This window comes from Pseudorasbora parva, chromosome 14 (assembly GCF_024679245.1).
Source record: "Pseudorasbora parva isolate DD20220531a chromosome 14, ASM2467924v1, whole genome shotgun sequence".
Taxonomy (NCBI): domain Eukaryota; kingdom Metazoa; phylum Chordata; class Actinopteri; order Cypriniformes; family Gobionidae; genus Pseudorasbora; species Pseudorasbora parva.
This window is the reverse complement of record NC_090185.1, coordinates 41,723,320-41,795,408: the sequence shown is the minus strand read 5'-3', so window position 1 is coordinate 41,795,408 and position 72,089 is coordinate 41,723,320. Positions and strand designations below refer to the sequence as shown.

Below are 72,089 nucleotides of genomic sequence, written 5' to 3'. Positions count from 1 at the left end.
GTTGGCAAGAATGTTATTCATCTGACGGTATTAAAATTCAGTCTTTTAACATTATCTAGTCACCCGAAATGAGTTTGTAGTGATGTCACGAGAGCAAAATGTTATTTTATATTTCTGTTATTTTATATTAGGTTGATTAACTTAGTAAAATGCATTTAATAGACTGAAAACATGTATTGATGTGACTATTGGATATAAAATAAACAATATTAATGCCACGATTTATGGGAGCTGGTGGCTGGCTGCTTACACGTTAACAGATACGTCGATAATTTACATTTTAGTGCTGTCAATACGTCAATATTGTACATTTTAGTGCTGTTAATAAGTCAGTATTGTACGTTTTATTGTGTGTGAAAACGTTAGTAAATGTACGTGTAGTAGAATCACACTTTACGTAAAAATACTCACGTATTCTCATGAGATCACGTTGCAACTGGACATTTCGTTACCTTTGTTTCCTTGTGCAGTCACCTAGAATTTATAGTTTACCCACCTCTTTTTTTACCACTACACCTCTGGATGTAATATATGTATTATTTTAAATCATCAGAAGATATGGGCAATAAACTGGTATGCCTATCCATTCTGACCAACCCAATATGTCCAGGATCCATAGAAAAATGTATAGGCCTACTAGCTAAAAAAAAAAAAAAACCTGGGACCTCATTTTAAACATTTGATATGCCATCTATGTTGTATTCTAAATAAAATATTTAAATTTTGAAACTTCCACACCATTGCTATCTGTTTTTATTCAAAACATTTTTTACAGTGTCCCAACTTTTTTGGATTCGGTTTGTATCAATTGCACATCTTTGTGTTTACAATTGAGACCAAAAGGTACTTAACATTTATTATTTATACACCCAATCATCACGATGAGCTGAGGGTTAGCAAATGATGACAGAATATTCACTTTTGGATGAACTATTCATTTAACTTCACATACTGTATGATTCATGTATTTTCATTAGTAGGTAAACAATAAGCATTACATGACTTTGTTACTAAAAAAAAAAAAAAAAAAAAAAGATTTGATGTAAGTACAGGTGTGCTATTTTTAAAGAAAATGTAATTTCTTCTTACACTGCATTAGGAGACAGTAGATAAAGAGCTGGAATTGCTGAAGACCGGCTGGGAAATGTGCAGCCTGTTATGATGATATATTTAACAAGTTATTTGTTCAATTAGTAAGTTCTTTTTTCCACATCTAATAAAAACAAAAAAAGGCAATATGTGATAGTTTTTTAACCTGAAATGTCACTGTAAATGTGCCATTATAATGTTACAATAATTAGATTTTTTTTCATACCAAAATTTCAAACATTTGTGGAAATTTGATGTAATTTGAACTCAATGAGTAGCATTTTACACTATAGTGCACATATTGCAAATACTGTGTGTAACATATTGGTAAATTATAACAAACACCCAACTGTGTAAACTTCTGAAAAAAATACATATTAAACACATATTAAATTCATATTAAAGAAGATGAACCACAGTATATCATTAATTACTACTGTATTAATGTCTTATCTTATATACCTGCTATTTAACCAGTTTACATGCAGAATACATCTAAAAATGCCCTTGCTCTTATATTGTAACACTGATAAACATGCAGAAAAATATCTGTCTTACCCATGAAGTTGAAACCAAAGCTTCAGCCATCACCTTCTCAAGAATGTGAAAACAGTTGGCAATGAATATCCTATAAAATAAAATGTATTATTAAACGTACAGTTTCGTGTCTGTGAGTCTGTGATTTAAATAGACTGTCAAACTATATACCAACACTAATTTGCTTAGATTTTTTTTTTTTTTTTTGTAGCCCATGAGAAGCCAAGAATATGCAAAACATGTGGTGTAATCCCACATTACAAATATGATGGTTTCTGTGGTGCTTCCAGATGAAGGGCAAACTGAATAACTGATATGTAGGATTAAGAATTTATTTACAATTTTGTATTTATTATAAAGGTTATAAATCAGTAATAGGTAATTCATAAAACTGTATCAGTTTTGAACACTGAGATGATTTTACAGTACTACCAATGAGACCTTTGTAGATGGTCATACACAAGCAATTAGGGAACTGGAAAACATTTTAATGGCAAAAAAACTGTAAAAATGGAACAGGAAAAAACATGGCAATTGGTTAACCACTTGTACCATTATTATACATGGTAAAAAAAATTGAATATATCTCACGGGACATTAGTGTAATTTTAAAATAAATTACTGTTTAACTTGGAAGTACACTGTAAAAAAACCTACTGTAGCATTTACTGTACCTTACTGTAAAAAACACGGTAGTAATATTTTAGATTTTAAAGCACTGAGCTAAAATTTATGGTAAAAAAAACTGGAAGCTCTGTTTGCAAGTGCCTTACCGTATTAAATATGCTATCATAAACCAATTTGTCACATGTACAAAAGTTGTTATTGAGAATTAAGAGGTTTAGATGTTTTACTGAATATAATATATATATATATATATATATATATATATATATATATATATATATATATATATATATATATATATATATATATATATATATATATATATATTAGGGCCGGGACTTTAACGCGTTAATTAAGATTAATTAATTACGTGACTTTAACGCGTTAATTAATTACGCAAAAAAATTAATAAAATTTAACCGCACTTATTTTTGCACCGCGGAACGTTTTTCAATGAATAAGTTTCGACGGACCGATTATACTGAAACACCAACTAGTGCTCACGAGTCACGACAACAACAAACCATGTGAACATGAACGAAGAAGCTGATGAGACTGCTTTGCTTGGCCCCGTGGATGGGAAATTTTGTTTTAAAAAACGAAAGAATGGAAGCGTCGACAAGAGCACGGTTGTGTGCAAGCTATACAACAAGGAGTTAGCGTATCACCGCAGCACATCGAGCCTCAAATATCACAAATATGGTTTTGCTACACTTAATGGCAAACATTGCGCTGGTCTGCTGGACTGAAATAAATAAACAATATTTTGTTGATTAAGCTTATGTATTCAGTCATTATTCAATGGTTTACTAAAAATACATGTGAAAAATTACTTCTCATTGTTCTCAGGTCAAATATTTATATGCAATTAAAATGTGATTAATTTTGATTTATTAATTACAAAGCCTCTAATTAATTAGATTAATTTTTTTAATCGAGTCCCGGCCCTAATATATATATATATATATATATATAGTTTTTTGTTTTTGTTTTTGTTTTTAAGAGAATAGTTTTTTTTACTGATCACCATAAGGATGATCAGTGTTTGCTAAAGTTTGGACTCTTTACCCTTGACTTTCTAACATGAAATGTATCTGGATAATTCAACTGTGTTTTTATAAAGCACATTCTTATGGCTAGAATATCAGAGAGAAAATGTGATCAGGTGATGTTGACTATGTATTGCCGATGGCATCATGTAGTTGTCAGGATATTCAGATGATGAAAGGAGCAAGCACTCAGTTGCAGGAGGAAAGGGTTATTTATTCAATAAAAACAAAAATAAAAGAAACAGAAACAACCCCAAGGGGGAAAACAAGACTTGACTTGACTTGACTGAAGGAGCAGGAAAATATGAAGCACAAAGGACGGGTAACAAATGACGATGATCCAGCACAGGACTGCAAAAAAAAGGAGAATAAACAGTGCAAACAAAAGAGGTGACAGGGAAAAGACGAGGATGAGTGTTTATATTAAGAAAAGTTGGTGTAATACAGCAATAGTACGATATAAGGTTTCCAATTTGGACATTGAACTTATTGCTGTTTCTGTACGTCCTTTTTTACCTCCCTCGTGAGTGAGTCCCCTCAACTTTTTTTTATTGTAATATATACATCCTCGTGCCAGCTTTGATGTGGCTTTTGAGACCATTTAAAACAACCTGGATAGATAAACTGGATTTTTTTTTTTTTTAGGTGATTTTAACCAGTGTATTATGGACAAACTTCTAAAAGGCTATCATCAGTAGGTTACATGCGCTACATGCACTGATAAAGTCTTGGACAGATGTTATGGCCCGATTCCGGGAGCTTACAGATCTCAGATCTCTCCATTGTAAAGCAGGCAAAGAGAGAAGTACGATAATTGTTAAAGAATGGAAACCTTCTAATATTGAAATTTTGAAGGTTTGCTTTGAGTGCACCGATTGGAATTTGTTTTTTAACACATTCTGATCTGAACGAACAGGTACTTACCATTTCTATATATATATATATATATATATATATATATATATATATTACTTTTTGTGTTGATTCTATTATACCTACAAAACAGATCACATTGTATCCCAATAACAAACCATGGGTCACAAATGAGTTAAAGGGTCATGAAACCCCAAAACACTTTTTTTGAGATGTAAACAGATATGTATAGGCTGCACATCATTGAAAACACTAAGGGTACTCATTAATGGTATTCATATGTGAAAATAGTTATTTTTGCATTTTTCAGAGCGATTTCTGTCTTCCGGTTTGAAAAGCTTAGTCGGAGCAACGTCACAAATGCTGACGTCGGCACGGCCTTTTCGGCCCAAGTATGGGCTGCTGGGCACATGCTGACGTCGACCGCTCTGAGCAATTCTCGATATATATTCATGACATAAAGCTCATTCAGTCCAATCCCTGCGCTGTAGTATGCATACAAGATAATTCAGTTAATATGCATGAGACAGTCACTTCTGTCAGGCTCGTCTTACATCATTATTGTAGAGATATGGTGGGGAAGTTTTGGAAGCAGCGTGCGGAAAAGTCACGGAGGAAAGCTAGGCGTTGTGCTGATACGAAGTAACGTAAAGGGCGCCGAGCGAGCTGTAACCGGCGCCGTCTGTGGAAGCCTTTGCTACAAAGACTCGGTAAAGTAAGATTCACCTGAGGAATCGCACGCCGAACCTGCAAGCGTTGACTATCTATGTCAGGAGTGCAAAATAATCAATCTGTAATCTGTAGGCTAATGAACAAAAGCCACGTCCTCTCCGTTTTATTTGTGGTCACAGCCATGCACTAAACCGCATGTGTTCGGGCTCTTAGTGAAACAGTGTGCTGCATATTTGGACAAATATAGATTTAGCTGCCGAGTGATAGACAGCGCGGATCGTCACGGCAACCCAGCGCGCGTCGCTGTGTTTCAAATGCGCGGTCGAGACTAGCCTCAAACCTCTTCGCTTTTACCCCGATCTAGAATTACACATCTCTGTCACGTCGCATGTTGGGTGGTTCACGTTCTCTTATCACGTCGGCGCGTTGTTCATCTTGCCAAACAGCGTGCATATTTGGACAAATATAGTTTTATCACGTTTGCAAAATATTTCGTCATGCAGAATAACATTTATTTTCATTTCTCACTGAATTATGCTGGTTTGAAGAGCTGAATGATTTGCGATCTCTGCTGCACGCCACTCATAGCTCTCTCATTCGCTGTACTTATCCCTCATTTAATCTCACTGTGGTAAACTATGCCAACGTGAACCAAGAACATGTCTCAGAACCGCTGTAACTGCTGCTGTTGGTATCGCTAATCTTAATGCACCTACTGACACTCCCCTATTTATGCAAACATTCCCTCTTTCCACACAATGCCATCCCACCTTTTCACAGTCGACCACTCCCCTTTTAACAAGCCTTTTCAAATCGAAGGTGTGAAAAAACACCGCTGCAGCAGGGAGGTTTCATGACCCTTTAAAGAGCATATTAAATATGAAGAAGAGGGTATTTCTTGTAGGGACCAATGAGGAAAAAAACAATAGGGGAAAATAGGGAAGTAAAAAGGGCAATAAAAATAGCTAAAGATAATTATAAAAATAAGATTGAGGGTGTGTGTATGAAATGTAATCATAAAGATACTTGGAAGGGAATTACGAATATGGCTGCAGTGAGTACACTTGCATCAAATCAGCATGCACCAATGAAAAAAACAACAACTATAACTCTAATTTAATTTTAACTAAAGAGTTTAATGAATTTTTGCTAAATCATTTATAGTTGATGAGATAACAGTTTTTAAAGGCACTTTGAGCTCTTTTAATAATTTAAAATTTAATCCAGTTAATATATTAAGACAGTTGAAGTCCACGCCGCTCAATAAGGCCCCAGGTCCAGACGGTATCTGTGGCAGAACACTGACTACGTTTACATGGACGTCAATACTCCGATATTAATCTGATTAAGACAATACTCTGATTAAGAGGCTACCATGTAGACAGCGATTTCTAATAACCTTAATCCGATTAAAGTCATAATCAAACTAAACGCAAATCGGATTAAGACATGGAGTATGCCTATTTTAGTCGCATTATCAGAGAGCATTACAGACATGTACACACCTTAATCTAACTATTAATGTTGTGTCGGAGATTTCACCGCATTTTGTGACAGGACACATAACGTTACGCACAAAAGTGCAGAGGGAGGGGAGGGTTTTGGGGGTTCGAGCCTCTGCCCTTTTAGAAAAGTAACCAAAAGTGCCCCTCTCAACAATCATCAATAATATTGTGCCCAATAAAACAGAATGCATGGCATGGGGACGTAATGAAACCGATCTGTTCTATAACATGTAAAACGGGAACATGAACGGAGTACTCTAAAAGCCACTCATGTAAACACCTTAATCAGAATATTGTCTTATTTAGAATAAGGTCAATAATTAGATTACTGCTGTCCATGTAAATGTAACCAGGTCTTAAAACGAAGTCTTGGCATAATAATCCCTTTCTTAAAGTTAATCGAGTCTTGAGATAAATGTTTTAAACTAATTAATCAAAGTACATCTTCTATGTATTAGAGGAAGAAAAGAAAAACTTTATCTATAGGGGTGCAATGATTCATCTACTCCATCGATGTATCGATTTATATTCCTATGATCCAACTACATCGATCAGTGCTCAGCAAGTTGGCCTTCCGGACGAGATATATCCATCTAATATCGTTTTAAAAGGTAATCGATCGATTGTATCGATAATAGGAAATAACGCATTTGATTTAAGCACGTCAGACTTTATATGGATATTTTTTCTTAGCACTTTTAATGATAAAGGCGTTAAACATTACTCAGTCAGCCTATATGTGACATCAGCTGCACGCGGCAGCAGCAGCGAGCGCAAAGAAAACAAAACACAGCGTGGACAGGATTTGTCATGACAGCTGAAAACCAGAACCCAAAGAGCGAGAAACTATCAGGCCACCATTGCGGTCCAGTTTGTGGAAACTTATTTTTTTTACGGTCTATGGTGGAAACACTTTGGCTTTAGTAAAGACAGAGATGTCTCTCGCTGTTTATAGTAGTAGCAGGTTCAGCCACTGCTCATTCAACCTGAAGAGATGTTGGTTGCACTTTATTTTTGATATTAATATTATATTTGTATAAATTTTATGTTGAAAAACAACAGCAAAAGTAGCAGGTAAACCTACTGTTAATTAAACCTGAAGAGATGTTAGTTGCACTTTATTTTTGATATTAATATTGTAATATTTTTATTTTGAAAAACAAGCAGAAGTAGCAGTAGTAGTATGTTGGTTGGTTGCACTTACTGTACTTTTATTGAAAATGAGAGCAGAAAAGGTTAACTTCCTGTTAATTCAACCTAAACTGTTGGTTGCACTTTATTCAAATACAATGTGAACACAATTGCCATTAATTCTTTACTTTTTAGTTTATAATCATAATTCATTGATATCTGATTCCCTTAAAAGAAACAACAGGAATCTAGGAAACTTCATCTGCACGTATTTATTTCAGTCATACTGATTTAAATTTTTGGCTAAAAGATTACTGAATCGATTTCAAATCACTGAATCGTTTCGGATCGTATCGTTCTAAATTAACCAATATCGTCCTTGAATCGTATCGACAACCTCAAATCGTGATATGAATCGAATCGTTGTTAAAACGAATCGTTACACCCCTAGTTATCTACAATAAGTGATCAAATGCATAAGAAAATAGAAAAAGAGCGATTTTCCCCCTGGAAAAACTGTTTGCACTACAATTCCCATGCTCCTTTTGGTGAGGAGCTGACCAATCACTGAACTCCAAAACTTCAGGCGATCGAGCTCCGCCTTGACTTCCTGTTAGGTACTTCCTGACTGAAAGACTGCATGGCTGTTTCGTTGCCTAGCTGAATTCTAAATAAATTGCCATCCATAGGGTAAGAAACATAAATATCCCCTCCGACGGGATTTCATTAATTAAATGAGGATGTTAAACATATGACGAAGGCTATGTTGTCATGTTTACTAGTGATGGCCAAATGAAGCGTTTCGAAGCATTCTTGCTTTCTGATACAATTGTGTCGAAAATGGTTTATTACTCGAAGCTTCATTCAGATAGAAATTGCAGCACCATCTCCTGGTGAAGTAAATGTAATGCAACAAAGCTGACAACCATAAAATGCAAGTAGGCTTATGTTCACCGTTTATTACGGGTTTACCGAGGCGATCAAAGCTGAAACAGTGTTAGTGCTGTGAGACGCATTTATGTAGGAGCATTTTAAAGATACTGATGAATTTCATGTGTTCACCTTGATAATAAAACATTATCATGATGTGTGTGTGTAATTATTTCTTTAGACAAGGACAGAAGATCAGACCAGCTTTAAAACGTTTTTTTTTTTTTTCGTGTGTGGGACATATTCCATTAGGATGTGATAGAACCCACCAATAGAACCCAACACCTATCAGAAGAGAGCCACAGAGACCACTATAATTCCCATTATAACCAATAACATTCCCATGAAAACCATTAAATGCAATAGAATTTCAGTAATTGTTTCTATAGTTTTATTTATTTATTTATTGTTTTATTTGTTTTTTAGCATGGCAGTATCATGTGTGAAAGCACATAAGAAATACAACCGGCAGGTTTCAAACCTGTCAACACTGATTGGGCTGTCAAAGCAGTCAGGTGGTTCACTACAGGAGTGAAGCAGTGTGTTTGCTTCAGAAGGCATTTTCACGTGACTAGTGACGTAATGATACAAGCTCCGAAGCAGTGGTTCACTGCAAGGACCGTTCGAGTTTGAAGCAAGCTTCGGAGCATCGGTGTCAGACGTAACATCACTAATGTTTACACTTTATAGAGAGCGCGATCGGCTGACGGCTGCTGCCGATCAGAGAGACCCACTCATTGACTCAACGGTGAGTGAAAAAACCCCTCTGAGACCTGTTAGGTTACCTGTAAAGGAACTCATTATGCTTGAAATTGTAACAGTTGATAAGCTGCCGTTTAGAAAGGCTGTTAACGGCTGTAATAGCTACTCAAAGATGTTTTCTATATCAATATGTTTACTATGTGTGTAAAAGAAAAAAAGTGTTAAAGTATATGTATGTGAATTTCTCGTCAGTGATTTAAGAGGTTAAATTTTTAGTGCATTCCCTTAATGTTACTGGTGCAGGAAGGGATGATAAAGCACGCTTAGCCTTACCAGTACCTCCTAGATCTCTATGAATGTTCTTGCATTATTTGTTTTGCACAAACTGTAGCTCTTATTTGTATTGTATTTGTATTGTGAGATGCTACTTACTCGAATAGCAATAACCATTAATACTTGAAATTGGGTTTGTTTAAAATGAATGGATGTAAAAGCACTTTAGCATATATTTATAGTTCACTACTATAAACATTTAGATTTGATACATGATATTGTCGTGCGACTGAACCTTCTTGAGAACATGATTTGAACCAGTTGATTTAAAGTGGAATGTTATTGATTGGTGATAATTCATGAGACAGAATATGAATGTAATGAGCTTTTGGATTTCCTCTGGCCAACCCATAGGTTCGTTTTTTTTTTTTTTTTGACAGATTCATTCCAGTGACGCACATGGATCGGAAGTCATTCGAGGCCTGGAGTTGAAGCCTCCCGGTTGAATTGAGATTGGATGTTCGTACCCTGAAACCCCGAAAGATTTCCAGCGTACGTTGGGTGGCGAGCCACGGATCCACGAGCATAAGTCTATGCGCAGTCTCACTTTCCCTCCTTCACGGATTGTGTGGTAGAATCCACAAGCACTGGCATACTGATACTGTCACGACACTGATTCAACCAAAGAGAAAAAGGGACCCAACGAGCAATGAGACTATTTTTGGAACTGGGTTTTATTTATTTTGTTTTAAAGGAAACTTATCCCGGCTTTATTATTTTTCTTATTTCTTTATGTACATTCTCTGAACTAAATTGTTACACTGTTTGTTATTGTTCCTTTTGTTAAACAAAGAGTGATCACAATAATAACGCAAATTACTGTTTTTTGTCTTTATTGGTGTCAAACCACTGGCTCTTAAAGATTTAGCATCTTCTGTTACTGGTCTAAATACTATTAAAGATAACTAATTACCTGTTACTCTGTTACTATATCGTAAAAAGGGTTACAGAATTGGCGAGCCAGCCAGGAGCCAGTTGGTTTGAATATCAATATTGAACACGTGTCCAATATGGACTTTGTACAGAGGTGTGGTGGTAAAATCCCAAACGCAGTTATTGTTAGTGGGCTAGCGCAAGCAGGAGACCAAACTGAATGGGTTATTGACTTCCTTAAAGAATATGGGTCTATCAAAATAACCATTTTAGTTGATGAGGATGAATCTGAATTTTACCAAAACCAGATCGTTGAGTATTTGCATGCCACAGCTCTAGGAACACTAAGTGGAATGTTGCCATACAAATATGCCTTGCAAGATAACCCCTCTGTTGTTTTCAACATCAGAGCTTTGAGCAGTGCGTACCAAGCTGAAGTCAGTGGTAATATTACCAAAACTTACCTTTCAGAACTTAAGGCCTTAGCCAAACTTAGCGGTGCTGAGTACGGATGTGTGTTTAAAGGAGTGATGTCCCAGATTTGTAAAGATATTGAAGCAATATGCTCTGTTTCAGAGGAAGTTCCTCTTACCCACGCTGAAACCCCCACTGAGACCCAGCTGACCATTACCTCCACTGAACAGCACCCCCCTGTCTCATCCTCAGACACCGCTCACAGAAATGACGGCCTTCTTCCCCCTGGCACCATCCCAACCAAAAGTGTGGGTACAGCCCCTTCACTTTCAGCAAATGAAATGAATCCACCAGAGGTTCAAAAGGTTGTGGTTGAACACATTTTAAGGAGCGAAGCAATTAGCCCTTGCTTTCAGCCCAAATTAAAGCTCCTTCTCTGTAAAGACTCCCAGGCCCAATAACGAGAACGATTATGATACTTGGCGCTCCCATATTGAACTGCTGCTAAATGATCCTAACATACTTCCCCTTCAGATCACCAGGAAGATTGTAGAGAGCTTGCTTCCACCTGCAGCTGATGTAGTCAAAGGATTACGGCCCAATTCACCCCCTGTAGCTTTCCTGCAGCTACTTGATTCGGCTTTTGTCGTGGTTGGGGATGGGGAAGAACTTTTTGCACGTTTCTTAAACACATTCCAGAATCCAGGGGAGAGGGCTTCCGCTTACCTTCATCGGCTGCAGGTAGCATTAAACCTTGTAGTAAAAAGGGATGCGGTCGCACCAGGAGAAGTTGACAGACACCTTCTAAAGCAGTTCTGTAGAGGGTGTTGGGACAGTGTTCTGCTCTCTACTCTGCAGCTTGAACAGGCGAGAAGTCACCCGCCTTCATTTGCAGAGCTCCTTCTGATGTTGCGCACAGAGGAAGACAGGCAGCAAGCTAAAGCCAGCCGCATGAAGAAACATATAGGTGCCACAAAACGAGTCCAAGTTCAGTCTCAGAGTGCATGTGCATGCGCAGACCCAAAGGAAAAACCACAGGTTTGTCCCAGTGCCATTAAAGACCTTGTGAAGCAGGTTGCCACCCTGCAGAGCCAGCTGACCTCTTTCATGGCTGAGAAAAAGAAAGATAGAAAAGGAACCGCACAGAAACCCCAGAGCCGAACACCAGACAAAACAAATGCAAATATGCAAACCCAAATAAGAGCAAAGCAGATGAACAAACCCCGGCCCTGGTACTGCTTTAAGTGCGGAGAGGATGGGCATATCTCCTCCACATGTACAGAAGCTCCCAATCCTGCTTTGGTGGCTGAAAAACGAAAACAGTTGGAGAAGAGATTAAGTGAGTGGGAAATGCAAGCTAACCCCAGCTTGCAGTTAAACAACTAACGGCTCCTGTGGTGGGACAGACAGGGGCTGAGACAAATCAATGTCCCTCAGCTTTAAACCTCATAGTCAGCTCGCAAGCATGCACCAGCATTGAACAATCAGACAGTAGCCCCCCATTCAAGTTTCCTAAAGGACTCATCGGTACGAAAAGTACAGCTTTTGTAAATATAAAAGATCAAGATGTTACCTGCTTGCTTGACACAGGTTCACAAGTAACAACTATTCCACAGGCATTTTATGAACGACATCTCTTAGGACAGGAGATTAAACCACTCCATGACCTCTTAGAGGTAGAAGGGGCAGCAGGACAGTCTGTCCCCTACTTGGGGTACATTGAGCTAGCTGTAAGTTTCCTGAAAGAGTTTGTTGGAGCACCAATTGAAGTAAACACACTTGCATTAGTGGTCCCAAATCTTAACACCATTACGGAACCCCTTGTGCTTATAGGCACCAACACCCTTGATGACATTTACAACATCTGTTCCGAATCTGGGGTTAAACATCAGCCTATCCCACATGGCTATCGAGCAGTCCTTAAAGTACTTGAGGTTAGACACAACCAAACAACCCATCCTGAGCCCTGAGGCATTGTGAAATTACTGGGGAAGAGTGCTCAAATTGTTCCAGCTGGCCAAACTGTCGTACTTGAGGGAGTTTCCCCTGTTAGTGGATTCCAGAATGAGAAATCTGTTCTAGATTAGATTTAGATTTATTGTCACATATACTTTGCAATACAGTGAAATGCTTTTGCCACAAGTTGCAAGGGGTAAAAAAAAGGGAAATCTAAAAACACAGATGGTCTAAACACATAATAGTAGGCAATAAAATAAATAAATAATATAAGAGGTGGTGAGAACCATACAAAGAACATGACCTATGTCATGACAACCAATCACATACAATACACAATCAAACACATACAATACTGACCAACAGAGAGCGTCCATGCAAACATATAAGCCGCAGACGTAAGAAATATGTACATACATACATACATAAAAGCTACACACACAAAAGACAACATTTATACATGCAAGACCTAATACAAGCACAAACAAGAAATAGAATGAGTCACTTTAAAATATAAATCTAAAAATCTGTTTCACATAGAAGTACCATAATGATGGCACTAGCAATTATATTAAAATGTTCATGAGTTCAAGTCACTGACCATTTAACAGTCTAATAGCCTGGGGAAAAAAACTGTCCTTAAGACGTGTTGTGCGAGAAGTGATGCTCCGGCAACGTTTACCAGAGGGAAGTAATGAAAAGAGATGATGGGCTGGATAATTTACGTCCTTAATGATAGACTCTGCTCTGCTCCTGCAGCGGACAGGGTAAATGTTTTGTAGTAGAGGAAGGTCAGCCCCAATAATTTTGGAAGCTGACGGGACTATCCTTGTTAAGGGTTTGAGCTCTTGGGCAGACAGATTGCCTAACCATACTATGATACAGCCAGTCAGGATGCTTTCAATGGTGCATCTATAAAAGTTAATAAGAGATGTTGTACTCACTCCAAAGCTCAAAAAGAATAGTCTCTGCTGAGCTTTCTTGAGGGTGCAGGTTGTGTTGAAAGACCATGATAGAGTGGAAGTAATCTGTATGCCCAGAAACCGGAAATTGTCGACTATCTCCACAGGTGAATCAACCAAGCAGAGTGGTTTATGAATGCACAAGTTCTTGATGATGTCAATGATGATCTCCTTAGTTTTGTTGACATTCAGGACAAGGTTGTTATTGTGACACCATGCAGTCAGTTCTCTCACCTCCTGCCTATAGGAGTCCTTGTTGTTGTTACTAATGAGGCCTATCACGGTTGTATCATCTGCATACTTGATGCTGTTGTTCTCATATCTTGCAGTGCAGTCATGTGTAAAAAAGCTGTATAACAGGGGACTGACACAGCAGCCCTGGGGGACTCCTGTACTAAGTACCAGAGTAGAGGACCTCAGATCACCTATTTTCACTGACCGTGGTCTATTAGTTAGGAAATCCAACACCCAGCTACAGATTGAACTGCTCAGTCCCAGATATCTAAGTTTTAGCACCAGTCTCGATGGTACCACTGTGTTAAACGAAGAGCTAAAGTCTATGAACAGCATCCTAACATAGGTGTTTTTCTTTTCCAGATGGACTAAAGCAGTATGCACAGCAATTGAGATGGCATCATCCACTGATCTATTGTGTTTGTATGCAAATTTTAAGGGGTCCAAGGAAGGAGGGAGACAAGAAATAATGTAGGCTACAACCAGTTTCTCAAAACACTTCATTACTGCTGACGTCAGTGCAGTGTTCTGATCGAACACCCAAACTTACCCTCCTTGCCGGGTGGCTTGCTTGTAAAGGCCAGCCTGGTTGATCTTCCCCTCCGGCGACCCTATAAGTTACCAGTCATAATTTGTAATGAGTCTGATCATGATGTTGTCATTCCCCCAAAGAGCACAGTAGCCCAAATGCACACCTACCAGACCATCTTGTAAAAGCAGCACAATGTAGAGTCAGCGTGAACCACCCAAAAAGACAGCGGAAGCAGAGCCCTCCCAAAAGTCCACTCTGAGCTTAAACTTCAGTTAGTCTCCTATCCCGCCTGTGTGGAAAGAACGCATCACAGAGAAACTAAATAACATGCATGACGTGCTTACAAAACATGATGCAGATTTTGGCCGAACAGACAAAGTGACACATCATATAAAACTCTCAGACGACGCTCCTTTCAAACAGCGCGCACGACCAATCCACCCTCAGGATATTGAGGCCGTTCGAAACCACATGCAGGAGCTCCTTGATGCGGGAGCCATCAGAGACTCTGAGTCTCCATTTTCATCACCAATCGTGGTTGTGAAAAAGAAAAATGGCCAAGTCCGATCAGTCCGATACCTTGGTCATGTAGTGTCTAGAAATGGAGTACAAACTGACCCAGAAAAAATTGCTGCCCTCAAGACTTGGCCCGTCCCTGAGAGCTTGCGAGAAATAAGATCTTTCCTCGGGTTCGCTGGGTACTATAGGAGGTTTGTTAAAGGTTACTTCAATATTGTGAAGCCCCTCCACGAGCTAACCTCTGGCTACCCACCTTCCCAAAAGAGAGCTAAAGTGACAAAAAGGTCAGAATACAGACACCCAAAAGAGCCCTTTGGGGAGCGATGGACCCCTGCTTGCCAACAAGCATTTGAGAATGTAATCGAAAAACTCCCCACCGCCCCTGTGCTAGGTTTTGCAGATCCTCAGAAACCTTACGTACTGCACACTGACGCTAGCACCACTGGACTTGGTGAAGTTTTGTACCAGGAGCAGGAGGGCCAGTTGAGAGCGATTGGATATGCAAGCCGAGGGTTATCACGGAGTAAATTGGAATTACCCGGCACATAAATTGGAATTCTTAGTGTTGAAGTGGTCAGTCACCAAAAAGTTTGCAGATTATCTATATGGTAATCAGTTCACTGTTGCAACTGACAGTAATCCGCTAACTTACATATTGACCTCGGCTAAACTGGATGCAACGAGCTACAGATGGCTGGCAGCACTGTCCACATTCTCGTTCAAGCTTCTCTACCGACCTGGGAAACAGAACGGTGATGCTGATGGTCTGTCACGGAGGCCACACAGAGCTTTGAAGGATGACCCAAAGTCACAGAAAGAGAGGGAACGCATTTTCCAGTTCACCAAAGACCATCTCTCTGACCCAGATAATGCCAATGTTGTCAATGAGGAAGTTATACAAGCAATCTGTGAAAGACAACTTATTTACAGCACCCAGGTTGATGACAGTAACACTAGAAACATTGTTTTAGTCAAATGCCTTGCCGTCTCTGCAGATGCGGTCCCCCAATGCTATCAACAAGCAGACCAGTCTGGTGAACTTCCTGCCATCCCTCACCTGTCTGAAGCAGAACTGGTGGATAGAAAAATGGCTGACCAGTTGACACACGGCCCCCTACCTTGCGAAATGAACTTTCTGAACTTCCTTTCTCTTTAAGAGAATTAAGCCACCTTGAACTTGTGAATAATGTCTTATACAGACGACGCCAAGAAGGTCCCGAAACAACGTACCAGCTTGTCCTCCTAGTTGAGCTTTGTGGCGCAGTTTTGACTAGCCTCCATGACCATATGGGTCATATGGGAGTAGACCGCACATTGGACCTTATTCGGACCAGGTTCTATTGGCCAAGGATGGCTGTGGATGTGGAGGGAAAGGTGAGGACTTGTGGCAGGTGTGTGCGGAGGAAAGCACTTCCAGAGATAGCTGCACCCCTAATAAATATCAAGACCACAAGACCCCTTGAACGTCTATGAATGGATTTCCTTTCCCTTGAACCTGACCGTAATGGAACTAAAGACATCCTTGTGATCACGGATCACTTTACGAAATTTGCTGTGGCCATTCCCACTTCCAACCAAAAGGCCCGTACAGTGGCAAAGTGTTTGTGGGAGAACTTTATGGTGCACTATAGAATGCCAGAAAAATTACACAGTGACCAGGGACCAGATTTTGAATCCCGCATGATAAAGGAACTCTGTCAAGTGGCCGGCATTCAAAAGGTGAGGACAACACCCTACCATCCCAGGGGCAACCCTGTAGAGAGATTTAATCGCACCTTACTCAATATGCTTGGCACCCTTCAGAACCAAGAAAAGTCCCATTGGCGTGATTTTGTCAGACCCCTTGTCCACGCCTGCAACTGTACTAAAAACGATGTGACGGGGTTCAAGCCTTATGAGCTGATGTTTGGGCGCCAGCCCCGCCTGCCAGTTGATCTAGCATTTGGACTACCGCTGCATGGCAAGCAACACATGTTGCACTCCGAATATGTGCAGAACCTTAAATCGAGGCTTGAGGAGAGCTACAAGATAGCCATGAGTAATGCTGCTAAGACTGCACACAAGAACAAAGCACGGTTCGACAGACGAGTGATCGCCTCAGACTTGGAGCCTGGAGACAGAGTGCTAGTCCGGAACGTCCGCATCCGGGGGAAGCATAAGATCTCAGACAACTGGGAGTCTACCGTCCACGTAGTAGTAACCAGGGCAGGTACCCTACCTGTCTATACTGTCACGCCCGAAGTCAGTGATGGTCCATTAAGAACTCTGCACAGGGACTTACTCCTCCCATGTGGATTCCTACCTATGGAGGGAAGCAGCAAGTCTACCAAACAACCTGCAAAGCGCAGAATAGCAACTCGTGCAAATCCTGTTCTGGATGCTGATCCTTCAGAGGAGGAAGAGGATGAATCCATCCCAGTCCATTGGTTCAGTGAGGTCTCAAATGTGTTCATCCCCCCAGTCCAATAAGGTTTAGTAGAGCCCAGAGAATCCTCGTCTAATGAACGACATAGACAGTATACCATATCTCCAGGTCCCTGTTCTATCGAGAGCCCAGTAAATGCCCAGACCGTAGATTGCTCCCCTGAACTGTCTAGTCCATCGGATATGTCTACCAATGCCCCAGTCAGTCCCCTGAGGTCCAGTAGACCTACCAACCATTGCAGTAATACAGAACACTTACTTACTGAAAGCATCACCCCAATCGACCAAGTACCTGAAACAGACCCCATTAAAAGTAACCTGCCTGATACCCACTTACCTGAAGTGCATCCTGTGGAGAAAGAGACCATACTTGATGCTGTCAATGACATCTGTAATAAGAGAAGAGAGAAACCGGAAATGGATGGAACTGAATCCAGAGAGGAAGCAGAGAGAATGACAGTCACAGATGCTCCTGTCAGGAAATCTGGAAGGGAACGTCAACCGTCAAGGCGACTGGATTATCCTGAACTCGGAAACCCATTGGTCACAGTTGTTATTTCTATCATTTCTCCATGGGTTGACCACTGTGTTATCTGATGTTTTGAATGAAGATCAAGTAATCTCTGCACCTTTCCTCCCCCTCAGATAAAGCACATCTGAGCTCTTCCATGTGCAGGGACGTACATGAGTTCAGGAGGCGAGAGTGTAACCAGGTCTTAAAACGAAGTCTTGGCATAATAATCCCTTTCTTAAAGTTAATCGAGTCTTGAGATAAATGTTTTAAACTAATTAATCAAAGTACATCTTCTATGTATTAGAGGAAGAAAAGAAAAACATTATCTACAATAAGTGATCAAATGCATAAGAAGATAGAAAAAGAGCAATTTTCCCCCTGGAAAAACTTCGCACTACAATTCCCATGCTCCTTTTGGTGAGGAGCTGACCAATCACTGAACTACAAAACTTCAGGCGATCAAGCTCCACCTTGACTTCCTGTTAGCTACTTCCTGACTGAAAGACTGCATGGCTGTTTAGCACTGCATGCGTTGTCTAGCTGAATTCTAAATAAATTGCCATCCATAGGGTAAGAAACATAAATATCCCCTCCGACGGGATTTCATTAATTAAATGAGGATGTTAAACATATGATGAAGGCTATGTTGTCATGTTTACACTTTATAGAGAGCGCGATCGGCAGATGGCTGCCGCTGATCAGACAGCTAATTTAGAGAGACCCACTCATTGACTCAACGGTGAGTGAAAAAAAATCTCTGAGACCTGTTAGGTTACCTGTAAAGGAACGCATTATGCTGGAAATTGTAACAGTTGATAAGCTGCCGTTTAGAAAGGCTGTTAACGGCTGTAATAGCTACTCAATGCTGTTTTCTATATCAATATGTTTACTATGTGTGTAAAAGAAAAAAAAAGTGTTAAAGTATATGTATGTGAATTTCTCGTCAGTGATTTATGAGGTCAAATTTTTAGTGCATTCCCTTAATGTTACCGGTTGCAGGAAGGGATGATAAAGCACGCTTAGCCTTACCAGTACCTCCTAGATCTCTATGAATGTTCTTGCATTATTTGTTTTGCACAAATTGTAGCTCTTATTTCTATTGTATTTGTATTGTGAGATGCTACTAACTCGAATAGCAATAACCATTAATACTTGAAATTGGGTTTGTTTAAAATGAATGAGTATGGATGTAAAAGCACTTTAGCATATATTTATAGTTCACTACTATAAACATTTAGATTTGATACATGATATTGTCATAAATGATACATGATACATGATATTGCAACGTTTTCATCTAGCCTAGTTTATCATGTTTTTTTTTTTTTTTTTTTTTTTGCAAAGCAGTCTATTTTTATGTGCAAAGTTTTTGATAAAAACGAAATTATATTTGAATGTATTGTGTTTTGTCTTTTTTTTTTGTCTTTTTTTTTTTTTTTACATGCAGGCCAGGGAAACGAAACAAACAACCCCATGAATCTCTTTAATAATATCAATATTATTCAATATTAGTCAGAAATTCGGCGGGCGGGAGCGGGATAAAGAAAACAGTCCCGCCCAGGGCTCTACTCTGTTACTATATCGTAAAAAGGGTTACATAAACGTAGTCATTGAGTCACTGTGCTGGTCTTCCTTAGATCTAGGGCTAGTACCTGATTTGTGGAAAAGTTCAGTTATTGTACCAATACCTAAAAAAGCTAGGCCGAAATCTCTGAACGATTACCATCCTATTGCCTTGACCTCTTTGGTCTTGAAGGCATTTTTAAAAGATATTAAGAAGTTTTTACTGATGATTTCTGGACCAGTCCTAGATCCGTTGCAATTTGCATATCGCATTGGAAGAGGTCGTCACTTGAAAAAAAGTGGGGCCTTTGTGCTGCTTTTTTTTTGTAGACTTCTCGTCTGCATTTAATTTTCTGCAGCCAGTTATTTTAGGACAAAAACGTATTAGTCAGTTTAATTTTTATCATGGTATAGTCTTATGGATCATGATTTTTTTTTTTTTTTTACTGATAGGCAACAGAGGCTTAGGGTTAATGGGGTTCTTATCAAATATAGTAAATACCTCTGTTGCCACACCACAGGGTTGTGTAATCTCTCCTATAGAAATGATTGTCAGAGTTCACAAGATAATAGTTATCAATACATTACTGCATTCATCCTTGCCTCAATCCTGACTAGTCTCCCAGTTCCTGCTGCTGAAAAACATCCCCACATCACGATGCTGCAACCACCATGCTTAACTGTAGAGATGGTATTGGCATTGGTGGTATTTTAGAGATTGGTGCCTGGTTCTTCCAGACATGATGCTTGCCATTCAGGCCAAAGAGTTCAATCTTTGTTTCATCAGACCAGAGAAGTTTATTTCTTGTAGTCCGAGAGTCCTTCAGGTGCCTTTTGCCAAACACAGGTTCCAGGCGGTCTGTCATGTGTCGTCTGGCCAATCTACAATACAGGCCTGGTTGGTAGAGAGGTGCAGATATGGTTGTTCTTCTGGAAGGTTCTCCTCTCCACAGAGAAACGCTGGAGCTCTGTCAGATTGACCAGCAGGTTTTTGGTCACTTACCTGATGCCCTTCTCCCCTGATCAATCAGTTTTGTCGGGCGGCCAGCTCTAAGAAGAACTTCTTCCATTTATGGGACTCATTGGGGCCTTCAATGCTGCATACATTTTTGTGTACACTTCCCCAGATCTGTGCCTCAGTAGAATCCTGTCTTGGAGGTCTACAGACAATTCCTTGGACTTCATGACTGGGTTTGTGCTCTGACATGCACTGATAACTATAAAGAAAAGTGTGTACCTTTCCAGATCATGTCCAATCAACTGAATTTACCACAGGTAGATTCCAATCAAGTTGTAAAAACACATCAAAGATGATCAGTGGAAACAAGATGCACCTGTGCTCAATTTTAAGTGTCATGACAAAGGGCGTAAATACTTATGCATGTACATGATTTTGGATTTTTTTTTATTTTTAATACATTTGCAAAGATTTCAAACAAACTTTTTTCACATTGTCATTATGAGGTATTGTATCCATTCTGAGTCTCGTGGAGTGACTTATAAAGTCTATTTTTAACTTGCAAGTCATAAGAAACAAAACTGAAACTTGCAGGTACATACAGTATATGGACATTTCCTTCCAAAGGTCATAACTGATTACAGCAGAATAAAAACTTATAAATTGTGATACATTTTGCATTATGGATATGTTATTTGTATATGTAAGCAGTTATGATATGATGTATGAGCTTGCTAATGTCTTTTAGGTTCTCTGTTTGTGACAGCACAAATCACAGAAATGCAACTGAAAGTTATTTTTGACCCCATCCAACTGCACAACATTACAGAAGTACAGATAATGACATTAAAACTGATCATATATTTACAATTGTATTTATTGTTCCTAATCTTATTGTGCATGATTGTAAGTATAATTTATTATATAATTAATTGTAACATAAACTAGAAATGTGTCTAAATATTTAGTTCCTCCTCTGAAGCAAGTTGTCTTTCCTATTTCCTATTCCTATTTATGTATATAACAGCCACTTTTCAACATTGAGTCAATTCATTATAGATAACATCAAAAAATAAATGAATATATATATATATATATATATATATATATATATATATATATATATATATATATATATATATATATTGTTGGCTGAAATAAAAATCACTTTCTTTTCAAGAGAGGAAAAAGAAAATGGACAAACCATTTTAGAAGAAAGTACATGGTAACATCCTTACCATATGTAGGCTAGTGGTTAGATAGCGACAGTGAAATCAAACAATATTTTAATTTAATTCTGTTTAACTCATTATATATCAGTAACTTAAAATATAATTTAACATTAGAATTAATGTTAAATAATCAGAATTACATTTGTGGCATACATTAATTATGTGGATGAACCCATAGGCCTGACAGCACTACAAAATTATGATAATTTGTGTTGTAAAAGGCAAAACATCAAAAGTAGAAACAAAAACAAAGATAAAGTACTTTTGCAGAAAATATTTACTATTAGCTATAAAGCAGTGTTACACTCCATTAGATTGAATAAATGAAAGTATGTTACAGGTTCAGTAATCATGTACAATATAGTATAGTACAGTATATATCAGTAGGTTTATTTATATAACAATGATGCATTTTTGTAATACCAGTACTGCCAAACAATTAAAATAGTGACGAAACTCACTGAGAGAAAGATAATATACAGCCCAAAAAGCAAGCGGTCAATGACTTGACCCAAATGTACCCACTCATCTGTGCTCTCATCAGTTTTCAGATGTTTCTCGAACTGCTGACGGATGGATAGTAACTCATGGCTTATCTTCCTCAGTTCCTGAAGAGAAGGAGATGTCATATGGACCGCTTTGCTCTGAGGGGTGTCAACTCCAGGATCACAGCATTTGGTCTCAGTTCTCTGCTCTAGAGGTACAAGAGAATAATAATGTAGCTGTGCTCTCAAAACAGTGCAACAGTGAAAAAGGACCCCACTCAAACTGTTTCGCACTGTGTCATGCTCCGAATGTTAAACGATATTTACCAGTATTGCGGTATTAAAATTTATATCATAATAAAAATAAATACTTGTATTTGGTATGAACCGGTATTCCGCCTAGCATTACTTTACACTTGGCACAATGCAGTCAGGCAAGTCCCGTTCTCCTGACAACCGCCAAACCCAGACTCATCCATCAGATTACCAGACAGAAAAGTGTGGTTGGTCACTCCAGAGAACACGTCTCCAGGCTGTACAGCACTGCATCACACGCTTTGCATTGCACTTGGTGATTTAAGGCTTGGATGAGCTGCTCGACCATGGAAACCCTTTTTATGAAGCTCTCTACATGCTGTTCTTGAGCTAATCTGAAGGCCACACAAAAATTTTCTGTAGCTATTGACGCTGCATAAAGTTGGCGACTTCTGCACGCTGTGACCCTTCTCTGTGTTTTTACGTCGCGTTCCACTATGTGGTTGAGTTGCTGTTGTTCCCAATTGCTTCCACTTTGTTATAATCCCACTAAAATTTACCCTGGAATATTTAGTATTGAGGAAATTTCACAGATTGACCGGTGGCAACTTATCACGGTACCATGTTTGAATTTACTGAGCTCCTGAGAGCGACACATCCTTTCATAAATGTGTGTAGAACCATCTGCATGCCTCATGCTTGATTTTATACACCTGTGGCCATGGAAGTGATTTGAACACCTCAATTAATTGATTTGGAGGGGCGTTCCAATACTTTTGGCAATATGGTTAGTTTATTGTATAAATGTATATAATTGTATAATTGTTATTGTATTATAGTACATTATACAGGGAGTGCAGAATTATTAGGCAAATGAGTATTTTGACCACATCATCCTCGTTATGCATGTTGTCTTACTCCAAGCTGTATAGGCTGGAAAGCCTACTACCAATTAAGCATATTAGGTGATGTGCATCTCTGTAATGAGAAGGGGTGTGGTCTAATAACATCAACACCCTATATCAGGTGTGCATAATTATTAGGCAACTTCCTTTCCTTTGGCAAAATGGGTCAAAAGAAGGACTTGACAGGCTCAGAAAAGTCAAAAATAGTGAGATATATTGCAGAGGGATGCAGCAGTCTGAAAATAGCCAAGCTTCTGAAGCGTGATCATTGAACAATCAAGCGTTTCATTCAAAATAGTCAACAGGGTCGCAAGAAGCGTGTGGAAAAACCAAGGCGCAAAATAACTGCCCGTGAACTGAGAAAAGTCAAGCGTGCAGCTGCCAAGATGCCACTTGCAACCAGTTTGGCCATATTTCAGAGCTGCAACATCACTGGAGTGCCCAAAAGCACAAGGTGTGCAATACTCAGAGACATGGCCAAGGTAAGAAAGGCAGAAAGTCGACCACCACTGAACAAGACACACAAGCTGAAACGTCAAGACTGGGCCAAGAAATATCTCAAGACTGATTTTTCTAAGGTTTTATGGACTGATGAAATGAGAGTGAGTCTTGATGGGCCAGATGGGTGGACCCGTGGCTGGATTGGTAAAGGGCAGAGAGCTCCAGTCCGACTCAGACGCCAGCAAGGTGGAGATGGAGTACTGGTTTGGGCTGGTATCATCAAAGATGAGCTTGTGGGGCCTTTTCGGGTTGATGATGGAGTCAAGCTCAACTCCCAGTCCTACTGCCAGTTTCTGGAAGACACCTTCTTCAAGCAGTGGTACAGGAAGAAGTCTGCATCCTTCAAGAAAAACATGATTTTCATGCAGGACAATGCTCCATCACACACGTCCAAGTACTCCACAGCGTGGCTGGCAAGAAAGGGTATAAAAGAAGAAAATCTAATGATATGGCCTCCTTGTTCACCTGATCTGAACCCCATTGAGAACCTGTGGTCCATCATCAAATGTGCGATTTACAAGGAGGGAAAACAGTACACCTCTCTGAACAGTGTCTGGGAGGCTGTGGTTGCTGCTGCACGCAATGTTGATGGTGAACAGATCAAAACACTGACAGAATCCATGGATGGCAGGCTTTTGAGTGTCCTTGCAAAGAAAGGTGGCTATATTGGTCACTGATTTGTTTTTGTTTGGTTTTTGAATGTCAGAAATGTATATTTGTGAATGTTGAGATGTTATATTGGTTTCACTGGTAAAAATAAATAATTGAAATGGGTATAAATTTGTTTTTTGTTAAGTTGCCTAATAATTATGTACAGTAATAGTCACCTGCACACACAGATATCCCCCTAAAATAGCTAAAACTAAAAACTAAAACTTCCAAAAATATTCAGCTTTGATATTAATGAGTTTTTGTGTTCATTGAGAACATGGTTGTTGTTCAATAATAAAATTAATCCTCAAAAATACAACTTGCCTAATAATTCTGCACTCCCTGTAAAACAGTGTGCAATCATAACAACATATTCAGTGTACATGCTTATTTATTTATCCTTTATTATTACCAGAAGAATCCCATTGAGGTATTGCTATCTCTTATTCCAGAGATACCTGATAAATTATACTTGTTAAAACTCTAAAAGGATGCTTTCTTATTGAGACATTACTTGTCCTTGCCCCTAAAAGCCCTCCTGTACACCTACCCCTAAACCCTTGTCTTAAATGGTTATTCAGGCTATGTGATGCATTGGTGTGTCGCCAATGCGTGTACATAACCACCCTATAATGGTGAAAAGTCCACCCAGTACTCATTTCATATTAATCATAAACAGTGTCTAAAAAGTTGTTATTTGTGTTTTCTACCCAATGGGATTCCACTCATGACTGGTGATATTATCTGCCCTATTAGCTTAGCTCATCCCCTGAGCAAGCTGTACACATGTTGCCATGTTTTTTCCTCCTCGCCATATCAGCTAGTGGTAACACACGTTTCAGCTATGTGAAAAAAAACATTTAAATGTTCTGTTGATGGCTATTTCAATAAACACTGAACATGTTTGGCCATTCTGCGGTGCTTCTTTTCTATTGCTTTTCTATGTAAATGTGAAAGATAATTTAACCACTGTCTTCGCGTCTTGCATCTTTTACAGCATATTGCACAGGAAACGGTGCCCGTATCAAAATACAGCACTCAAGTTAAAAGTTTAAATTTAAAAAACAAACCTAGACACCTTGTGTTTTCCACTGCCTTGCATTTTTAAGCGAAAAGGTGTGTCGTATATATGGCCCCCGGATGGGAGAAAAAAAATGCAGTGAGTTCTTGAATCGAAAATAATGGAATTACAGCGCAGATGGCTATGATTTTCCTAGGCCGATGAGAGTGTTGGGTTCAGTGGAACCCTTCACTATGCCCCAAACACACGAGGCTGGATGATTGGTTTCTCGGGGGGCTTGTCCTGGCTCTCAGGAGGTAGTGAACACCGAGCTAACAGTTTATCCCGGAATATTTAGTATTGAGGAAATTTCACAGATTGACTTATTGAACCGGTGGCAACTTATCACGGTACCATGTTTGAATTTACTGAGCTCCTGAGAGTGACACATCCTTTCATAAATGTGTGTAGAAGCATCTGCATGCCTCATGCTTGATTTTATACACCTGTGGCCATGGAAAAATGCACTCAGGAGTAGACGGTCGTTCGGAGCGGTCAAAAACGCCAGATAAAGCATCGGGTTTGATGTTTTTAGAACCCGGGCGGTACGATTGAGAAAATTCAAAACGTCCGGAAAAAAAGAGCCCACCGAGCCTGCCTAGAGTTGAATCTTTTGGCAGATCTGATATATTTCAGATTCTTATGGTCGGTCCAAACGATAAAAGGAACCCCCGCTCCCTCTAACCAATGACTCCATTCCCCCAATGCCAGCTTAACTGCCAACAGTTCCCTGTTACCAATGTCGTAATTACATTCGGCTGGCGATAAACGATGACACAAAAACGCGCAAGGATGCATCTTGTCATCTTGTTTCTCTCGTACCATTCATAGCGAAAACACTTGAAAGAGCTGTTTTCAATCAGGTCTCATCTTTCCTCTCACAGTCTAATCAACTGGACATTAACCAGTCAGGTTTCAAAAAGGGCCACTCAACTGAGACAGCATTATTGTCAGTTACTGAAGCCCTGCGGCTGGCTAAAGCTTTGACACTGTGAATCATCAGATTCTTCTGTCCACCCTCTCATCACTGGGCATCACAGGGACTCCACTCCACTGGTTTGAGTTCTATCTCACAGGTAGGCCCTCTAAGGTTGCCTGGAGAGGAGAGGTATCCAAAACACATCAACTGACCACGGGGGTTCCTCAGGGCTCAATGCTTGGACCTCTCCTCTTCTCCATTTACACTACATCATTGGGACCCATCATTCAGGCACATGGCCTCTCATATGACTCACAGCTCTCCTCTCATTTCAACCAGATAATCCGACAGTAGCTGCATGAATCTCAAGCTGTCTGGCGGACATCTCGGCATGGATGAAAAAACATCACCTCCAGCTCAATTCAGCAAAGACTGAGCTGCTTGTTTTCCATGCTAATCCGACCATACAACACGATTTTACCATCCAGCTAGGTTTATCTTTGATTACCCCTTCAGGGTCGGTCAGAAATCTTGGAGTAATCTTTGATGACCAGCTGTCCTTCAAAGACCACATCTCAAAGACAGCTCAGGCATGCAAGTTTGCATTGCACAACATCAGGAAAATCAGACCGTTCCTTACAGAGCATGCAATACAGCTTCTTGTCCAAGCTATGGTAATTTCTAGACTTGACTATTGCAATGCACTTCTGGCGGGACTTCCATCTTGTGCAATCAAACCGCTGCAAATGATCCAGAACGCTGCGGCACGTCTTGTATTCAATGAGCCCAAAATGACTCATGTCACACCTCTATTCATCTCTCTGCATTGGCTACCACTCGCTGCCCGGATCAAATTCAAAGCTCTGACTCTTGCTTATGGATCTTCCACAAGCTCAGCATCCGCATACTCACTCCTAAGAGTCTACACCCCCACCAGAAGCCTTCGCTCCGCAAATGAGCGAAGGCTTGTGGTACCATCACAGAGAGGCTTGAAATCCCTCTCCAGGACTTTTTCTTTCATTGTTCCTGGTTGGTGGAATGATCTTCCGTCCTCTATGCGCATGACAGAATCACTTGCTTCATTCAAAAGACAGGTAAAAACTCATCTCTTCCATGAGCACTTAATCTTATCATAAAAAAATAAAAAATAACCTCTTCCCCTTCTTCCCTTTTCTGGTTTTTGCTACTCTGAGTAGTATACAAATCTTGGTATTTAGGGCCCTTTTTGCGTTTTCTTTGCCTCTTCTTGACGGATCGCTTCCTGTACGCGAGTTGTAAGTCGCTTTGGATAAAAGCGTCTGCTAAATGCATAAATGTAAACGTAAAATTTAAATGTTTTGACCGTTGTGGACCCGTTCTCGAAAATGGTTCATTTTATTACCTTGCCTAAATTACCTTCCACCAAGGAGACAGCGGTGGCTGTCGTATACCACGTCTTTCGTTTACATGGCCTTCCGACGGACATGGTTTCCGACAGGGGGCCCCAATTTGTATCCAAATTTTGGCTTGAATTTTGAAAAATTACTGGGGGCGACAGTTAGTCTGTCTTCTGGTTTCCATCCCCAGAGCAATGGTCAAACTGAGCGAGCCAATCAGGATCTTGAGAGAGTGTTACAATGTATTGCTGCCAAGAACACTTCCTCTTGGAGCAAACTGATTTCTTGGGTTGAGTACGCTCACAACTCGTTACCAGTGTCAGCCACGGGCCTCTCGCCGTTCAAGTGTAGTTTAGGGTACCAGCCACCTATCTTTCCCAGTCTGGAATCCGAAGTCGCGGTCCCCTCCACCCACGCCTTCGTCCACAGGTGTCGTCACACATGGAATAGAACCCGTGAGACTCTGCTCCATGTAGGTAGACGCACCAAGGTCTAAGCCTCCCATTTATGTCGTGGGTCAAAAAGTGTGCCTTTCTACTAAGAACATTCCTTTGCGTTCCGTAAGCAACAAACTTACTCCTAAATTCATAGGCCCGTTTCCTGTCACTAAAATCATTTGCCCGGTGACAGTCCGCCTCAAACTACCTCCAGTGTACGGGATGATTCATCCCTCCTTTCATGTCTCCAAATTAAAACCTGTTTTTCAGTCCTGCATAAATCCGCCAGTCCCGGTCCCAATTGGGTTCCTGCCTCCCTTATCGATGATTTCAAACGACAGGTAGGTCCTCCAGGAGGTGCTCTTAGGGGGATGGGTACTGTCACAGTTCATGAATTCATCATCTCATTCTGTCTGTGTTGTGTGGTGTTGTTGTAGGTGTGGTCACTGATAACTTATCACCGATCACTCTCACCTGCTGCACCTCATTACTGGGCCCATATATTCCTGTGTCTCACTCAGTCTTGTGTCAGATTGTTTCAGTGTATCCTGGTGTTCCTGTGTTGTCGTGTTCTTAGTGGGGATTGCTTCGCTCCGGTTCCGGTTCCTGCCAACCGCGTCTGCCCGATTGCCTCCCTGCTTCACGGACGCTTAGTGCCCAGCTACCACCTTATGACTTTGCTTTTATCAGCCTCTGTAACATTCTGATCATTCAACCTGGTGTTTATGAATGGGGAAAAGTACCATGGCAATATGGAAAATTAACACCCGCCTTTTAAATAATAGAGCCAATCACTGATTTACATTTGTGCCAGCTGCAGCAGCCGTTAGAAGCTCCGGTTGCTTTAGAAACAATAAGCATTCTGAAACGTTCTTATGGCAATAAGAAATTACATTTATGGCAGTTCATGTAAGAGTATATTGCTGATTTGAAATATGCTATTTAAACGTGAGTTTGGCAAGCAGTTTTTGAACTTTCAGGATTTTCCCATTCAAGTAGATAGGACTGGGTCTTGGATGCCCGGAATATGTTGCACATATGGCTGCTGAGTGAATAGACTTTCTATGAAAGGGACATTGTCCATACACATTAGGCACTTATTTTAACTTTTCAAATATTTTATTTATTTTTGTTTAAAATAGACCCCTCTCTTAGTTGGTATGTGATGATAAAAGACAGAAGTTCTGAGTTCTGTAAAAGGCTAAACTCAGTCGACTTATCAGGCAGGGTTCTTTTGTAAAAAGAAAAAGAATCAGGACCCCAAGTAGGAGTGAAAATATTGCATATTGTTTCAAATGATAAGACTCACCTTCAGGATCACAGTTTTGGTCGTCACTGGGTTTCTTGCTTAAAAAAACAAGTCTAGCAAGGTAGTTGATGAAAAGCATCTTGACCCATCGAGGTAATGGTCCGTAGTGACTGGATCCACACTGAATATTTATGATAAGAATTGTCTCCAGAAGACTGGCCACCATCAGTGCCAAGCAGAGAGAGAAAAATGCATCTGGAAAGAGACTGAATATAAAAGAGAGAAAATGCATTTTCCTAAAAAACAGCTAAAATTTGACAATATTAATGCAAGTTGGCAAGAGAGGAAAAAGGTGCTAAAGGAAAACCTGTCATAACCAGCAGAGACTGAAGAGAGATACAGTCTTGTTTTCTCAGCTTTCAAATGCATGTTCAACAAGTGTTGGCTTCATCCTTAAATAGGGGCCACCTGATTCACACCTGTTTCTTCACAAAATTGATGACCTCAGTGATTGAATGCCACACTGCTATTTTTTTTAACACACCCCTTTCAACTAATTGCCCAATTGCACAGCCTTAAGAGCGTGCATATCATGAATGCTGGGTCTCATTTGTTTTCTGAGAATCTACTGAACCTACTGGTAACTTGTTTGCCACGTAGCAATAAAAAATATACTAAAAACCTTGATTATTCTGGTTAGTCACATTGTACTGCTATTATTTTGAACAAGACTGTATATAATTTTGCCACTTCACTGGACCATTTAGTTTTCAGTGAAGACAGAATAAGTACCTGACTCTGGAATCTTATCACATGCTTGGTTATGAAAAAGTGTAAAGCTAAAATAAAAGGCTCATATACAAACTTATGAGAGGTAAGGTGTTTCCAGTGACGGGCAGCAGGTCATTCATTAGCAGCAGGAACACAGTGTAACCCAAGATGAGGGTCATTTTGAAGGCGGAACGATCCACATTCTGAGGTGGTAGAAGAAAGCTGAATAGATCTACAGTAATGAGGAAACAGCTGGGAATCAGGAGGTTCACCACGTACATGGTGGGTCGACGGCTGAGGACAATCTAATGAAGTACAAAAGAAATTTTACCAATTTCAGTTAGATTGCTAATTCAGTTCATTAAAATACTAACAACGGCTAATTTGACAGCTTGAGCAAACATACTGATATCCTATTTAAGCTCATTCTTCTTCTTCTGCAACTTCAGAGAGCAATTACCATGACAGTGTGTAGGTCTTGGTATACTTTATTTTCTTGTTTAGAGCTAAGCTTTTTATTTTATTTTAATTGTGTTAAAATTGTAATACATAGTAAATAACTGTGTCCCGTGAGTTATTCATTTCCTGGGTAGGTCTAGTAGGCTTTTGAGCAAGCATTTCAACCAGCTCCCACTCTCCTTTAGTTGTCATCACTTCAAGAGAATATTTGAATGATATCTCCACTGGTTCAGCAATGGACAACTGGACATCCATCACTGCAGAGAAGACCAAACAGATGAGAATTAATGGGGTCACACAAAGGTAGTAGTAACCAGGGACGTGCACAGGATTTTTGAGGGGCAGTTGCTCTGACCTAAAAAAGGGAACCACCCCCACCCCCACCCCCCACGATCGGTTCAATTACATATTATTGTTATTGCCATTATCATTATTATTTCAATGCCCCCTAGTGGTATTTATGTTCTGCTCAGGAAAAATATTATATGTGGGGCTATTTTTTTGCAGGGGGGTCTGGGGGTTTCTCCCCCAAGAATTTTTTTTATTTCGTAGATGTGATTTCCTGCATTTTGGTGCGTTTGAGGCCATTTCCCTTGCCTATATCAATAAAGAACTCAAACCAGTCAATATCAATAGTCTAATAAAAAAAGACAATATTAATTTAACTGCCATCAACAGTTTATGATCGTCCATTTGTTATACCTTTCCGACAACTAAAGTCTCACCCGACAACGGCGACAATCTCCTTCTAGTGCCGCTCATGCAGGCTCAGCCAGGGCGGTTAGAAGGATTTTGGGGGCCCCAAGCAAAATGGACATGGCTAACTTTCTACAGATAAACGGGTAATGATTAAAAAATGTTTGTAAAACTTTAAGAAACCATTTTTAAAACATCTATAAACATTACACAGATAGACAGACCAAATATTCCTAACACTTTGTTAAGGGTTACTAATTGGTTTGTAAACTGTCTATAAACATTATCTGGATGGTTATTATGAAGTTGCAACAGATGACTATAATACCTGTTAAATAGTTAATAAACTGTAACAGTAAAACATGTGGGTTGTCCTGATACTGTACTTCAAAATGCAACAGTGTAAAAATTGCCACACCGAATAAAGTAACTGTTCAAGATCCATTGGTAACTTATAAAAATAATATCATATTTGCATAAACTGTTACTACCATATATCTCGACACTAGCACATTAAGATCATGTTCCTCTGCCTCTTTCTGGTTAAATAATGTTTATAATAATAGTTACTGCTATATTAACTATTCCAGGTTATTTATGCATAGCATAAAAATAGTTAGTATAGCATGCTATGCCACTTTCATCAAAACCTATTACAAAGCTATAGCAATTTTATGTCATTAAATACGATAACGTTAAACAGTTATTCTGGAACAGATCTGCGTCTTCCTTATCCCGTTAAAAAAACATATTACAGTAAGTAACCATATTCCATCCGTTCGAAAACAAAGTTGCACTAACTGTTCGTTACAAGCAGCATTTGCCAGGCAGGTAACGTTAGCTAACATAAACATATTTTTGCTAGCCTACCTGCTGCAAAATTACACCATTTTTGTACAAATAAAGCTATTTTATATAGTGTAATTTATCACTTACCACTATCTTGTTTTTTCTCTTTTCTGGCTTCCTAAAGCATAATTCCGCTTAATGATCGCCGATGAGGTTTTGTATTTTGCCGGCAGCAGAGATTGCGTGGTTGGGTGGCTGTTGTCAGCGACGACTGAGAGGGCCCCCTTGAGGGGGATTCCGATAACAGTGTCATTGCACTTTACTGCATTGACTATCAAAGGGGCGCTCAAGCAGTTTGTCGTTGCATTTTATTCTTAACCTGTCGCTGTCTTGAGGCCCCAGGCCAGCTCGGTGCCCCAAGCAATTGCTTGACTTTCACTTTCGGACGGGTACCCGAATATGGAAGTGAACGAGGCTTTGCGATTTTTTTTTTTTTTGTATCTTGGCCTACGTGAAATTCTGCATCCATTGTACGATATTTTTTATTTATTTTTTTCCACCTCGGAAGGGCAACGTGAGTCGAGAAGGGCATATGGGCAGTTGCCCGGGCAACCTGAGCAACCCCCCTGTGCACGTCCCTGGTAGTAACTTAAAAGTGATAATTTACTCTTCAGTCAAGCCAACTTACTGGTGTGCTGGTATGAATTAAAGGTGAATGAGCAGTTCTGAATATCGAATGGAAAGGTGTAGATATCTAGGTTACAGGAACTGATGACATGATATGGAAGATCGTCTGTTACCTTGCCAGTATAATCGACGTAGACGTAAAGTGTGTCTGGCACATTATTTTCATCAATGCTTAAAAGTAAAAAGAAGCATATGCTATGGTTATTTTCATTATTCATGCACCGCTTTCAATTAAATTAAATTTTTTTAAAAAAAAATCAAAATCAGTCTTAAGGCATAATGTGTGATAATCATTTTAGCATTATATGCAGTGTTTAAATTAAAAGTGGATACTGGAGAAACTAAGAAATACAGATATTTTTGAACTCACAATTCCTGAATGACAATATCAGGCCTCCACAGCTGTTTTCTTGGAAGTGATATTCTTTCTGTCCCACATTCAACTGGATCCCAACTCAAACCTTCAATATTCCATTGCTTTTAAACACAAAATATCAGTATTATGCAGTTTGGATTATTTTTATTTTATATATCTGTCAAATTACAGTATTAATACAAATTAATTCATTAATTAAGGTTACACTTTATTTTGACGGTCCCCTTTAGACATTCTGTTCACTATAGTATGTAAAGTTACACCTACTTGTCAACTAACTCTTATAGTATTAGTTGAGACATGGGCAACCAGCCAGGGATGCCAGTTTCCCAAAAGCATCATTAACAATCTATGGTTGCAAGTTCCGTTGAACTCCTTTGGTAACGACGGAACTTATGACCATAGTTGCTTTTGTGAAACTTCTTGCCGGTGGCAGCAGGGTGCATGCGCAAAATAAAAATGAATGTGTGATCAGGTTTTTACTGCTCATCTGCATTTCACAACAGTCATATAATGTCACTGTGTGGGCCAAAATCATCGTTAGCCAACTATACTTTACCTTTCAGTTAATATACATAAAGTTATATATTTAGTCCTTTCAAATAGTAGTGTTTCCAAATATTGTTGTACACAGAAATATGTGATAGGTAACCAATTACCAGTTCTTCATTTCAGTGGAGAGACTGTAGTGTTTTGTTTTGTCCCGAGATGGAACGACTTCCCCTGGCGAATTAGCAAACATACAATCAAACATAATACAGTGAAAGATAATCTTTAAAAGTCTATTTGGGGCACGGTGATCAGGCATAATAGCCTAATCTTAATCACAAAGAAAATAATATTAAGATTTATATAAACTAACAAAACAATAAACGAATAAATAAAACATTAACAAACGAGAAAACAAATCTCAGAGAGGCACGCATAAACTCAATTAGTTTCTAACATTTTTGGAAAAAAAATGAATGGTCAATATTTCTCATGAAAAAGTGGATAAGTGTTCATACAGAGCGCAGATCAAATTGAGCGAACGTGTTTTTTAAATAAAGTTTGAGGAACCTTGATGATGACGTAGATCCGCGACTGTGTGCTGTAGTCCGTTTATAGCCTACCGTTAGCATTTTATATCTGACGGCTTTATTTAGGCTTCAAACGGTATACATTTTGGATTCAATTGCAAAGATTATCTTGATAGACAAAACGTGTAAGGGTCATAACTCTTTGTTGAACAGAGATCTTATTTTTTGCGATTGTCCAAAAGTCTATTAGGGAAATATCTATTTTGATCTTTGCCGCTAACTTCCGGGTTGGCCTACAATGTGACGTCATGACTTCGGCACTCTATACAAATGGAAAATAAAACTTTGAAAGGTCTGGTAATTCTGCTTCGCAGCCCCATTGTGGGTACATCTGTCGTTCGCATGACCCCACTGGTTCAGTTTTTGGGATCCTGGCTAGAGCTTCCAAATCTGTCCCACAGGCTCGCTCACTTGCACAATCAGACTCGGCTATGCGATTCAGTTAACAAGGTCTCCTCCCTGGTTTTAGGGAGTCCGCTATACAATGGTGGGTGGCAACACCCATCATGCCTGCAGAGGTCGACACCCTACTGGTGAAAGGTGCGATCGAGACCAGCTCTCCAGCCGAGATAAAGTCCGGCTTCTACAGCCCCTGCTTCATGGTACCCAAGAAGAGCAGTGGGTTAGGACCAATCCTGGACCTGCACATTTTGAACCTAACCCTTCACAATTTTAATGTAAAAGGTACAATTTTAACGGAAAAATAAGTTGATTTTAAATTTCACAGCATCAACACAACACAAAAGGCCATATTTACCACTGTGTGGCATTCCATCTTTTTATAACAGTTTGCAAATGTCTGGGGTCTGAGGAGAAAAGCTGCTCAAGTTTATGAATAGGAATGTTGTCCCATTCTTGTCTAATACAAGCCTCTAGTTGCTCAACTGTCTTAAGTCTTCTTTGTCGCATCTACCTCTTTATGATGCACCAAATGTTTTCTATGTGTGAAAGAACTGGACTGTAGACTGGCCAGTACCCAGATCCTTCTTCTATGCAGCCTTGATGTAGTGATTGATGCAGCAGAGTCCTGCATGGGACACGCCCCCCGCAAGGTTTAGCACCAGATCCGACCCGTGGCCCATGAAAATATCAAAATTAAATCCCAACCCGCCCAGACCAGTTAATATTTGGCCCATGCCCGCGATAAATCACACACGCTAAAATCATTCCAATTAAAATGCTTTATTTATTTTTTTCTTTTGCACCTCTCTCAACATCACAACAGCATCATGAATGGGCTAATTAAACAGGCTAAAGTACCTTTAAAGACTCGTTGTCAACAATTTCATATACCCCACTCACCAACTTTACTTTTACTTCATCCATTGCTACTCCTGCAACGCTCACTCACACAAGTTGCACCATCAATGGTGGTGACGTGATGGGTCAAATGGCATATTGTTGTTGCGTGTATGTGTAATGGTAATTTGGACATAGAAATTATAATACAGAATATTCGGGGTGGAAGGAGGCAGGAACAGGCGAACATTTAAAAGACTTTAACCAAACTAAACGAAAGTAACGTGGGCAGCCTCTCACGGACTGCCACACACACATAATAAAACGTAAACACAACTCAATGTCAAATCCAGGTCTGGTGATCTCTCATCCTTTATTGGTGAAGCTCGTCCATATATGCCTCCGAGCTCCCTCATGAGAGGACTCGCTCTCTCACTCGTCCACCTTGCCACAGAAATATTGCACATATTTTTCATCCGCGCTACTACCCGCCCACACTGAGTTAAACATCCGCCCGCATCCCCGCCCAAGAATTTAATAAATGTCACAATCCACCCATTTTAGCTACTTTTATGGGTACCCAACACGTTGCAGAACTCTATGATGCAGTATGTGGTCTGGCATTGTTTTCCCTTGTTATCTGATTAGTGTTTGATTTCTCCCACCTGTTCCCTCTTGATTTCTACCCTTTATAGGCTCCTTGTGTTTGTCAGTCTTGGTCTGATCGTTGTTATGTCTACGTCTCCCATTTCCCCGTGATTTCCCTGTTGGTATGGTTTTGAGTTATGTTACAGTTCTGATTATGTGTTTTTCCCCCTTTTGTTGTGTGTTTGTTTTATTTTGTAAATAAACCTTCAATTATCTGCACTTGAGTCCTCACTTTAGTTTTCATTAAGTTTTACGTAACAAGCACTTCCCCTTGGGGAAATCCCTGCTGTCATTTTGAAGTGCGTTCCACTTCGTGAAGTGGACAAGGGAAGTTTATATGGACAGACCGTTGCTCCCTCAATTTTGACAGAGGGAGCGAGTCTGCATCATATGTTTTTTTAAATTTATTTAAATTTATCTTTTATTTGATAGGGACAATGCTCATTGATCAACATCAGGTTACTTGCTGTAAACAAGCCAGAGTTAGCTACAAGTGCTAGTTTCCATCTGCTGTCCCTAACCAGATCTTAACAGATCTAAATATGTACACTTCAGGCAGCTCCTATATACCACAATGCAACACAATTGTGACCACCGCATATCAAGTTTAATTTAACCCACCACAAACAACTGTATGATAATTTACTTATTTTTAAAAAAACATTTAAAACAATCCAAACACATCTAGCCTAGAAATCTAGACGCACCCTAGCAGCAGCAAATTAATCTGCCCGCGAGTGTTGTCTAGCAAATCTCAATACCCTTCTGAGCTGTATTTGCCTAACTCTTGCCGGGCCAATCACATTGCGTATAGAGTCGGTGGGCGGGGCCATAATGACGATGGCCGAGTTGCGTTTGCGTGCTTCTAGTAAACACAGAAACTGGCAAACGGCGGTCTTTCGAATCAGAATTTGAATTTGACCGCGACTCTGGAAGACTTGGAGTTAAGCTTTTCTCTGAGAAAAGAACGGCACTGAAGTCATTCTTAAAAAGGGAAGATGTGTTCGGAGTTTTCCCGACCAGATACGGCGAATGTTTAATCTATCAACAAGCTCTGTTTCACCTTCGTTGCTCTGGTTGGTTTGTAGCGCTATCCTATCAAATGCATTGAGACCTGTCAATGGTGAGTTTCCAGACCAAACATCTTGATGTGGGTCTGGCTTGTCAGGCTAAAACACATCTATATACATACAGAATGCACCATTAATAAATGTTGTAAAGGAAAAAATAAATAAAATAATAAATACACTCCAAAGTGGATTCCAAGTGATCAAGGGCTTAGGGCATTCCAGTTCAGCTCATTGTGAAGGTTCCGCCAGTAGAGGACACTCATGCAACGTAAGTAATGATGCGCATCCGAGTGAAAGAGACGGAGGTAAGTTAGCGAGTGAAGGGCATATTAAAAAAACGAACTGAAACGTAGCACAGATCACTTGCCCACTGTGGCAACGCCCCTACCATTGAGTTCATTTACATTTACATTTAATCATTTAGCAGACGCTTTTATCCAAAGCGACTTACAAAAAATGGGAGAGTAATAGTAGCAACGGAACAGACAAGGCCAAAAACCTGTAAGAGCTGTAAGAAATCTCAATTAATTAGCACAATACACAACATTTTTTTTTTTTTTTTTTTTTTTTTAAGACAGACATCTACAACAAAAACTCACGTACGCAAAGTGCCGAACACTGGATTTTGATAGCTATGATAACAACCCATTAGGATTAAGGCTGTTGCCCCAGCTGTTGTCGTTAATGAAGATTCAGTGGCCCAATGGGTTGGTTTTGTATTCTAGCTAAACGCGCAGCAATAGCCATCTACAACAAAAACTCATGTACGCAATATACAGAACACTGGATTCTGATAATTATGATAACTATGTAACATACCCGCCTGAAGGCACAAATCCGGATGAGAGACGTGGATATGATCCAGGAGTGTGCGCTTTTGGTCGTTGCTGTGGTGATCAGTAAGTGCTATTCTGTATTGGTCAAGTGCAAATGGAAAAGATGTGTCTTAAGATGTTTTTTAAGAATGGCTACAGACTCGGCAGCACGAATTGAGATCGGCAGGTCATTCCACCAGGTGGGAACGGTCCAGGAAAATGTCCGTGAGAGCGATTTCATGCCTCTTTGGGATGGAACCACGAGGCGCCGCTCACTCGCAGAACGCAAGCTTCTGGAGGGTGTGTAAGTCTGAACAAGTGAATTTAGGTATATTGGTGCAGAGCCAGTGGTTGTTTTGTAGGCGATAACTAGTGCCTTGAATTTGATGCGAGCAGCCATTGGCAACCAGTACAGTTTGATGAAGAGAGGCGTAACATGCGTTCTCTTCGGCTCATTAAAGACCACTCTCGCCGCTGCATTCTGGATCAGCTGCAAGGGTTTGATAGTGCATGCTGGAAGCCCAGCCAGAAGAGCATTACAATAATCCAGTCTGGAGAGAACAAGAGCTTGAACCAGGAGTTGTGCAGCCTGTTCTGATAGAGAGGGTCTAATCTTTCTAATGTTGTATAAAGCAAATCTGCAGGACCGGGCTGTTGCAGTAATGTGGTCAGTGAAGTTTAACTGGTCATCAATTACAACTCCAAGGTTTCTTGCTGTCCTTGATGGAGTTATGGTCGCTGAACCAAGCTGAATGGAGAAATTTTGATGAAGTGCTGGGTTGGTTGAGAAAACAAGTAATTCTGTCTTTGCAAGATTGAGTTTAAGATGATGCTCTTTCATCCAGTCAGAAATGTCTGTCAGACAGGCAGCGATACGAACACTGACTGTAGGATCATCTGGTTGAAATGAGAAGTAGAGTTGAGTGTCATCAGCATAGCAGTGATAGGAGAAGCCGTGTTTCTGAATGACAGAACCTAATGATGACATGTAGATGGAGAAGAGAAGTGGTCCAAGCACTGAGGCTTGGGGAACCCCAGTAGCTAGATGATGAGACTTAGACACTTCACCTCTCCATGACACCCTGTAGGACCTACCAGAGAGGTAAGACCTGAACCACTGGAGAGCAGATCCTGAGATCCCCGTCCTCTTAAGTGTTGACAGGAGGATCTGGTGGTTAACTGTGTCAAAAGCAGCAGACAGATCCAGCAGAATGAGCACTGAGGATTTGGAAGCTGCTTTTGCCAGTCTCAGTGCCTCAGTAACCGAGAACAAGGCAGTCTCAGTCGAATGGCCGCTTTTGAAGCCGGATTGGTTGTTGTCTAGGAGGTTGTCCCGTTCAAGAAACATAGAGAGTTGATTGAACACAACTCGCTCAAGGGTCTTTGCGATGAAAGGCAGAAGGGATACCGGTCGGTAGTTTTCTAAAAGTGCTGGATTCAGAGAGGGTTTCTTAAGCAGTGGGGTTACCCGAGCCTGCTTAAATGCTGTGGGAAAGGTTCCTGTGTGAAGAGAAGTGTTGACAATGTGAGTGAGTGCAGGAGTGATTGAAGAAGAAATAGCCTGAAGGAGGTGAGTGGGAATAGGATCAAGAGGACAGGGAGTAGGGTGATTGGAAAGGATGAGTTTAGAAATATCTGCCTCGGAGAGTGGAGAGAAGGATGGAAGCGTGTTCATGTTAGTTGTTGAGATGTGCGTGTCAGTTTGTGATGAGGAGAACTGTTTGCTAATGAGAGCTGTTTTGTTGGTGAAAAATGATGCAAAGTCATCAGCTGTAAGAGTTGATGAAGGAGGGGGAGGAGGTGGACAAAGGAGAGAGGAGAATGTTTTAAAGAGTTGGCGAGAGTCAGAGCAATTGTTGATTTTGTTGTGGTAGTATGTTGTTTTAGCAGTGGAGACATTTGTAGAGAAAGAAGAGAGAAGAGACTGATACAAGGTAAAGTCAGTATAGTTTTTAGATTTCCGCCATTTCCTCTCTGCCGCCCTGAGTCCAGAGCGATGTTCACGGAGAACTTCAGACAGCCAGGGGGCAGATGGGGTGGGGCGGGCTGGTCTGGATGAAAGGGGGCAAAAACTGTCTAAGGAGGATGTTAGAGTGGAGCAAAGAGTGTCGGTAGCACTGTTAGTGTCCAGTGCTGAGAACTGAGCAGGTGGAGGGAGTGAAGCATTTTCATAAAATCCTTTGGTTCAGTTAGAGAACAGACACTACAATTAAAAAGTGAATCGTGTGGAATGACACACAACAGAAGTGCTCTCTCATGAATACAGATGTCAAAATGTCCGTTGTGTGAAGTATCTCGCATGAACACAGTCGGTAATGGCTTAAGTCTACGTAAACAAGAAGGTAATAACTGGATATGGGCTACATATTATGTCCATGTATTCAGCAGCCCAATTAAATACCTGTCTGTTATTAAAGGTGTCATAAACTGGATTTTTTTTTTTTTTATACTGTTGACTGACTGTCAACTTTTTTACATTCAAAAACATCATAATGAATAATTAATAAGGCTATAATAAGGAATAAAGTAATAAGGAATAAGGCTATTTTCTACACTGGTTTTGAGGCTCTCTCCAAAACGCTGGCTTTTGATGGGCACGCCGCACTGGAGACTTGGAAGTAAACGCCCACAGCAAGGATTGGCTAATATTTGCATATTTAATGAGCTTCAGCTCCCCTGTCATATCTCATGAGGGAGGATTAGTAATGGCTAGCTGCTTGATTTCTTTAACAATGCTTCACACTATGGTGGTTTAGCAGCGAGTCGTTGTACACCATTGTATGGGTCATGCACCCCTGGTCATATTCCCAAAGAAGAATGAGAAGGAGGGTGGCATTTGGTTAATGTGATCGCAATGCTTTATGTGGGAAGACCTGAGGTGTCGTTAGTAGGGAAAGTGCAAGCTCTAAATTAACACAAATTGAAATGATGGATTAGAAAAAAATATCTGAGACATCCGGAACCCAATTTAAGAAAAAAATGGGAAAGGTCAAAAAGATAAAGATACTATGTCATGGAAGCAAGGATTGCTGGTGGAGGGAAAGGCCAGGAAGGATCTGGAAAAATCATGGGCGGGAACATTGGGAACAAAGGGAAGCAAACCAAAAGTCACAAATAATTACAAGAACATAACTCTATCAGGACAGGGTTAATAGAATTAGCAGACATGTACTTGCAAAGTTACTAATAGTTGTGAAATGTCTGTTGGGGCACCATCAAAATTAATTCAGAAATAATATAGTTTGGACTGAACTAACTAGCCCTAAAAACTTTTCCTGATTGCATTTATAAGTTGTTATGGATAAAGGGATCTGCTAAATTAATTAGTTTTATTTGATTTAAAGTTAATAACAAATCAGATGCCTTGTTGCAATAAAACTTACCAAATTCAACCAGAGGAATGAGTTCAGTTTCTGTCCTTTTTCATCCTGAAATAAAAAGACATTTTTACCATGATTATCAAAAAGCAATTTTTATTCATAAACTAATTAGCAATAAAGTTGCAATTGTCTTTAATTATTTAAAGACCCAGTACTGATGTGACTGGAGTGCAAGATAACCAGTGATATTGAATAAACTTACCACATCTAAAATTCCATACAGAGTGAAGCTCAGACTGATGTTGGTGGGAGTTTTCAGGTCAATAACTGGTCTTATTTCAGTTTTGCCAAAGATGTTCTTCTTCAAGGCTGATAATAAAGCATCTGAGGTAGGTTCGGAGCAGTTAATGGTCTCTACGGATTTTATTAGAGGAGCTGGAAGAATAAAATTGCAAATTAATTTGTGTTCATTTGTGTTCTACTGAAGAAACACACACACACATACATCTTGGATGCACATTTTCATTTTTGTGTGAACTATCCCTTTAAGTAAATTGTGTGCACAATATACAATAATAATTCAGTGTTACCCAAAAGAGTCATAAATGAAATTACATATACTGTATATACACACATAAGATTGTTGCTTTTATATGATTTTAGTCTATGAACTTTATTTGTATTGAAATTCGTTTAGAAAACCAATGTGCTTACACAGCATGATAAGACAGCAGGTAATGAGCTGTAACTGTCGAGGACTGGCTGTAAATCCAGCAGCCTGTAATGATAGTATTAACAGACACTACAATAAACCTGTAAATCACTACAACAATGCTATAAACTTTACCTTATATCTTGCATTATTATTTCATTACTGTCTTACCTGTGATCTTGAAAGCAAATATAAAGCCATCAGCTGAAGAATGAGAAGGCAAATAACAGAAAAAAAATGTTATAAAATATATTTAAGCTTTTACCTCACAGTTCATGATCACTGTGAGGATTGAAATAGACCAGCAGACAATACTCCAAAAATGATTTGTTTAGGTAAACCAAAACCAACAGAGACTTGTTTACCACAATATTTTCGTTTTTTTTTTTTTTTCATAATCCCACAATACAAAAGCAACAACATGCAAAGCACAATATGTGTGATGTTAAACCCACAATAAAAATATGGTGGTTTGGTTTCTGTGGTTGGACACTCTGTACATTCAGTATGTGTAGGGCTGCAATGATTTTGTATAGTCAGTAAATGGTAAAGATTTAGACTTTGTTAAGATTATAAGTCCATCAATAAAAAGCAAAATTCAACAATAATGAATAAATCATCTTAATTTTGCGGCAGTAGCAGGTGTACTTTGTTTAACAAATGGCTCAACGAAATGGAAAACAACATAATCAGCATACCAAACCCATTATAATGTTGAAATAATGGAATATAAATATCTATTTACATTACCCACCCAGGTATTAGGCAATAATAACTCTCATGTAAATACACACTTATATTTATACAGTTGTATATACAGTACTTAAAGGGGGGGTGAAATGCTGTTTCATGCATACTGAGCGTTTTACACTGTTAAAGACTTGGATTCCCATACTAAACATAGACAAAGTTTCAAAAACTAATGTTGGACGTTTGATGGAGTATTTCTGTGTCAAAAATACTCCTTTCGGTTTCTCACAAGTTTCGGCGAGTTTTTTTCGAGTATGGGTCGGCTTGACGTTAATAAGAGCGGAAGGTCCTTGTATGGGCCGTACGGGCTCTTCTCCCGGTAGGGTGCGCGCGCGTGACTAGAGCACGCTGTAAACAGTCTCTCAGCTGCAGATCCAGTCGTCCGTGAACGGCGCCGCGCTCCACTTTATTCCTATGGGTGACGTCGAGCGACTTCAACGCTTCAGCACAGCATTCCGGGAAGGCAGCGCTGCATTTGAACCGATTTGAACGCAGAAATGACGGGAAGCTTCAAGGCATCGCTTCAGTCGCGTCTCAAAATGGATTTACACGCCACTGCTGTCACAGGACTTTACCAAATCATACCAAAGAAGTGTGTTTCTGACGGAGCGGTCCCAGCGATAAAGCTTCGACGGTGAGTTAACTTAAACTGCTTCAAATGTCTCTGCTATTGGCTACCGTCGCGTGAGTAAACATCAGTAAACGACACGATCGCGTGCTTCGTCATTCAAATGCGCTAACGGTTAGTCCATTGTTGTTCTCTGTATAACGTTACAGTATTCTGACGTGCAAAACCGTTTTGCTTGCTACTGCTAAGGTTTAGTCGCATACAATAGTCCATAAACCGAATCATGTCCTCATAAACTGCTTGTAAAGACACAGAAATCTTGACAGGCCACTAAATACAGTCCATACCACAGAGACGGACGTCCTGCTGCTGCTGTTTCTCCTGTTCAATTTATTTCTCCCTCAGATTTGATTCTGGATCATTATCTGTATTAGCTGAGATAGCGATGGGTTTCTCCACGCTTGAGGACGTCACCGCTTTGCGCGCTTGTCATTCTTTAGCTCCGCCCACACGATATGCCTCCAGGCGCTCGGTTTTTTCCGGAAAGACTCGGTACAGCCTATATTTCTTTTATAAATATGATAAAACTAAAGACTTTTCGGAGATATGAAGGATGCAATACTACTCTATAGGTACTCAAGATTGACACGAGATTGACTGAAACTGAGTGTTTCACCCCCCCTTTAATATACAAATCTGTACTTAGACCCTCTGATCTTACCATCAAAAGAATATTATTATTAATATTATTGTTTTATTTCTTTTTACAAATAATTGTAATAATTATTATTATTTTTTAAATACATATGGTGTTATTTTCTCAAGATTTATTTTTGTCCACATTAGGGGTTACTTGTCAAATCTATTACTTGTCAAAACCGAGTCAAGTCACCTTTATTTATTTTTATTTATTATTGTGCTTTTTACAATACAGGTGCTCTTTACAGTGATAACATGAAGAAACCTTGTGAGAAACCAGGCTCAGTCTGGGGGCTAGTTCTCCTCTGGCCAGTGAACGAACAGCGTTACACAACGAGCAGCATTACAGGCCCGAAGAAAGATTAGATCGGACATTTAGAATATTTGTCCAGTGCCATCTGGTTGAAGATCAGAGTCATCACACAGGAGACGGGTTTGTTGAAGATCAGTCCAGAGTTTAGGAGCTAAATAGGAAAAGGATCGACCGCCTGCAGTTGATTTAGATATTCTAGGTATGATCAACTGGCCAGAGTTTTGAGACCGCAATAGATGTGATGGAGTATAATGTGTTAAGACAGGATATTCTCACGAAAATGCGTATAAATAGTACGAGTGTGCAATGTCGTGGAATGTATACGCCAAAACTCATTTTGGCGTGTCTATGCCACGCTGTTTTTCGCGTGCATATGATACGCACTTTATGGCGTATTATACATACTGCCAGTGCAGTGTTGACAGAACTGGACTAATATGATCATACTTCCTGGTTCTAGTAAGAACTCGAGCTGATGCGTTTTGGACCAGCTGGAGTTTGTTTATTAAGCGAGCAGGGCGACCACCCAGTAGAGCATTACAATAATCTATCCTTGAGCTCATGACTAACTGTTCAGCATTTTGCATTGAAAGCATGTGCCGTAGTCTAGATATATTTTTAAGATGGTAGAATGCAGTTTTACAGATGCTGGAAACGTGGCTTTCAAATGAAAGATTGGTTTGGCATTGGCATTGGTTTTTTGTCCAATAATTAGAAGTAATTATTCTTAAGTAGTACGAAATTACTATTCATCCAATTTTTTATATCAGCTATGCATTCCATTAATCTTGTGAATTGGTAAATTTTGTCAGCATAATGATATCTCCCAGTGGTAGCATATACAGGGTGAAGAGCAGCGGTCCTAACACTGAGCCCTACAGTACTCCATACTGAACTTGTGATCGGTGTGACATCTCTTCATTTACTGCTACAAACTGATAACGGTCAGATAAGTATGATTTAAACATGGAAGTCTATTCAAGTACTCATGGTTTATATTACCATTTAAAAAAAAGACAAAAACAATAGTTTGAGTTTAAGTCAACAAGTGTTTATTAACGGACAGCTCAATGTTTGCAACACATACTGTATAAATCTCTTACATGTATTGTCAAAACATTAAAATATCAGGTTTCATTTTGCATTTAAAAAGGACATACAACTATATGACCTTAACATCCGTGTCTTTGACATAGAACATTAAGTGCATACATACTCTATATTAATAAAATGTATTTTATAAGTTAGGGGTATTTTACAACATTTGCCTAAACAATAATGGATCTGTACTCACATCACTTAGATCATCAGTCAATAAACGACAACATGTACACAGAACAACATGTTCCTGGATCATCATCTTTGTTGATCCTGGAACAACATTCCAATCCCCCACTCAGATTTGAGGGACAAGTTTGCAGTTGGGTTATTTGCTTTTACATCAGTGTTATCCACTGTCATTCCACTCTGATTTAGGGGAGAGCTTATGGGTAATGCTAGTTTTAGGGCCTGGGATAGGGTTAGGACCCTACTGCCTGAGTCTACGCAAGCCCTAGTCCACATTGGATACATCATTATGTGTGCAAACAATGTATAATAATAAATAAAAATGAAATGTTTAATAGTTTTGAGCAGATCAATGAAATCAATCTCAGTTGGCCTGACTACAGATGCTAAGCCGACAGGCTTCACAATGAGCGCTCTCATGCGGCCCGTTAACTCTGCCACTGAACACTGAGGGTCTGTTCGTTTCACCCAGGTCTTCTTTGTAGCACCTCATGCGGATCTTTTCAACTAGTCTATTAATCAGCACATCAATGTTTTCCACTGGGAAGTTAGGATCCTCCATCTTAGCTTCATTGCACCTCCTGCACTTCTGTTTGAAGCGTCTCAGTTTAATGGTTCCCTCTTTCCTCGTCGTGTTCAGGTGGAAGTGGAACACCACCTGCACTCTTTTAGACATCCAGGATCTTTTGCAGAGAGAACAGGTGAACCTACGGATTGAAATGGAGAAAATATCAGTTATATATATATATATATATATATATATATATATATATATATATATATATATATATATATATATATATATATATATATATATATATATACACATTTTGGCAAATTCTAAATAATACATAGGCCTACATTAAAAATAACTGTAATAAATGAGAAAAATTGTTGTTCTCTGTTTACAATTCACTGGTCTATTTGATCTTAAATATGGTTTGAATCAGAATCAGAAGATTAAATCAAACTGCACACATGCAATAGGCCTCTTTTCATTATATATATATATATATATATATATATATATATATATATATATATATATATATATATATATAGTCACAACCGGCTCAAAGCCATGGCAAATGAATTGGAGGACACAGTCAGGTTGACAGTTGCAACAATAAATAGAAATAGGTTTATTAACATAAACAGAAAAATATATAAAAGAAGAACTCAAAAACAATCAAACACCAATTCTGTCCAACACCTGATAAATCACGACAGCAGACAGAACCAAGATTAAATTGATAAGAGAATCGAACTAAACAAACCAAGGCCAAAACCAGGAGCAAAGAAAACAAAAGCAAGAAACCGCCCTCGCCAAGTCAACAATGCCTAAGCTTTATAAAGGGAAGAACAGGTGGACATCGTTCACTTGATGAGTCTCCTATCCACACCCACTGGCCGGCTGTAACAGGATATTATATATCATTTATATATAGCACAAAACAACAATTAAACATCTGTAACACTTTACTCAAACCTTAATGTTTAATGCATTATAAAAGTAGTTCAGTCCACTAATTATGACTATTAATGCACCTTATAATGCACTGAATGGTCTCATGAATGATTTTAACCACAGTTATAATACTTAGAAAGTACAATGCATCAAAATACACGACAAACAACCAGTTTCAGGTGTAACAAGGAATCTGCAAATATTATAATGTATTTTAATTGTAGTTACAGTTATTTATGAAAAGATATGATGCATTATAGCATACATTATGAATACCTTTGTAAGGCATTAAATCTGAGTAAAACTCCTTCAACTCACCATTAGCATTCTGTGTGAACCTCTTAATGTGAAAGATCATGATGTGTATTTGTGCAATTGTAATTAGAACGGATAAAATGGGTCTGAGTGTGCATTTTTATACTGCATTAATACAAAATATAAAGACATATCTATCCAGGTTTGATTTTCTCAATATTATGAAGAGTTTTAATAAAATATCTCCATACACCATAAAGCCTAATATAAAACATTTTTTGTAAGGAATGAGAGGTATATTTTCCTGTGGTGAAGTTGTGCTCTTACCGTGCGAAGGAGCCAGAGATGTATTGGTGCCAATCACGAGCCTGATTGTGTGGCTCAATAGAGTCAGTAATTGTAATGTGCCATGAGTCGTCGTGAAGCTCACTCGCCTTCGCCTGTAAAGAACTTTCCCACAGCATTAATGTCATGTCTTTGTCCTTACTGTGCTCTTGTAGAAATGATCTTACCTTATTACCCACTGAATATATACTGTACAAACTCTCAATTCATAAGAAATGAAACTGAAACTATCACATATCTGTTTTCTGCAACACAAAAGTGAACCTTGCTTTAAATTGCTGTAAAATTCAAATACGCTGCTCTACAAGGTGTGTTGAGCTTGCCTTAACGTTACAAACTGTATTATATTGCACTTAACTGGAAATATTGTAACTATAGTAACTAACAACTATAACACAAATAACTTACAGATATCCCACAGGAGTCAAAGCTTTTACCACTTTAATATACTTATTTTCTTATTAAGTTCTCTTTCAAATAGCACAAAAATAGCTGAACAATAATTATCTAAATAATATGAACAGTTAAGACACAGTTTGAAGAAAATTACAGAAAGAAATGGTTGTTATTGTTTTAGCTCCACCTACTGGACAACATGGAAGCCTACACATGTTGTGTGTTTGACCTTCTCTATTGACTTTGCGATTTCTCTTTTAAATGTGTGAAATCTGATATCAAGTATCAGATCATAAGTCTCATATCTCGCAAAATAACAACCAGGGCTAATGGCAGAATGAGTAGCCTATTCATAACATGGCTATCTACTGAATAAATGAACACATATGATCATTTTAAGTCATACGTTTTTGTAGAAATAATATTATTATATCAGAGAGTGGATAGAGGCATTAAACTAGATTGTCTAAGAAGGAATAAGTAAAAACATATACCATTGTACAAAAAAAAAAACATAACTACAATCATAATGCACTCCAATCATGATTACCTATCTGCTATAATATTATAAAAACCTCATTCATTTACATTTCTGCATGTAGGATGCATGTCCTACATTTCTATGCAGTATTTTGGAAGTAAAATATCCAAAAACCACCAAGCCAGTGTTATATATTTTGTTCAGTTGAGTTCTTACCATCGTATTAACATCGTGAAAGACAATAAATTGCGTCTTGAGGTTTATCACATCTTAACAAAGGCTCTAAAAAAGTCCGAAATCAGTCCAGTCAGACCTGAACGTCCATACAACGTTTTAATCACGTCTACATCACAAACAAAAACACATTATCTGTGGACATACGCAAAGAAGAATTTATCACAACATTTTATTTTTTTAAACAGCCACAACTTTTTCTATTTATTTATTCTTCATTAATGTTTTACATCCATTAACCGAACTAAAATACCAATTACAAAAAACTTAATTATTAGCGTATATGAACCCAGCCCCTTATACAGCAGAATGCATGGGCCATAAATTGCATATTGACCAGAACGAAAAACTGGCAATGTTTGGAGCAACACATGCCCGGCAATAGATGGATATAGCAGCAAAATTGTTTCTTTTCTATCTATGCCAATCTTTTAATTTATGAGGATGTTTACAGGTGAGCAAATTTCATGTATTTCTGTTTTCAGTTGTATTTATTTGCTATTATTAATTACTAATTAATTCCTTCCTATTAGTTCCTTCTTAAAGGGTTACTTCAGCGATTAGCATATGGCTTTGTATCAGTAGAAACCCTGGAATATATTCAAATTATTGTGCTTTCCCCCCTCATATCTCCCTGAGACAAGAGATTTATGCATTTTATTTCTGGAAAAATTCCTCCTATGATGCAAACTGACGATTTTTGCATCATAGGAGGAATGTTTGGCCAAAGTAGGGCTGGACGATATGGCCAAAATTCATATCACGATATTTTTCTTAATTTCGGTCGATACGATATAATTCCGATATCGATATGAATTATATAAAAGCTTTAGAAAAAACTACTAAGAACTGCCACAAAGGATGTCTGTACCTACAAACTTCTGAAAAATGTATTTGCCAAGTCTATGAATAGTCCTCCTATAAAACTATATAATTTTTTAGAAATAAAACCAGTACAAATAAATTAATGTTCACCTTTTATTTGTATTTAGCCTTTATATGAAAAAGAAATGTGAAATCAACATCAAATAAACATAAGACTCTCACTTTATTAATATTAATATCTTTAAGTTTAAACTATAACATAGGCTGATTATATTATTATTAATATAAATTAAACAAAAGTGCTTCAGCCAGGATTCAGCCTGACTCAGAATACAGCGGAGGGATCTGCTTCAGATGGTGGATCTGCTTCACAGCGTACAGTGCTCCTATGCCGCAGACGCAGTTTATTGAGCATTTTCTTTCAAGTTTTAAATTTCAGTGAAGAACAATTCATAGCGCTCTATTTTCCATTTATGCAAAACTATAGCATATATTTAATGCTGCAGTTATTTAATTAAAAATGCAGTAAAAAACGTAATACAGTGGAATATTATTCTGATCTACATCATCTGTTCACTACGTGAATATATAGTAGTGTCATTTATTTCTGTGATCAAAGCTGAATTTATCATCATTTCTCCAGTCTTCAGTGTCACTCATCATTCTCATATTAGGATTTGATGCTCAACAAACATTTATGATTATTATCAGTGTTGAAAACAGTTTTGTTGCTCATGATGCTCCTTCATTGCTTTCATATATTGTCGCAATCGTCTGACTGTCGTCGTCACGTTTCATCACTCATAACGATTGTTTTCCTTCAGCTGCAGCTCCAGCGCGACAGTAAGTTTCAACGAATCCGCTTTTGGACTTTCTGTGAGAGCGCCTCCTCATATTTAGATACGAATAAAATGACAGGTCATGCATAGATTATTTTTTGTCTCTGAAATTAAATCTTGATGTATTCACGTTGGTTTCTATGTATACACTTGCCTGTGACCTCAAGAAGCGCGCAATCAACCGAGGTTAGAGAAAGCGGTCTATAGCGTCTCTGTTAACTTGCCCGCCCTCGCTCCAGGTAACGCCGTTTCGAATCCTGCTCTGAGCGGGTCGACTAGGACCGGTGAGACCCAGTAAATGTGCGGGGGATGAAAATACACTTTATTAAAAGTGCGGGGGACACGTCGAACCACTTCCACCCCACTGAATTAACGTTAGTCTTTCTTCTCTTATCAACTATTTATTTCTCCTTACTTGTGGAAGTTCGTTCAGTCACATTTGTGTTGCGGTCAGGGAAACTCTTTGTAGCTAAAACTTGCCGCGTTGGCTCTATCAGCCTACTACTGCTGAGCACTGACTGCGTTTCTGTGGTGTACGTCATCGCGCAAGTAGCCAATCATGTTCTGCTCTTTCTGACGGCTGCGCCCTGAACGTCAGTCATATCGAAATATCGGAAATGTGTTTAAAAATCATATCACCGTTATTGAAAAAAATTATATCGCGATATATATTGATATTGAATTATTGTCCAGCCCTAGGCCAAAGGCTAAAGACTACAGCCAGCAGAGGGAGCCATTCCGCATGTTTTGAACTCACTCATGGGGGATGGAGATCACACTCAGAGCTCAGCTCAGCTGCAGGCACTCATTTAAACGGAGCTATGCTGAGCAATGGAAGTCTTTTAACTTCTCAAATTCATTTCTATGAAAGTTAAGCTTGTAAAGGCATGAACTGAAACGCGCCAGACTGAACTCGCGTTGTGAATGTATGCCGCGAGTGTAGTCGCGATTACCTCAGCTCTCATCACTCCTGCAGTTAGTGCTCAGTGCTGTGAGACTCGCGCGGCGACTCACTCATTATATTGAACACACACATTCAGTTTTTAATTGTAGTGTCTTCTCTAACTCAGTCACAGTAATCAAGTTGGTGGCGTTGGGAATGGCCTCACAGGCCAGCGATGCATTCTGGGAATTGTAGTCTTTCATCCCCATGGGACAAAAATACATTTTCTGTCTTTTCTCAGTCTAGAAGACACCAAATTCAAAAATAATTTCACATTTCTACTGCATTGATGAGCCAGTTTAAATACAGATTCATCTTCCCAGCGCTGAAGTACCCCTTTAAGGATGTAGTAACACTTGAGTCATCACTTGTGGATTGACCTTCAATTTAGAATTAAATTATATATTATGCATTATTCATGTTAATTATATGAACCTGTATAGTAGTTCTCTGGGAGAATTAAAATAAGTTACTGATTAGCTAATAGTGACCTACCACACTAAGCACTACTACTTCATTTGTTAATCAGAGTTTCTTGCTAGTTAGAACTATAACGAATTTTAATAGTGTATTACTCATTTGTTCCGGTGTAGTTATTCATTAATGGAACAGTATTCCAGAGTGTAATTAAATAATGATTTGTAAATGCAGACCTTTGCATACATGACAGTTGAAAGCTGCCTGTAGCTGTTGTGCTTCGGAGTCTGTCATGACCAGTGTGGTTCTCCGGTTACTGGAGGCAATGTCAGAGAGCGATTTCATGACCGAAGCGACTTCTTGTAGGCCTTGAGCAGTCAGCACAACTTCTTCAAATTTTTCAAACACATCCTGCAAGCCATCATCATCTCTCTGACTGAAAATAGAGACAAAAAAACAAGTTTGGTCACAGCCCCCCAAAAACAAATAAATTTTTTTGTTTTTAGATAGAATGTTAGGGATTGACAGACAGGCAGATTTACATTCAATCTAGATGCATTTCTACCTAAAATTAAAGTGAACAGCGACTATCTGTTGCCAACATTTTTTGATTGTCCAAGTTCTCCTTTTGTGTTCCAACATGACAAATATAGTACAACAACTCTTATTTACTAACCCCTAAGTTGTTCCAAACCTGCACAAGTTCCTTATGTTGAAGACAAAATATATTTTGAAAAACGTAGATAACCAGATAGTTTACAATATTATTTTTCTTCTACTATGAAAGTCAATGGGTGCCACTAACTGTCTGGTTATCAGCATTCTTCAAAATATCTTGTGTCCTCAACAGAAGAAACTCGTAAAGGTTCGGAACAACTGTCCTGAGGGAGAGTAAATGACAGAATTTTCATTAATGCGTAAACTATCACTTTAAACCATTTTGGATCATTAGAAAATAAACTATACTTGTGGGCAAAAGGGCTGTACTATACGTAGGCTGCTTGCATTTGCTCCCTTGTTGAAAACGCCAAAATTCTTCCTCCGAAACGGCAAGTATTTTTCGAGCATTCTGCTTCCAGTATTGTGAACCTGTATATAACATTTGAATAAATATTAACTGGTCAAATAAATAAGTGAAACATATAACAGTGTTAATGATCTCAAACCATTCTGCAAAAAGCAATGCAATACATTTAGTTCCTTCAGACTCCACAATTTCATTGCCCTGAGCATCCGTGAGGATGAAGGGCTCTTCACAGTTCAGGGCAGTTTGAACTTTGGCTGTAATGCCAGGGACTGTAGCCTCAAACTCCATAAATCGGACAACTACTGTTCTGCTGGGCTTCAATTTACCATTCATGCACTCAGCAATTAAAACAGACCTTCAATTGAAAAGTTAAGGTTAAAACTTTAAAACTTTACATATACAATTAAGTTAATTTATTACCCTAATTTGGTTAAATTACAAATAGCAAACACCCTAATCAGCTACAATTACAAACACACACTGTTGCCAACAGGTGACATATGATACAAAGCTGGAACAAACTAATTTGTAGAACAATGTACACCCGAGCTTTAATTTTACCTCTGACAGGAGCGGGACATGCTCACTTTTGGAGGTGCAGCACTAGCCTGGACCGGGGATGCTACAGAAGAACCTGCAATATTCGATGCTGTGCATAAAAATGAAAAACACTGATTGCCACTGGAGCTTAGCCTAGAAATCTAGACGCACCCTAGCGGCAGCAAATTTAATTTGCCCGCAAGTGTCGTCTAGGCACTCTCAATACCATTCTGAGCTGTGTTCCTCAAAATCTGGACGGGCCAATCACATCGTGTATAGAATCGGCGGGTGGGGCCATAATGACGACGGCCGAGTTGCGTTTACGTGCTTCTAGTAAACACAGAAACTGACGAACGGCGGCGGTCTTTCGAATCAGCTCTGACCGCGACTCTGGAAGACTTGGAGTTAAGCTTTTCTCTGAGAAAAGAACAAAGAACGGCACTGAAGTCATTCTTAAAAAGGGAAGATGTGTTCAGAGTTTAGCCGACCGGATACGGTGAATGTTTAATCTGTCAGCGAGCTCTGTTTCACCTTCGTTGCTCTGGTTGGTTGTAGCACTATTCTATCGCTTGCAGAGGGAGTTTGAAAGACAACCGTTTATCCCGCCCCTCGGATTGAGATTGTCTATGGTGAGTTTCCAGACCAAACATCTTGATGTGGGTCTGGCTTGTCAGGCTAACTGGAGCTACTACTGGCAGATGAAGATGGCGACAGACTCAATTCACCGTTGCCATGTACTTAATAATGACCCCTTGATGTTAGATTGAGGGTGCTGAAAAGTCCATTCATTCCAGGAAAAATGGCCATGTTCATGTCGTCCGTCAAATACAAATTTTGGTTGGAAACCTGCAAATAAATTATTATTGTTGTTGCTGCTTTTTACAAACTTACCAATTAAACATATACCAGAACTAGCCAGCTAGAACATGTAGTGGACAGCACATTCCAGGGCCTAATTTATGGCCGGGCCCCTCTTTGCCCATAACAGTGGACAAAGGTTTGCTACATTTTGATTGGATCTTGTTGGACTAGCACAAACAAAATGTCCAATGCCATCAGATAAAGATGCTTGGACAACAGCCAGACACCTCTTTGAGGGCAAGAAGAAGACCTGTAGTACCAAGACCAGGAAGGACAGGACTCTGTTTAAATTACAGACAATAACATCCGGATCTTTCAAGAATATCACAAAATGAAAAATAATAAACTAATAAAGTTAAATAAAAAAATAGGCATATTTAAAATATTTCACATTTTGAGCAAAAAACAAAGTTTTAACATAATTGTTTCATAATTGGATTTTTTATTTTCAAAACGGAAAACAAATTAATGCATTGTAATTCGAGTTTCCTTTTTATAATTTAGAATCAAAAATCGAATGAACACGGACACCATTGCCTGCAGTTAATTTGTGTGGCTATAATATGTTTCATGTTTTTAATAAAAATTAAAAGAGGCGAAGTGGTGTTTTATTATATATTTTGTTTTATTGTAGCCTAAAATGTACATATACAGGCCTACACGACACTATCACGAATACTGCTGTTCCATTAGCAGATCAGCCTACTTGACTTGTGTCCTGCCGTCCTCTGGAGTTCGTTCACAGTCGAATTTGGCAAGTCTGAATTACATTGACACAAGTCAGAAGTTCGCATATTTGGTATTGAGAAACGTACAGTATATTCTAGGCTACAATAAAACGAAATATGTCATAAAACTCTCTGCCTCTTTTTTCACAAAAAAAAAAATATATATTTAAACATATTAGCCACCCAAATGTGGTGCATGCATCTTTATAACAAAATTAAATATTAAACACAACCCCACCTCTTTTCTCATGTCTCTTATATCTGATGTTTTTACCACATCAGAGCCAGCAGCAAACGTAAGAAGGACTGGCCGAGGAAAGGCTGCTCTCGGCAGGACTGGATCTCACAACTCTGAAAACGGCAGATCAAATTGCCAAATTAGGCGCTCTCTTGATGCATCAAATCTCTAAGACTCAAAAAGTCTTAAAACTAAATTTTGTGACACATTAACAGTTGTATTTTAAAATTACGCTGGGTTTCTCATCCGCTATTGACGCTTGCTGGTTGGTGCGAGATGCATTCTGGGATACAGTTCAGTCTGAAGTCCACAAGTCTCCCCTCTATACATCCTCGATAAAAGGGGCGGATCAAGGACACATCCAGGGATTATAACTGTAGCCTGATTGGCTAGATGAGAACTTTGAATTGGAACAGTATTTGGGCAGCGACTGATGACGTTTCACAAGTCCACGAGAACACAAGTACAGACAAGTACGCATATTGAGAAACAGCCTCTGTCTTCTAGTCTTGTTTGTTTCTCATTGCTATTATCATATATTATGTTATTATTTGTATACTGTTGTGAGCATTAAAAAAATAAAAACCAACAACATCTGACATCCGCGTGACCAGAGAATCTCGGCGTGGTCACATCACCTCCAAATTACGTCAAGCGTGAACTCAACCCATGCACACGCAGATGACTGCCAGTCGAAAGCTAAAGTCTACAGTAAAATATTGTTCTTTTTTCTTAGAAACACTTATCGTTTCTCTTCAGAATACACTGATTCATTCATTGGGGTCGTATGGATTACTGTAGTTATTGATGAAGCTGTTTGAGCTTTTAGTTTGAGCTTTTAGCTTTTATATTCAGTGTAACAGTTACGGAATACAGCATACTAGCTAGAGACATGGGATTCCTTCTTAAGATTCATCTGTGGCAAGGACGAAAAACAAGAGGAGGATAAAGCCAATCAAGAGAAACGAATAAGTGTTGTCAATCTGTTTTAAAAACTAGTTCCGTTTCAGTCGGTCACGCTCGCGGAATTGACCAGCGAATTGGGATCTGATCTCAGAGACCAATCTACTTCGAGTATGTAAAAATGAGCCAATCGGAGATTGGCATGTGATCTGCACATTCCACGCTCCGCCCCGCAGCGCGGGTAAAAATAGGAAGTGGAATGGCAGATCAATGCTTTCTACTTCGGAGCCGCACAGTGTGTACACTCTTAAAAATGATGTGTTAAAAATGAACACAGAATTTGTGTTAAAGGATTCGTAACACATTTTGTGTTACTACAGACACATGATGTGTAAATATAGTGTTCAACTGTTTACACAATTACTGTGTAAAACCCATTTAGTAGTATGTTTACATTAAAGGCATCTTTTCTGTTGCAAATAGTCAATGGGTGTTGGCAACTTTAACTATTGGATTTATTTATCACGTTGCAAATGTGAATATCGCATTTTAACACTCTGGGGGAAAACAACTAGGACTGCCGAAATGACATTGCTGCGCTGCGTGCGCATGCGCCGTGGCTTCTGTTTCCAACAAAGAATCGAAGCTGGCCAGCCGTCAGTTTGTCAGTCTCCCTCAGGTGAGTGAATTTAATTAAACGCGTAAAATAGTACATATTTCTCCACATAACATGAGAAAGATTTGTGTTAATTGTCTAGGAAATATAATTTGTTTGTTTTAACCATTATTATGCCGTTTCCATGTTCCCACACACCGAATGTTTGTGTGTTAGGCCAGCGGGCTCTCACGTTTTGCAAAGGCGTTTATAGGTATTGTTTTTAAAAAGACTTAAAGGTTAATGCATGGTTCCTTAAGTTTAAACTTGTAATAGTCCCTTTTGGCTTTTACCAAAGACTATGCGTTAGTTTAAACGACGTTGTGGCGACGTGTGTTGTGTAATGTTATATTTTTTAAAGTCTATGGTTGTGTAACGTTAGTTTAAAAAACGCGCCACTTTGTGCCAGCAGCTTGTCACTGACTAAGTTATTTAAAGTTGTATGGATTACGGGATGAAAACATTTAACATTTACGTTTTTTCGTTGGTTTAAATTATGACTCATATGATTACGGCATTATAATATGGTGTTGTTTTTATTATTATATATTTTAACTAGGTAATGGAAGACCAGGATCCAGTCACATCATATTACGTTACACTTGGTAAGTTAATACTTGTTTTACAAAACTGCTGAGCACTTTACACAAAGGTTGTTTTATAATTTGTTAATATTAATATTTCATTGTTTCTGTTTTATTCACTGCATGTGGACATTGAATTTTCCAAGATGACCGGTGGGAAAGAAGACAGACTGGAGAAAGCTGATAATCAGCAGGATGGTAAGGATTTATTTTATTTCTGTGGCATGTGCACACATTTCTAAATGTGGTAATGGGACAATGACATGTACATTGTAACACTCAATTCATAAATTAAAAGTAATCATTTCAAATAGATACTGTTAATCCTCATTCATCATCATCATCATCATCATCCACATACTCTTTTGGAACTGGTGCCAGTATGCATTATGTTAGCTTTTAATAAAGTTTCAATATTGCATGGAACATTTTCTGATGCTTTTCATTGTTTCATTGTTGTAGGCTGGTACCAGTGTGACGTCTCTGCTTACAGAAGGCATAAAAGGATCGCCAATGTCAACTCAGCCGCAGCTGGTTTCCATCGGCTCTACATGACATTAAAGGGTTCGTTCACCCAAAAATGAAAATTGTCATTAATGACTCTAATGTCGTTTCAGACCCGTAAGACCTGCGTTCATCTTCGGAGCACGGTTTAAGATATTTAATATTTAGTCTGAGCGCTTTCTGTATCTCCATTGAACATGTATGTATGGTATACTGTTCCTTTCCAGAAGGACCAGAAAGGTAATAAAAACATCATCAAAGTAGTCCATGTGTGACATCTGTGGGTTCGTTAGAATCTCTTGAAGCAGCCAAAATAAATTTTGGTCCAAAAATAACAAACACTACGAAAACTACTAATCAGCATTGTCTTGTTTTCCGTGTTTGTTTTAAATCAACCGACTATATCCCTTAGCAGTGACGCTGCTGATGTGTTTTTGGGTGCGCACAAGCTTCGTTTATAGTCTGAGGGAGTCTGCGCAGTCGGGAACGGACAAACAAACAAACACGGAAGAGATGACAATGCTGAATAAAGTCGTAGCTTTTGTTATTTTGGGACCAAAATCTATTTTCGATGCTTCAAAAATTCTAACTAACCCACAGATGTCACACATGAACTACTTTGATGATGTTTTTTTTTCCCCTTTCTGGAAAGGAACAGTATACTGTGCATATGTTTTCAATGGAGAGACAGAATCTCTCGGACTAAATATAAAATATCTTAAACTGTGTGTGAAGATGAACGGAGGTCTTACGGGTGTGGAACGACATTAGGGGGAGGAGTTAATGACATCGTTTTCATTTTTGGGTGAACTAACCCTTTAAGACGGTATGTAATTGTGGCAAATAATTATTATTTTGCTCTTCCACTTGATGTAAAAAGCCTCACTTGTGCTCTAGACAAACTTTTCAAATTCTATTGGCTGTATAATCTTCAATATCCATGCCAACTGTCTTCAGTTTATAATGTATGTGACCTGCCTTTGTCCCAGTCCACTTGCAAACGATCAAATGCTATAGAATTAATTGCCAAATTGTAGCATTGTGCCTAATTTAAACAGACAATGTATAACTGTCTAAAGTGCTTGGAAAATATTTTTGTCAATACAAAACTTGATTTGACATTTAAAGGGTTACTTCACTGCTTTTTCATATTAAACTGTTATTTCCTTAACTAAGACGAGTTGATACATACCTCTCTCGTCTCAGTGCGTGCTCTTAATCTCTCTGACGCGCGGTGACGATCTGATAGCATTTAGCTTAGCTCCCTAAGCCCAGTTCATTTACTATAGTACCAAACAGAGATCAAGTTAGAAGCGACCAAGCACCTCCACGTTTCCCCTATTTAAATACAGTTACACCAATAGTTGAACGATCAAGTATGGAGACACAAAATAAAACGTGGGGCTTTTTTAAGCGGATAAAAAAGGAGAACTATAATGTATGGCGGAATAGCACTTCTGAGAGTACTTCAACTCGGCGCAGTAAAAAGTCCCGGCTGAAAAACTCACTCTCTCATTTCTGTCAATAGAGGGAGATGTGAGGGAGGATTTTTCAGCCGGGACTTTTTACTGTTAATAATTCCGATCTTTCATGTATTCATCCTCTTGTGTAATTGACGCCCCATCCTAAATAAATCTCTCTAGGTCTCTCTCTAAGTCTCTTCCGTGATACCCTGAAAATTTTGAATAATCCGATCGAATATGATTTCCGACCTGTAAGGTTGCCAGAATAATAATCTTAAACGGTGTGTTAATAGGCCAGAGGAGAACTGGCACCCCGACTGAGTCTGGTTTCTCCCAAGGTTTATTTTTCTCCATCATGCCCCGATGGAGTTTTGGTTCCTTGCCACTGTCGCCTTTGGCTTGGCTTGCTCAGTTGGGGACACTAAAAATATGATTAAAGTTATTCAACTTATTATACAAATAAAATATATGAATTAGGTCTTATTTAATTCTATAAACTATAATACTGATCTGCCAACATTGTCGCTATATGATAAATTAAAATAAGCTGATAACATCACTGTTTTCTCCAGAACGACTGTAGAGCCAAATCTAATTTTGTCGCAATATTATCCTGTTTGACACTGTGAAGCTGCTTTGACACAATCGTGATTGTAAAAGCGCTATATAAATAAAGTTGATTGATTGATTGATTGATACTGCACAGAGTCGAAGTTCTCTCAGAAGTGCTATTCCACCATACATTATAGTTCTTCTTTTTAATCCGCTTAGAAAAGCGCCACGTTTTATTTTGTGTCACCATACTTGATCGTTCAGCTATTAGTGTAACTGTGTTTAAATAGGGAAAACGTGGACGTGTTTGGTCGCTTCTAACTTGATCTCTGTTTGGTACCATAGTGAATGAACTGGGCCCAGTGGGCTAAGATAAATGCTATCAGATCGTCACGGGTACGGGTGTGATGGCACGTCAGCGAGAGATTGACTATTCACAAAACAGCTTTTGTTGGTTCGCTGGGCGTATTCCCCTTTTGTTGAGTGCTCACACAGGCTTGCACTTCCGGACTGTTTGCAGCCGCGGTCATCTCCCTGAATGCTTCAGCACTATAAAAGAGCAGATTTTCCATTCTAAAAGAGCAACACGGTTTGACCCTGCGTCTTTTTCAAGATGTCTTTCAAATGTGTTTCTGGGTGCGGTCGATTTCTTTCCCCGCTTGACGGTCACGTTCGATGCCTCACGTGTTTGGGTGTCATGTTCCCACTGCGGGAATATGACCATCGCAGTGCTACGGTCCAGACTCCAGTGCCTCAAAGCAGGTGGAGCACCCTTGCGCATCCCCCGATCTAGCGGCCCGAGGGCTGCTACTTTGGCTGATGACCTGGGTGGGGACCTGAGGGTGACGGTTAGGTCCCCAGATGGGTCAGATGGCTCCTCGGACGGTTAGGTCCCCAGACGGGTCAGATGGCTCCTCGGGCCCCTCCACAGTGCCGGTGGAGCTTCCGGAAGGACGTGCTGACCTCCCATGTGGAGCGCCAGTTGTCACTTTTGGGGCTCCAGCGGAAGATATGATGTTGGTTGCAGCATCGGGGGACGAGCTAATGGGCTCTGAGGATAAGGATTCGGCTGCGTTGCCCCCTTCGGGTGTGACAGCATTGCCGAGTCTGACCCAGAGCTTACGGCTATGCTTTCCCGGGCCGCCGCAAATGTCGGGCTCGAGTGCAACCCTCCACCGTGTCCCAAACCTTCGCGGTTGGATGATTGGTTTCTCGGGATGGCCCATGCTGGTTCTCAGAGCCCCGCCCCAGTGCCTTTCTTCCTGAAAGTGCATCAGGAGATCACAAAGTCGTGGGCGAAGCCCTACAGCGCTCTCCTGCGATCGACTGACTCCTCCATCCTCACTACCCTCGATGGTGGTGCGGCGAAGGGTTACGTGGGAATCCCCCCAGTCGAGCGGTCGGTGGCGATGCCCCGCGTCTCCCCTCCCGGGTGTGTAAGTTCTCGTCCGGTGTAACGAGTAAGGCTTACACAGCCTGCGGGGAAGCCGCATCAGCATTGCATGCCATGGCGCTCCTGCAGGTCTACCAGGCCAAAGCGCTCATGGAATTGCACGAGGGTAGTTCCGACCAAGGCGTTATGCAGGAACTGCGTGCAGCGACGGACCTCGCCCTCCGGGCAACGAAAGTCACTGCACACTCCCTGGGTCGAGCGATGGCCACGCTTGTGGTTGAGAAACGCCACCTGTGGCTGAACCTGACAGATATGCGTGATGCGGACAAGGTGCGATTCCTTAACGCCCCTATCTGTCAGGCCGGCCTCTTCGGTGATGCCATCGAGGACTTTGCCCAGCAGTTCTCGGTGGCCCAGAAGCAGACGAAGGCTATCAAGAACATCCTGCCCCGGCGACCCGCTTCTGCCTCCACCCCGTTGCCGGCTGCAGCACCCTCGTCTGCTCGTCACCGAGGGCGTCCCCCTGCGTCCGCCTCCGCCCCTGCCAAGCTCAAGCAGCAGCCTCCACCAGCGAAGCAGGGTACCGGACGTAAGGGTGGCGCCCAACCCGCTCAGCCGGCTGGCAAGCGCAAGGGGAAGCAGCCCTGAGACGGGCAGCCCAGGGAGAACAGGAGCTGCTCTGAGGGAGATGATGTCCGCAGAGCAGGACCGGGGGGCCCCCGACTGGTATTATTACATCTCTGATTTAATAAGAGAGTTCTGATTTTCCGATATCCCTCGGAAAATCAGATTGTGTATTTTTTTTTTAATTTATTGTACTTAGCCTGTAACTACATGAAACAAGAGGGGAACAAGAGCCACTTTAATTTACAGCCTGCATATTTGTATTTAGGCCTACCCTGTAACTACACGGATAATTACCCCTTAATTAAAAAATATATATAAATAATTTATTAATTTTCCTGATAGTTACCCCTTTATTCCTCCAATATTACATATTGTTTCCTTATACCTACACATACTTACTTTATAGTTACACTATAATTACAGGAGGTTATGCTGTAAATTCACTTTACTTACGTAGTACTTTCTGGTCAGTAATCGAAAGTGTAACCAAAATGTATACATTTACCAAAAATATTATGATAGTTAAAGGGTTACTTCAGCGATTAGCATATGGCTTTGTATCAGTAGAAACCCTGGAGTATATTCAATTGATTGGGCTTTCCCCCCTCATATCCCCCTGAGACAAGAAATTTATGCATTTTAATTTTTGGAAAAATTCCTCCTATGATGCAAATTGACGATATTTGCATCATAGGGGGAATGTTTGGCCAAAGGCTAAAGACTACAGCCAGCAGAGGGAGCCATTTCCACATGTTTTGAACCCGCGCATGGGGGCTGGAGATTACACTCACAGCTCAGCTCACAGCTACAGGCACTCATTTAAACGGAGCTATGGTCTTGCTTGACTAGACTTGCTTGACTAGACGCATCCTGGAGTGTCTGCTGAGCCGTGTCAATTGGTGTCTCCTCTGAATTTGCCTCACCGGCACGTCATGCTCAAAAAAACTGTCTCAGGCACAATAATTCCGATCTTTCATGTATTCATTCTCTTGTGTAATCGACGCACCATCCTAAATAAACCTGTCTCTTCCGGGATACCCTGCAATTTTGAATATTCCGATCTAATATGATTTCTGATCTGTAAGGTTGCCAGTATAATAATCCTACACGGTGTGTTAATAGGCCAGAGGAGAACTGGCACCACGACTGAGTCTGGTTTCTCCCAAGGTTTATTTTTCTCCATCATGCCCTGATGGAGTTTTGGTTCCTTGCCACTGTCGCCTTTGGCTTGGCTTGCTCAGTTGGGGACACTAAAATTATGATCAAAGTTATTCAACTAATTATACAAATAAAATGTATGAATTAGGTTTTATTTAATTCTATAAACTATAATACTGATCTGCCAACATTGTCGCTATATGATGAATTAAAATAAGCTGATAACATCACTGTTTTCTCCAGAACGACTGTACAGCCAAATCCAATTTTGTTGCAATATTATCCGGTTTGACACTGTTAAGCTGCTTTGACACAATCGTGATTGTAAAAGCGCGATATAAATAAAGATGATTGATTGATTGATTGATTGATTGATTTATAGACGTGTAAAGGATGTCAGTGGACAACTATTCACAAACTCTTAAGGGGGGGGGGGGGGGGGGTGAAACACTCAGTTTCAGTCAATCTCATGTCAATCTTGAGTACCTATAGGCAAGGCAAGGCAAGTTTATTTATATAGCACATTTCATACACAATGGCAATTCAAAGTGCTTTACATAGAAGTGAATTAAAATAGGGATCAAAATGCATAAGAAAAAGAATACAATGTAAAGAGAATTAAAAATAAACTAAAACAGTTATAAAAAGAATTTAAAACATGATGCATAGATAAGGTGCAATCAGTCCTATAGAGTCCTATAGAGTAGTATTGCATCCTTCATATCTTATCTCCGAAAAGTCTTTAGTTTTATTATATTTATAAAAGAATTATAGGCTGTACCGAGTCTTTCCCGAAAAAACCGAGTGCCTGGAGGCGTATCGTGTGGGTGGAGCTGAAGAATGACGAGAGCGCACAAAGCAGTGACGTCCTCAAGCGTGGAGAAGAAAACGTTATTAATAAACCATGGCTATCAATCAGATTCAACTAATAGATATATGATCCAGAATCAGATCCAGAGGCTGAAATAAATTGAAGCAGTAACAGCAGGACGTCCGTCTCTGTGGTATGGACTGTATTTAGTGGCCTGTCAACATTTGTGTGTGTTTACTCGCAGTTTATGAGGACATGATTCGGTTTATGGACTATTGTATGCGACTAAACCTTAGCAGTAGCAAGCAAAACGGTTTTGCACGTCAGACTAGTGTAACGTTATACATAGAACAACAATGGACTTACGATAGCGCATTTGAATGACGAAGCACGCTTTGTGAGAACCTCAACTAGGTTTATATTTGGGTGGTTTTACAATAAACAAACTGACACCTATATTGGTCAGCTAAACAAATGTATTTAAACACACACCATAGATCACATGCTCCATTTATAAATCAACTAACGTTATACACGATTGTGTTGTTTACTGAAGTTTACTTACGCGACGATAACCATCAACATACGTTAGACATTTGAAGCAGTTTTACTCACCGCCTGCTTCCAAAGCAGGACTGTGAAGCTTTATCGTTGGGACCGCTCCGTCAAAAACACACTTCTTTGGTAACTGTTGATTTTGTGAAGTCCTGACAGCAGTGACCGTAGAGATCCACTTTTGCGACACGATGTTGTGATGTTTCTCGTCATTTTTGCGTTCAAATCGGTTCAAATGCAGCGCTGCTTCCTGGAATGCTGTGCTGAAGCATTGAAGTCGCTTGATGTCATCCATAGGAATAAAGTGGAGCGCGGCGCCTGGATCGACTGGATCTGCACCTGAGAGAGTGTTTATGGACGAGCATTTCCTCTCTCCCTCTAGTCACGTGCGCGCGCACCCTACCGGGAGAAGAGCCCGTACGGCCCATACAAGGACCTTCCGCTCTATCGACGTCAAGCCGACCCATACTCGAAAAAACTCTCCGAAACTTGTGAGAAACCGGAAGGAGTATTTTTAACACAGAAATACTCCATCAAACGTCCAACTTAGTTTTTGAAACTTTGTCTATGTTTAGGATGGGAATCCAAGTCTTTAACAGTGGAAAAAGCTCAGTATGCATGAAACAGCATTTCACCCCCACTTTAACAACTAACTTACTTGGTGTTGGTGCACATAAATTAATCATTGCAGCATTAACCATGCAAGATGTAAGCACAGCTTTTGCATATTTCACAAGGATTTCATAGAGGGTCATAATGGACTATAAATGCATGCGTTAAAGTCCTCTCACAAATTATTCACAACAGGGTGAACTACACATAGCTAAAAGTCAACGTAACAATTATACGTGCAACCCAGGAGAACTGTAGACATGTAAAAACTTACCTGAATGCATTTTTAAGAAATGTTCTGTTACATTTTTTTTTACAGATTTATGCCATCCTACCACAACTATTTTTGGCCAGGGACATGACATTGCCGTTGGACCAATGTTTGCTGGGAAGTGTCACAGCAGCCACTGTGCAAACGAGTAAGTACTTACACAGAGTAACGTCAACATTTTAAACACACTTAAATCTGTCTAATATAATAAATAGAGCTGCATTACTTCATACTCATGACAGAAAAAGCGGAAATGGCACAGATGACTGTGGTATAATAAAAGTGCTCGCAAGGCGTGTGTTCAGCAACAATAGCATTTGTAGCAATTTTTTTTGCAACAGGATGCAAAAATAGCATATAGTGTAAATTATTATTTTGATTTAAATTATTAAATGTATGCCGCCTTAAAGCAACATTAAAAGCCCTCCTTACACCTTTTGCTAACCCTACCCAATAAATGCTTTTATTATTATTAAACATTTGTGACCAGTCACGGAAATCAGGGACACAAGTCGGCAGCAATACTTTCGATCAAAATAAGAAAGAATAATTTTTTATCAAAATAGGTGATTTTCGCTTTTTTTTTTTTCAGAATCTGTTAGTTGAAATCACGAAGAAGCCTCCCAGTGTTTGAGAAAGCAGTATTGGTATATTTAAAAGCAAATATTTTGAGGTTGAAATCGGCTTGTTTTTCGGAGATTCTAGCTTGCAGTAGTGACGTCATTATCTGTGTATATTAGCATATAGGATAAGCCGGCTTGTTATCGCCACGCCCTCCAAGGGAAGCATGGCTACTTACTTATGCGGTATGGCTTATCTAAATTTGATGTAAATGAGCCCTATTGTCACTCCCAGCAGGTGAGAACTGCAAAACTTTAGATACCATTTTCTCCAGTTTTAACTTTATTAAATGCCTACATTCAACTTCTCCAAATATTATCAGATTGCCATGTGTTACACCTCGTTGGGAAGCTTGGAGACTACACTTTCAGAATCTGTGAATAACTCAAAATGCCCCAAAACCGTGTCCTTACTTTAGTGATTGGTCACATTTTGTTTGGAATTTTATTTCCACATTTAGAACATTTTCTTAATTTTTATTTAAAGTAAATGCCTTTCTGGTGGGATTTGTGATGAGAAAAGAGAGAAGAGCGATCTCTGCAAAAGGCGAGTTCGAACCCGGGTTGATCGCGTCAAATCAATGATCCATCAGCCATACACTTTAATGACTGCACCAGGCATTTAGAGCTAGTTCATGGTTAAGGAAAACATTTGCACAGGATGAATGTCAAAAATAAAATTAATGTAGTCCTGCCCTTCAGAAGCAACAGAAGGACACATGTTTCCTGGAAGACAAATCGAGTACAATTTACTTTAATCTTCAAATTCAAAAGGGTTCACCCCCGGCTCTGAATGCGTTTCCTTCTGGAGCATCAGTGAATGTCTGAACCTTTGTTAATAGTTGTGTTTGAGTCCCTCAAACGTCCTCAGATCTCAGAATCCTTCAGTCACTGCTGGAAAGAGCTCAGATATGCAGAAGATGCTGGAAAACTGAAGAATTTGAGGATTTTTCTGAAGAACGTTGGTCAGTTTAACAGCTCAGAACAGACAAGAGACTCAAGAACACCATCACAAAACACACACAGCTGTAGATCATCAGAGAATGACACACACACAGCTGTGGATACTCAGAGACAAACACACACACACACAACACACACACACATTTAAGAGTCAAGGATTTTTTCTTTTGAATTATATGTTAACATATCTTATGTAAAAAAACGTATCTAGGACAACACTAAAAAAAATAAAATAAATAAAATTAATTTTTTTTTATATATATATATATATATATATATTAAAGAAATAATGTATTTTGTATGGTCCCTTTGATTTTGTTAAAATTATTCACATTTTCACATATTCTGCAAGGAATGTGAACACTTATGAGCATGACTGGATGCCACTTCATTTTTTTTTTTTTAAATGTAGTTTTATTGAAAATGTGTTTGTTTGTTTGTTTCTGGTATTGTAAAAAAAATTCTCTGTTGTACATCGGAACAATTCCTAATATTGTCCACAGTGTATTCACAAATGTCACCTCTCATATAAATGCATAGTGTATTACTGCTTCTCTGTTAAACTAATCTTTCTAGAGCGAGAAGACACAATATGACTCTGAATGATAATTACAGGATGTAACAGTTTCAATAAGCACTGTGAATGGAAAATGATATACAGGGGTTACTCCAGAGTAGGCTACGATAAATGCTTCACCAGCACTACTGCGGTTATTTGTTGATTGAAAGGAAAACATTTCACTGTAAACTTCAAGCTTACAGCGGAACTTGTATGCGGTGAAAAAGGCTGGCCCACAGTTTTTTAATAGGCCATATCGTGCCTCTCATTATATATTCAGGACAAGCCTGTGTGGGTGCTGGAAACTGTTCGACATGCAGGTAAGAGTCATACTTCTCAAGGTGTTTGCATATTTTGCGGTTTGAAATGTTCGGTTTTTGCTGTTTGCAGAAATTTCAGAGAAAATTAAGTCTTCATTTTCTCCGGCTCAAAGTTTAAAACACAGTTTATGACTCAATCAACACTCCTACTCACAACTGCCAACACACGCAGCCACATCTGATGTTATCTTTGTGGCCATGCTTATGTGAACCTTCAGACAGAAGTAAACAAACCCAAACGCAGGACTGTGTGTAAGGCACCGCTACTATTTCTTGCTGTTAAATCAGGATACAAAAATGACAGACTGTGTAAATATGTCTATATTTTGAACACCTTTATCATTTTTTTACAAATATTATGAGATTACTTTGTGGATATACATTCATATGTAGTACAGAAATCATGCAAGTACTATATTTACAGTACATACACAGTGCAAAAATCAGCATTTCAAATTTACATAACAATACACACTAAATGCAGTCACTTATATTTTAGTATGAATAGTGTTAGGATACACAGAAGCGCATATGAAAATAATAGCAGGAGTATAACAAAACCGTAACTAATTTTCACATTTTCTGAGGAAAACGTGAGCGATGTTTGTCAATGCAAAACTCTGCGTCACACTCTCAAGTCCCTATGTTCAGGTCTCGATATGACTCGTGTGTATTTTTTGGCCAGTTTTATCAAATCTCTCATAAGCCCCACAGTTATTGATGTATCAATGTGTGTACCACAGATGGTGCAATCATAGTCATCATAGTGGTTGTCACGTCGCCTCCTTGTAAAAACGTGCCTTTTGCCTACATTTTTGCAAAACTATACAGGCAATTCACTGCAGTTTCCAGCTGAAATGAACACTAGTGGCAGTAAAACACCAACAACTTTTATGCCAGTTGACACAAATTATGATTTGAAGAAACCTTTGAAATTTATGAAATGAAAGAAACCTTTCATTTTATAATCTTGCAACCACTATGATAACTTTAATTTGTAATTTGAACATTCTGAAACAATTAGTAACATAAAAAAAAACATTAGGTGAACGTAAATAGCCTTCCATGTTTCTGTGCTAACAATTGGAGAACATTGATAAAGACCAGATGACTTTGAGCAAAGTTTTATTACTGGAAGATCATTTATTCAGACCTTCAAGAGAACCTCACTAGGACATTATCCGATGTTCTGATAATGTTGCCTGTAAGCTGTAAGCCTCTGTTACACTCACCCCCCTAAACCTAACTTCAATCTGGGTCACGGCACCAACATTTCCCCTGGTTTACTCACACAGCTCTAGTCAGCCTCTGTTACACTCACCCCCTAAACCTAACTTCAATCTGGGTCACGGCACCAACATTTCCCCTGGTTTACGCACACAGCTCTAGCCAGCCTCTGTTACACTCACCCCCTAAACCTAACTTCAATCTGGGTCACGGCACCAACATTTCCCCTGGTTTACTCACACAGCTCTAGCCAGCCTCTGTTACACTCACCCCCTAAACCTAACTTCAATCTGGGTCACGACACCAACATATCCACTGGTTTACTCACACAGCTCTAGCCAGCCTCTGTTACACTCACCCCCTAAACCTAACTTCAATCTGGGTCATGGCACCAACATAACCCCTGGTTTACTCACACAGTTCTAGCCGGCCTCTGTTACACTCACCCCCTAAACCTCACTTCAATCTGGGTCACGGCACCAACATAACCCCTGGTTTACTCACACAGTTCTAGCCGGCCTCTGTTACACTCACCCCCCTAAACCTCACTTCAACCTGGGTCACGGCACCAACATAACCCCTGGTTTACTCACACAGTTCTAGTCGGCCTCTGTTACACTCACCCCCCCAAACCTCACTTCAACCTGGGTCACGGCACCAACATAACCCCTGGTTTACTCACACAGTTCTAGTCGGCCTCTGTTACACTCACCCCCTAAACCTCACTTCAATCTGGGTCACGGCACCAACATAACCCCTGGTTTACGTACACAGCTCTAGCCGGCCTCTGTTACACTCACCCCCCCAAACCTCACTTCAATCTGGGTCACGGCACCAACATAACCCCTGGTTTACATACACAGCTCTAGCCGGCCTCTGTTACACTCACCCCCCCCAAACCTCACTTCAATCCAGATCACAGCACTCACACCACTCTGAGAGGGATTGGAATCAGTGTGTCTGGCATTGCAGGCAGGTGCGCCAACAAAGACGCTAAAGACCACAGCCTCTAACATCAGTTGCCAGTGTGCCTCATGAGGACAGGGGAGGGAAGGTTACCCACACATCTCTTACTAGCTGCCTTCTGTTACACAAGCTAAAATTCTGTGGTTGCGTCAGCAAATGCATTTTTATGTATGCTTTTGTCAACAATATCGGTTAGATTTAAGGTATAGGATTTATTTTTAAATGGGATAGAGCATTAACCTTTAGCTCCACTTCCTGGATATGTACAATAGAGTGCGGATCGGGCTGCATTTTTCTGTCCGAGCCCGACCCGCGTCCGACAGAGCAGTAACCGAACCCGACCCGAGCCCGACAGGCATTCAAATATTTATGTCCGAGCCCGACCCGAGCCCGACAGTTAAAATCTATTTTTTCCCCTCATATACTAATGACACGCACGTTTGTTTGTGTGGAAATCCCGCTTTTATTAAGCAACTGTAAGGTAGGCATTCTGAAATGTTTACAGACGAGCGCATCAGCGCGCACACGGGGCATCAAACGTTACACAGAGCCCAATCAAATAGCCAACTGAAATTAAATGAACAAAGGTCTGCTAAAAATGGCCCAAGCTAACAGAACAAAACATTAACGTAACACAATTTAAATGCTTATTGAAATGAAAGTCATCTTACCAATTTTCTCAAACTGTGGTTCCTAAACTGCAACATGGGATCTATTTACATAATCTATCCATCAAAGTTTAGGCTAATCGAGGTTTTATGCAGAAAAAGGATTGCATCAACTGCGGATGGCTTCAAGGCTGTCCTGCTGCCAGCAGCGCTGAAGTTGCGCTCACTGGAATGACAAGGATGCCGCGGGCAATATGCACGCACGTGTTGCGAGTTGTTGTCACGGCGACATAAACAAATTTCCACATGCAGGAAGACAGATGTTAGGGTTATATAATGCATGTATTTTAATCACAAAAACAAACCATTGCATCAAGTTAAACAGGCCCATTGGCTACTTGCATAATAAGCAGTTTTAAATTTAAAAGGTTCAATGCCTTTTCGCGCTGACGTGACCGAGCCCGACCCGAACCCGAACGTCATTTCTAAATATCTGTCCGAACCCGGCCCGACCCGTCGGGTACCGTCGGAACCCGTCGGGCTCGGGTCGGGTATCCATCCTCTAATGTACAACAGCCAACGTAATACAATGTTGCCAGATTCACGTTCTGTTTCAGATCAAAATGAAAGCTTTCAGTGCCGCTCGGTAGACCTCGAAAGTGTGATGCAACGTGCGAGAAGAAACATTATATAATTTTGCAGAAATGTCATCACAGGCACGTTTCTCCAGTGAGCATGTGTTGCAATACAGCACAACGATATTAAAGTACCTCAGGTTTCCTTATAGGGGCTTCTGTGGTTAGCACCTTGCTATGACTCAGTGTTAAACTCTGTGGCACCTTTACAATTTATATCAGTTTGAACTAGTTAACATGAGAGGATGACTTACGTGGCAGTTTCCGATAATATTTATAATTAAAAAATCTTAACAGCCCTAAACTGTTCAGTATTTTCTCCCAAATAATATATATTAGGTTTATATAAGCAAATGTAAAAATATACTAACTTTAGTGGACAATGCATGATCTGACTATCTCTTAATAGCAGGTACTTGCTGTTTATTTCTCATCCGCCCACTCGGTGCCTGTTTTTGCTGAGGGAAAATGATGGCAGCATATTCCACTCCGTCCTGGGCCTTTGATGTCGCCTCGGCAGGTTTTACTCTGTCATCTCTTTCAGGTCTATTTTGAAAGTCTAACTCTCCATACTCCACACAGCTGACAAACACAGCTTCAGATCTCCCACATCGCCCCTGCAAACAGCCCAGGCCATTAAACACAAAAAGAGACAAAAACAAAGCTGACATTGCATTATTGTGAAGAGATTATTGATGAGCTTAGAGAAATAAAGAGGTCATGCACATACTTGTTGTGTTGTTGTGTTGTTCTGAACTGGT

The 72,089-nt window shown here is 39.7% G+C and overlaps 3 protein-coding genes and 1 long non-coding RNA gene across 4 annotated transcripts in view; 1 reads left to right on the top strand and 3 right to left on the bottom strand.

The window, feature by feature from the left end:
• Positions 1–21,972: 21,972 nt before the first annotated feature.
• On the bottom strand, positions 21,973–33,915 carry LOC137039792 (5-hydroxytryptamine receptor 3A-like). The gene is made up of 6 exons (XM_067415066.1): positions 33,905–33,915; positions 32,871–33,040; positions 30,863–30,954; positions 30,333–30,543; positions 29,528–29,722; positions 21,973–22,323 (listed from the first exon to the last, which is right to left on the bottom strand). The coding sequence occupies exons 1-6, from the start codon at positions 33,913–33,915 to the stop codon at positions 22,019–22,021; spliced, it is 984 nt and encodes a 327-aa protein (XP_067271167.1). The 3' UTR covers positions 21,973–22,018.
• Positions 33,916–45,592: 11,677 nt separating this feature from the next.
• LOC137040628 (receptor-transporting protein 2-like) lies at positions 45,593–48,002 on the bottom strand. Its single transcript, XM_067416410.1, has 2 exons — positions 47,796–48,002; positions 45,593–46,452 (listed from the first exon to the last, which is right to left on the bottom strand). Exons 1-2 carry the CDS (start codon positions 47,939–47,941, stop codon positions 46,110–46,112), a joined length of 489 nt encoding a protein of 162 aa, XP_067272511.1. The 5' UTR covers positions 47,942–48,002; the 3' UTR covers positions 45,593–46,109.
• Positions 48,003–56,879: 8,877 nt separating this feature from the next.
• LOC137039672 (uncharacterized) lies at positions 56,880–58,078 on the top strand. Its single transcript, XR_010897759.1, has 4 exons — positions 56,880–56,924; positions 57,460–57,505; positions 57,631–57,682; positions 57,947–58,078. It is a non-coding gene; the product is annotated as an uncharacterized lncRNA (long non-coding RNA).
• A 13,186-nt stretch (positions 58,079–71,264) lies between these two features.
• Positions 71,265–72,089, bottom strand: part of LOC137039638 (CMRF35-like molecule 8) — a 16,901-nt gene continuing 16,076 nt past the window's right edge. Inside the window, exons 4-5 of the mRNA XM_067414935.1 lie at positions 72,059–72,089; positions 71,265–71,945 (exon numbers count right to left, since the gene is read on the bottom strand). The exon at positions 72,059–72,089 is cut by the window's right edge and continues 13 nt beyond it. Of these exons, the coding sequence (XP_067271036.1) occupies positions 71,724–71,945; positions 72,059–72,089 (253 nt within the window). The 3' untranslated portion in view covers positions 71,265–71,723. The remainder of the gene's footprint in view (positions 71,946–72,058) is intronic.

Coding starts and splice junctions, on each gene's coding strand:
- LOC137039792 (XM_067415066.1), bottom strand. Junction 30,955..32,870: donor TAATTCATACCAGCACACCA/GTAAGTTGGCTT, acceptor TCTTCTCTGCAG/TGATGGATGTCCAGTTGTCC. Junction 30,544..30,862: donor CTAAAGGAGAGTGGGAGCTG/GTTGAAATGCTT, acceptor GTACTTCATTAG/ATTGTCCTCAGCCGTCGACC.
- LOC137040628 (XM_067416410.1), bottom strand. CDS start 47,941: ATGACATTAATGCTGTGGGAAAGTTCTTTACAGGCGAAGGCGAGTGAG. Junction 46,453..47,795: donor ATCTCTGGCTCCTTCGCACG/GTAAGAGCACAA, acceptor TTCAATCCGTAG/GTTCACCTGTTCTCTCTGCA.